The 72,089-nt window shown below is 45.7% G+C and overlaps 1 protein-coding gene across 2 annotated transcripts; it reads left to right on the top strand.

Annotated features, from left to right (window-relative positions):
- The first annotated feature begins 31,897 nt into the window (after positions 1–31,897).
- On the top strand, positions 31,898–44,699 carry LOC8023445 (protein Tob1). Of its 2 annotated transcripts, none has more exons than XM_029994655.4 (3): positions 31,898–32,129; positions 37,650–37,818; positions 42,305–44,699. In XM_029994655.4, exons 1-3 carry the CDS (start codon positions 32,120–32,122, stop codon positions 43,020–43,022), a joined length of 897 nt encoding a protein of 298 aa, XP_029850515.2. In that variant the 5' UTR covers positions 31,898–32,119; the 3' UTR covers positions 43,023–44,699. The 2 variants fall into 2 exon arrangements, with proteins under 2 accessions (XP_029850515.2, XP_002401237.3); XM_002401193.5 differs by having other exon boundaries at positions 31,909–32,129; positions 37,653–37,818.
- The last annotated feature ends 27,390 nt before the right edge of the window (positions 44,700–72,089 follow it).

The following is a 72,089-nucleotide window of genomic DNA, read 5'->3' as shown; positions in this document are numbered from 1 at the left end:
TGTACTCAAGGCTCTATTTCACCATAAGTGTAAGCGAAGCCAAAAACACGAACGCAGTGGTTCGTCACACCAGCTGCCATTGTGGTGGCCTTTCTTTTGAGCTTATGTGTTTCGGAGACTTGTCCCGATCTTAAATACCCTACTCAAGATACTGTATTTCAAATACTTTTCGTAGTATTTTTATATCTTGCAAATGTATTTAATATATAGCACTCTATGTTAATTGCATTTTTCATTATCTTGTACTCAGTACGTCGAATACATTTACCAACCTTAGAAGAACTGTATTGCCGGAACAATTTAAGTAACTACGGAACGTCAGACTCCAGGGCAAAGCTGAACCGATTTCCACGATTTCCTACTTGGAGCCAAGCGACCGAACACAAAACAGAAAATCTGGCATGACCAAAACGCAGTCTCCAAATGCTAACAAAAGACCAAAGGGATAGCCCTAAATATGTACACCTCTATAGACCGTTTTCGTTTACACTCGTCCCCAATTACGTAATGGACAAATCCGGTATTCGGGATAAAAAAAAGCAAGGCATTACAACCTGGAACAAGTAAAATAATATAGAAAAAGCAAGAACAAGAATGATAGGCAGTCGCGATTAAAACGTGGGCTTCTTCCAGTGGTGTGGGGAGAGCAAAACGATGTTTTCCCGCATACCGGAAGTTCTGCGATTCAAGATGGCCGCAGCAGCGTAGAAAATGTCTATATACCCTTTTGTCCGTTTTTTTTTTTTTCAAGTAGTCTTTGAATGACACATCACACTTGAAGCTAGCAAAGTGCTGGTTACGTTGTACGAATTTTGCACCTTTTGTCTGAATGTAGGGTGGTTACGTCAGGAGAAGGTCAGAGAAGTTTTGTAGATTGTTTCCGCTGTCCCGCAGCTTTATCCACAACTCACTACGAGATTCGGGACTGTGCTGGTGAGGCTAGTGCCGCGCATGCGCAGTAGTGGCGTCTTCATTTCGAAGAGCGTAGCGGAGGTGGGAAATCGCTCGACGAAAACTCCCTATGGTGACGCCAACGCTCGGTACGATCCGAATGAACCATTTTGAAAATCGCGGGTTCAGGTGGTTCTGGTATGAAAATGCGCAAACACGTTTTCAAGCGGAAGCAGACATTCCCTCGTCCAAGGGAGCTAGACCTAGAGTGCCTTAGCTAGACCCTGATGGCTTTATTGAGCTTCAGTGACCTAGATTAGGCTTCTCCGTAGACCCTTGCGTGTGTATTGTGGCTTAACTTTTGCTTTCAATCTCGTTTAAAAGCGTTTCTTTGATCTCCTTCAGAATGCGCGCAATGTTTCATTTTCAGAATCCTGAAACCCACTTTTCCGCCAGGTGGAGGCAGTTATATCTAAAGTTGTGGGTTATGATTCTGGAATCTTGACCTCGGTGCGTCAAGAATGGTTTGAGCTGGTGCGGAAGGCGAGGCAAGGGAATGGGAATTAAAAGTTGTTTCGTGGGCTCTCTCTTGTGTTACTTGTGTTTCTCTCTTGCCCTTTTTAATTTTTCTCTTTTACAGATTGAAAATACAGGCGCTCCTCCCCACCCTTCGCCGGGTAGACAAAATACTCGCTCTTCGTTGTTGATCAGCGACAGAGGCTGCTGCCCTAGAGCCAATGTTTCTCCTGAGTGTGCATGTTTGTCGTTCACTCGCGTACTGATCATCCAGGCTGGCTGCATGATAAACTTCCAGTTCGGCTGTTAGGGATACGCCGTGCCGGACTATGTGTCAAGTCCCCCGAATCGCGCCAAAGCATGTTATGAACTTATTGCCGAATGCGTCATGAGCCGAGTCTGCCGCCAAACTAAAGCATACCAGTTGCCATGTCTACGATACGCGAGTCCCCTTTGTTCCTAAAGTCTTTCGGTACCAGTTATGTTGCACACACCGAATTGTTTCAAAGTAAGCTTCGATCGCAGCAGCTATAGGTCGCTTCTTGAAAATCACAAATATCACAGCAGAATGTGAATATCGGGAAAGTCATCACAAGTAGAGCATGTGCCCTCTTGTGACTTTTTATAATGCATTCCCGGCTTGCAACCTACTTGCAAAGTATCTGCGAATGTAACTTTTTTTTAAATATTTGAACTCAAGGTAACACTAAATACAAATTCAGATGGGTATTTAGTATCTTAAACACTTTTGTTGACTATTTTTTACAACACTTATCTTTTACAGCCTAAACTGTGTAAAAATCGATGAAAAAACAGAGGGAAAATAAAGCATCGACATGCTCTTTGTCTATTAAAAACTGTTTACTCTCGCATTTTTGTTTATTTTTTAAGATGTAGAGTGCACGCCGGCATGGTGCATAGACGTCACGTGCAGGCCACATCTTGACGCTTTGCAGCAGCTGTGCATGGGAGCCGCCATAACTGACTTTCAGTTTTTGTTTCCTATTATTTCGTTTACTTCACTTCATCATTACCAGAGCAGGCCAGGCTATTGACTTGTTTTTATTATATTGAGTTCTTCTACCCAGCATCGCCCATTGCGGAGGTTCGTCAACGCCCGTTTCAGTGGCTCGGTATCTCTGACTAACGTCACTGGATCCTCCGTTCCAGAGACTTTAGGTAAGACAAGGGAAGGTCAGCAATTGACCCCGTTAGTGATGACGTCACTACCTGGCGTCTGGGTCCAAACAAACCGTTTCTAGGGACGTTGGTATGAACTAATCAGTGGAGACTCCACATGAGGCTAGATTTTTGCTTACAAGTAAGTAAATACATTTTTGTAAGCAACCTAACTTCTTGATATCTAATTACGAAGATGTTCTTGTCCTCTCAGTGTCGTATTGCAACGATGAAAGCCATTTCTGAAGTATTACACTCCGTTTTGCTTTGGTAGCAGACGACACGATAGATTTGCTGGCGCGGGCGTCTTCATTGAATTGCGTCTGTAAACAAGCGACAAAACAAGTGCGTTGCCGTGGCTGTAGAGGCCTCCGAAATGTGCATTTTTTCTATGAAGAACCCAGCTTAGTTCAGAGGGGTGAAAATGCCGTAAAATCAAACTACGTCACGCAGATCATTTACGACGACGACCTGAAGTGCATACCGGCGTAGTGCAGGCCAGTATGAGACACAATTTGTACGCCGTCAAGGTAATTCGCTTATTCTTCTTCTTATTATTATTATTATTCTTATTCTTCTTCTTGTTATTATTATTATTGATGTTGTCAGGTTATTAAAGAATTCCATGTCTATCGCGATTTTTCAGTAACCATTGCAGCGATGGTTACAACCAGGTGCGACACACCCTCGCATAGCGCGAGGCCACAAACAAAATTTGGGATCTCGACTGATCGCCTCAGGTGCTTTTCTCACGGGTCCATTGCGATCTTTTAGCAGACGATCATCTCGATCGACGCCCGGACTTTCGATGAACCATATTTTGTATCGCACTCCAATATGAATTAAGTTACTGAAAATCATATATTTCAAACAAATGCAATATCAGAATATCGTCCTTATTCACACGATTCAAACGACGTCGCCGGCTTGGCCGGCCGGCGTGTGGCAGACGGCATACTTCTTGCATTCGTCGTCTGCTGCAGGCATCTTGAGGACCGGAAGTTGCAGTCGTAAATATTTCAGAAACAAGTGATTTCCGGCACACTTCTGTCGAGACATATAGGACATTCAAGCTTTCTATATCTGTGATATTTAGAAGTTTGAATCATACTCCTGATTTTTGAACGGTCGGGTTTTCGTAGCGAAACCTAGCCACATGCATTTGTCCATAACAACGACCCTAGCAACGGTTTGTTTGAACCCATGACGTCACACTTACGGAGTCAATGAAGGCTGGAATCTGGCGCGTGTGCAAAGCATCTATTGGCGACGAGATGTTTCGGGGGCGCCACCTCCCGGGCGTCCTCCTGTGTCGTAGCTGGTAAAATGCGAGCAGACGATGCGCTAAGTCAAAGCACTGAGTGGCTATATTAGTTCGCATCTATGCCAATTAAAAACGCTTTGTTTATTAAATAAACGTGTATAACGTTTTTTTGAGTGATCTTTCTAATGAATAACAGTGCTTCGAAATTGCTATTTATATTTAAAAAAAATGTAACATGCTCAAAAATAAGCCTGGAGCTTCACATTACAGCTTGCGCGGCGTGTGTCAGGGCCATTCACAATCTCTTTGATCTTTTTTCCGATCTGCGGAGATTGTTGTAGAAAAAAAAAAAAAAAAGGTTTTGCATTCGAACAGAGTAAATGACGTGCTGTCTTCTTAGCTGTGCACCCGCTCACAGTTGTGTTGCAAAGCGCCGCACACTTGTTTTAGCTACCTTGAGCTTGCCGATACCGACGCTTCTATCCAAAGTGTGACTCAGCAGCTGCTAACGAGCAAATACTCGTCAGCAACTGACGCTTAGCTCCTACCGCATCGAATACGTGGCCAAGAAGTTCGTCACATCACGACTTCTGCTAAAAAAAAAAGATGAAATTCTTATAAATTCTTAAATTGTCTGACATCGCGCGGATAACTCAGGGGATTGATTACTTTGTTCTATCCAATTTTTACTAAGATTTGCTTACAGATTTAAAATCGCTCGCTGAGAAGCGCAATACAATAAACGCTAAAGGGCTCAAGTGCCGCTAGCCTGCTGTTGCATTTAAAGCCCCTTGATGAAGACGTTTTGTACAAGTACCGCCAACTATTGTTGTGGAAACGCCCAAGACACGTGCCACGAGCGAGTGCTCCGCCGCCATTCGCTTCCAAGGGCCGCTCATTTTAGTGCTGAGCCACCATTTGCTCTAAAGGCACTTCGAGACAGGGGCGTCGTGCACTGGCGCAATTGACGCTACTTGCAAGACAAAGGCAAACACAGAGGCTTTAGTTGCATTTTGAAGCAGACAGCGACGAATCTAAATTTGAATTCCGGTAATGCATTATGGGAAAAATGCGAATGCGTTTTCTCTTCGCGCTCGACCATAAGAGCAAATATTGCTTAATGTTGTGACAAAATAAAAAGTTTGGAACGTTTTACAATCGGATGCACAAAAGTTTGTTAGAGCGTTTTTCTTTCGAAATCATGGCGTGGAACACCTGGCTAAAATAGCCCAATACATAGGTACAATACGTGTTGACGTTGCAGACTGCTGTTATAGGGCACGTATTTACGCATATAACCAATGCTATGAAGCATACTGAGTGAATCAGCTTGACAAAACACCAAAAGAATGCTAAATATTTGCTAAATCAAACAATCAAAACAGACAGCAAAAACGAAGCATGGAGTCAAGGAACGAAGAACACGTACTGGATTTTTTCGTTTCGTTTCCGGCATCAGAATGCTTATACAACTTGAAGAAAACCTACGCATTTTTTAATATGTACTTTTTGCTTGAATTGATAGCTTGTATTGACATATCATACTGTAGAACATAGACCTGGTCCTCAATTTTCGCTAACTTAAACATCGCTCAGTAATAAAAAATAACATTAACTAAATAAATTACACTTTTATGATGTGAATAAAGCTGCACAGTACCCGTTACGAGTAAAGGAACAACACTGATCTCTAATATTCCCTGGCAAAAAAAAAATATCACGTTTCCCATAGAATGCACAAGAACTCTGGAAAAGTCGACTGGTTGCTGTCTGCTTCAATTTGCAACCGGAAGTCCCGTAGGCACTAGCGCCAGCTGAGCCTCTAGCGTTTATTGTAATAACTCTATGGCTATAGCATTCCCACGTCACACATGCGTCGCCTCTCATTGGTTCTATTTTGTTGTGGTGCAGCAGACAGTAATATTACACAGGCCATTCCCCGGCCAAACGGCAAAACTGATCTCGGCAGTGTCAGGCAAAGGACTCGTGCCGCTAGTCCCCGTCTGTGCGAGCTCGTGAAAACAGCAACAACCGCAAATGCTCTGCTTGGGGCATTTGGTGATGGTGTCGCCATCTTGTTGAACCTATTGAAAGTAAGTCTAGCGAAAACTGTCCTGTTGAATTTATTTACACAAATACATAAATACTAAGGCATTTAAGCTTGCCGTCAGTGTCTTAAAATTAATTTATAGGAGACATCTGTACGTATTACCATTCATTTTGTCACTTTTACTATCTAAGTAGCTTTAATTTCAAAATTGCCTCAAAATGCGCTCAAAACAATAAAAATGGTATATTCCTGAATTTTATTAAAAATCTCCAGCGTTCTAAGCAAAAAAATTTCGAGGGTTGTACGAACTTTTTGCATATTTACGATGAACCACAATAATATTAAATATTCCGGTGCATTCCCGAAACTCAGGTTTGTGTAGCGAAATTTGCCCACTGAGTGACGAGCGGGTGCATCCCACTTAAGCTCATTTTTTGTTCAGGGCTATGAAACTAATTACATTGAACTGGAATTTTAATCCCCCTCTCTCCCCAGAAACAACAACAACAACCGCAAAAAAAAAAAACAAAAAAAAACATCAAATTTATTTTAATTCTAGGGATCGATTCGGGAGGCACAGAATATTTGGAGCTGAGCAGGGTGTTTATTCATACGCTTTTCCGAGTTCACACCCCTAATTTAGTGGGGAACATGAATCGGTGTATTGGTATATATCAATATCATTTCCCCACTAAATTTCGGGGGAAACGCTTCACGCGGCATTGAGCGGGGGCGTCTATCCGGTAGATTTAGCGTGTTGCACATTTATGCTTCTCTTTAACCTTACGGTTTTGGGCACTTTTATTTTTACGAAACTCTCAAAACCCGTGCTGTGTAAGAAAACAAGATCTCCCAATCTTATCAGAATACTCGTTGAAGATCACAATGGGAAAATATGAAGGTTTTTTTTTCTTTGTTTCTATAAATGTGCTTCACGGAGATTTCCCCATTCACGAGGCAAACGAACAGGTAGTTTTTAAGTTCTATCCCCGTATTTCAACCTACCCTGGTCTTCTCATTTCCCTAATCCTTCACCCTTCTTGTAGGAATGACACCAGTACCACTTAGACAAACAAGGCCCACGTTCGCCTGGTTGACGTCATCACGACGTCATGTCAAGAAGGCCATCTCGCCTAAACACCGGGGCACGTTTTTTCATGTCATAGGGAATTCGCTTGGTGGATTTAGAACGTTTTTAGAGGGCCTTTCTTGTTTCGTTGATGATATTCTTTTGGCGTGCAAACGCGTGCTCGCATCTAACAGTACCCTCATCTACCACTATCTAGCTTGGAGCACTTTTGGACCGCTCCAAAACCACCAAGAGAATTCCACGCAATACTTTGTTTCAGCTTATAGACCAGACTCAGCCGAGGCCACGAGCTAATAGCGAGTTTTGTAATAGGGGGCCCGAGAGCTTTGGATGCCCCAAACAGCTTGGGGCGTCCCAGTGCGCATGCGCAGAACTTCTGCGCATGCGCGCTGAGCTATTCTAAAACTAGCTAATGGGACCACTTAAGCAGCGTCAAAAGCGCAAGTCCCTGGTCCTTGTCTGTTTAGGATTGGTTCAGTGATGATAGAACACGTACAGAAACACGAGCAAGACCATGACGGTGCGTTTTTCATGCTCTCTGATTGGTCCCCATGAGCTCGTAACCTCGGATGCGTCTGGACGCAAGACAAGACGAAGTATAATGAGCCGACGCGACGTATTGCGTGTGCCCGTGCACGTTTTCCATAAAATCCGGTCAGTTTCTTTCTAATCTTGAAAATGTCATCCGCTTTCCCAAGTTTTATTGGAATGCGAACTAAGGTTGACGTGCCAAAACCGCGCTTTGCGACGCGGTAGTTGCAGCGACAAAAAATGAACGTAAGTTGTAGGACACTGTTGGTGGACTTTCGGCGTTTTTGTTGTCAGTTTAACTCGAAAATATATTGGCCGGGCACGAAGTGCAACTTAGTGACCTACATTAGTGTCCCCCACCAAACTACAATTGGCGACAGGTTAAGGTTGCAAAAGAAGCTCCCATTTCTAGCGCAATGTTTCTATTCTTGATAGATCTTTGTCACGTAAGCTTTTGCGAAAGGCAACGAGCGACTGCCAAAGACGGAGCTTTTGCTGCGTTTTTAGTCTGTCAGAGGTATACTTCTGACAGACTTCCGGTTTCAAGAAAAGGAAAACAGGCAAACATCGGTGATAGCTTGTACGCGCTAAGAGCGTCGCGCTAGGAGTGTCACGCTGCACTGCGCGATACTGTTAACGCAAACATAACATCGGCGAGTTTTTTTTTTTTTTTTTTTTAAGTATTGTCAGTGACTAAATTTTACCATTTAGGTTAGTGCACGAAGTTAGCACCATAGCACTGCTAATACACCATACACCGTCTGTGAGGCATGTTTCTTCACCTTTGCATGGCGGCCATGTCACATTGATTGCACAAAAAGTTTCTTTAGATGTATTCGAAGCATAGATATGCATGAAACAAACATGCCTAGAATATACGTGAGCCGTGTCAACAAATATTCCAGCCATCATTTCTGCAGCAAATACCTTGTCTTTTGTACATGTGGGCACTCTAACTGCGGCTTTAGGTTCGAATAGAGTACAGGAAAACCCGACGTTCTCTTGTTCGTACTAACAGTGTCGCGCAGTGTACGCGTTCAAGTTTCCACAAGGTGGAGTCTTCTGAGAAGTACGGATGCATGAAATCCAACGAGAAAGCGTTTCTCGCAGCATTCAAAGGCGAGCTATGCGGCATGTCTAATATTTTAAGTTCTCGTTTATCAGGCAAATTGCAAAGCGGAAAGCAATCCACTCGCTGCCTCTTTGGTGATAAAACGCCCAAGCTTTATAGCGCTTTTATTGTTCTGTTAGTGTTAACAGTAATCCTAATCTTAGATAACTTTTGTTTTGTTTTTTTAAATATTGCCGATTCGTATTACACTAGGAAACGTCGTTCAAGAGGCTTGGCATACATTGGTGAGGCTATCACAATCTTGGTGTCTACTACGTCTGCGCTGGCATTATGGCTCAGTTCCGTCGAAGTTTCTAAACTTCCCAGGTCTCGTATCTAGCCAACGCATCACGATGTGGAACTTAGACAAGATTGTCGTAGTTTTCGTCGAGCACTGCGATCTAGTCAAGTAGCGAGACAGAGGCGTCTGTTCATTAATGTTTGCTGCATTTGAAGGCTGTCACACTTATGTAGATTGCTGTGAAAATATCTACGACTTCGAAGCAGGCAGTGTTCGGAAAATTTCCGTCCCTCTACAAGTACACCAAAAGTCTCAGAAAGGAGTTAGAGACTCGCCCGCAATCTTCCGGCTTTGAATTATATATTGAAACATACTTCAGTTACGATGCTCAAAGCCTTTTGTTAGAAGATGAGTAAAAAACTTACGGATTGGCTTAAAAATAAAACAACATACTTCAGAAAACAAGAAATTAAGAGGTAACTTTATTTTGTGGGCAGAAAAATTCTGGAGGAATTTTTGGATTTATACGAATCTTGCCAGTTTCAACGAACTCAAACAGCTAGAGGCTAAATAAACTATCAGCGCATTTGCGTTTTTTTTTTTTTTTTTACATTTTAAAGTCAGGTTACAGGTTAAGATATCAGAAGGGCTCCAACAGACGCCAGTTGCGTTCCGAAGGGGCTGCGCCTGCGACAAAGCGTATAGCGAAGGCAGAATACTCGCGCTCGAGGAGGAACATCAACTGAGTTCTTAATATCTCATCGTCTATCTATAAACTATTGGATTCATGCAATGATTCCGTGGTTCCTTTAAGAAGCCAACCTGATTGTTACTGTAATATTTTGCTCTGTCCTATTATTCAGTATAAGTCTTTATTGAAAGTAGTACTTATCAAACAATAAGTCTCGCCCATAAACAATTACAACACTCCGTGTTTATTGTGTGAAATATGAAAATTTTTTAACAAGACGTCACTCTATACATTTCGTGCCTTCTTGGATTTCTCCTTAATTATTGAACGATCTTTTAATTTTTATTCGTGATAAACTTGTCTTTTGCCAAACTGTCGTTTATATATGACTTTTGAGACAATAGAACGCATTTTCTTTCAATAAGGACAGGTTGACAGAGGAGTACACACACGCGTGATTCGTTTACTTCTTCGCTGTTTTCTGTACCCGTTGATCCACTCTACGAGACGTCACGGGAGGAGAGCTGAGGCATTGTCTCGTTGGCACCGGAAAGAAATCTCTGAACAGGAGGTATATCGACTTTTGAAAGTACGGCCTCTGCGCGCCACCATCTTGCTGCTGGTGTGGGTAGATCATCCGATAGTCAAGCATTGCTGAGGCGTATCCACGATCTTAGCAATGCTCGACTATCAGGCGATCTGCTCACTCCAGCAGCAAGATTGCGGCGCCCAATGACCGTCCTTGCAAAAGTGGAAGGTGAGGGAGGCAAAGCAAGAGAGCAGGCAAGCTTGCACAACCAAATACTTTACAAAGAAAGTAGATTCTACTCTGCTCATTTGCATTAGACAGCGCGACTACAGCGCCAAATCTTCGGACAGCCCGTGTCCCAGGGAACGTATGGTCATAGGCATCGCGCAGTCCACTCTGTGGCGTTTTCGCGCTGCGCCGATGGCAAGGGCTGCCGCCGACGAACCGCGATACCGGATTCGCCAAAGCAAGAGAGACGGCTGTCTGCACTGCCTCGAAGGCTGTCTACGACGATAGTTGGCGGAATCCACCCTTCCCAATTCAAAGAGGAAAACCACGTGACTGCGTGCGTCCAGCCGTTCCAACCACGCAAAAGCTGTCGACGCCGAGGCCTTCCCCAGTAAAGTGTTTGGTGCAACCGTCGCTACCCACTTTCTCGCTTTATTCAGTGTTAAATGGTAGACGCTGCGGGAGCAGGAAGTAGTATACAGGACCTTCGCACAATTCAATGCGAGCTCCGCTTTTTGGAATTTTTTAAACTGTTCTTACCGCGAAAAACTGTATAGCTCAGTTTTCAGAGCAGAGCATTACAATGGTGCGGCATTTTATCCCTAGTATTGCGGAAAGCGACTGTCTTTTTCGGAGGCAACGTCTCTGAGCGGTAGCGATTGCGCTGTTGTGCCTCTCTCATGTCCCTCGGCAGACAGGTAGCAAGCGCGAACGTCGTCCCTCTTGTTTTTATTTACTTAGAGGTCTTTGTCAAAGAGCATTTATGAGGCCAAATACCCGCTCTAAACGCGACTGCGACGAGAAATAAAAATAATTATTCGGCACAGGTGATCCGATTTGTTGGTTTTACCGGAGGGTGAACACGAAGGAGCCGCAAGCCCGAGAAGTATACAAGAAAACAAGACGATCATAAAGGGCGCTCCCACAGGAACATGAGACAGGGGGATTCGATGTCTTCCCTTAAAGAGAAACTTGATAGGTTTTTGAAAAAAGAAAAAAACGAGTTAGACGTGAAATTTAGGGTATTTCTATCCCGTGAATATGAATATCACGTTCGTTTTCCCCGGAGATGCACCTAAACGCGAAGAAAACGCGAAAAACTTCCGACCAGCCGTTGCGTCATACCCAGATCTGTTGGACGCCACGCGCGTGTCGCTCGTGTGGGTAGCGAGTGCAATGGGAAACTGATTCCAGTCGTAACGTCTTTTTTTTACTTTTCTTGAAAAGAGCAAGAGTGCGCCGGCATAGCTTTGATAGGTGCCTAAGATGGGCGAGAGCGAAGATTCCGAAAACTCTGGATACGACGTCACGCTCCGGAAAGGATGAGGCTCTGCGGTACTTTAAAAATGATTTTCCGCAACATCCGTGTCCAAAGTAAAAAAAAGAAAAAAAAAATCTCGATATTCGTGATATTGGAGGCCAGAATGAAAACGATTTAAGTGTTTTTCCTCAGATACAAAACAGCTTCAGTTTCCCTTTGAGTCGAGAAAATATTTGAGAGGCAGCGTATTATTTTTTTTTCTCAGTGCAAAGAAAAAAACAAGAAAAACAAAGAAAAAAAGATATCAGATTAACATTTGAAGTGTTTATTTTTCTGGTGGAAAGTATTTGATTCGATTCCTGCATTGCAGTTTTTAATGGTGCGGTCTTCTAGCCGCAGAGCACGCAGAACATGATAAAAATACAAACCGCGCAAAAAACAAGGACGATAAAGAGAGGACACGTACGACAGACAAGTCCTCTCTTTATCGTCCTTGCTTTTTGTGCGCTTTCTATATTGTCACGAACTGCCACCAACTAGCCCAACGTTCAACCCTACAGCACGCAGAACGCCATGCTGAGCGTCAGCCCGAAGTCACACTCTTCATACATTGAACGCAAACGCACGCTCGGCAGACTCGATGCAGGGCTGCCAACCCGAGGAAAATTTCCCAGATTAAGGTAATATTCAGGTCAATGGGGGATTAAGGGAAATTTGCCAGTTTGAAAGAAATGTTGGGCGCCGTAAATATTTAAAGTTTTATAGGTCAATTATGATTCTTTATTTTTTTAGATAACATCGAAGTTTTGCGGATTTGGCTAGATTTGGGTTATTCTCCTGAGCCGTTTGGCGGTTTGTTGTGCGACTATCGCGAAACAGGATCGCTTGTACAACTTTTTCGGCAAAATCAGTTTTCATCGCCCCCGTGAAAACTATGAAGGAAGGGACCAGCCAAGCTAAAGCTTCTGAGAACGCCGCTGTGCCTTCTCGAATGAGGAAATCTTGAGTGCAAGAAGAAATACTGCGATGTCTGGAGGTACAGACATACCATGGCTAATAATACTTCATTATGTGGCGTGCACGAAATGGTACTTACTGCGTGTCGCGTTCCCTGTGTTACAGTTAGAGAACTCTCGCTCGTGTGACATCTGTTGCTTTGGACCAGACTTGGACGTAGTTCAACTACTCTACTCAGACTACCGTAGTTTAACTACTTTTTCGAGTAACTGGTAACTTTCGATTACAACTTGATTTGGGTAATTAGTAGTTTAATTTAACTACTATTTTCAGGTAACTTCTACTCAAATTACTAACTACTTTCGAAATCTAGTGCTAATGTTGCTTATCACGAACGTTTGAGCGCAGAAATGAATAAGACACCGGCAGATGAAGTGGCATTCCCGAACAAGGGGTCCTCTTGTTCGGGAAGGCGTCCTTGGGCCAAGGTGGCGACGAGCAGCCAAAGCATAACACCGGCGCGCACGAACGAAGGAAGAGATGCTTTACAAGCCTTGGTCGGGTATTCCTAATCCGGTAAAGCACGCAGGCGCCGCGTTTCGAGCTGCAACCGTGAAAGACCGAGACACTCCGAGGGCTGTTGTTGTTTTTGTGTTGTTTGTCTTTAGTGAGTTCTGACTCAAGCGGCAGGTTCAACGGGAGGCGCCACTGGAATGACCTCGCAGCTGGGCTTCTGTTCCCATGGTCGCCTTGTCGTCAGCGCATACGCCTTTGCAAAGCCGGACTCCCCCGCGCACAAACCCTGGCACGGATAATCCGTTCATGGGAACACGTTCCCGCTTCCAGCTTCAACTGTACGAGCGACGATGCTTGTTCACGTAATCGTTCGCGTCCTTCCGACCTTCCATGCCTGGGAGACCGCCTTTTTGTTAAAAACGATTTACTTGTCATGCGTGTCAGGCGCGTCAGAATATTGTAGTCGCCTGCGAAGATCGCGAGTTACCCTTGGGAGATCCTTTTGTTGGACCCGGCGTCAGCGGAAAAGTATTCTTCGATTCATCTTCTGTTAAACCAAAACAATTTTTGTTTTCAGTAGCGTAGTACTATAGCACTACAATGAGACGCGCAGTCGTCCGGATGATCTCATTGTCGTGGCGCGAGACTTGAACCCTTGACGGTTGGGTGCACTTGCTCAGCGTACTCTCAGAACGTTGTCAGAACAAAGAGGGGCCAGTCATAACAAACTTAACTTGCCCAAGAAAAAAGAAAAAAAGGAGGAAAGTTCGTTATAAAAGACCCTCTACCCGAGGCAAACCTCACATGTTTCGCCATGGACACCTAAGATGCCGTCACTCGCTTACCTGACCCTGCACAGCCTGTTTCTCAAATTCAATGGTGCCGTTCCATTCAGCGCGTCGGTGGAACGTCTGTTTAGCTGGGCTGGGGACGTCTTCAGAAGGAAAAGGGGAAACTTTCCTATCAAAAACTATGAAAGTCAATTGCTTCTGCGAGCGCATAAACAATTTTGGTGAAAACGCAAGCCATAAAAACACTGCTTTTATTTTTGGCTCGCAGGGTTTTTCATTGATCAAAACTGCTGTTCATTTTGCTACCACAAATATATAAAAAAGTAACTTCGAAAGTAACTTCAAAGTAACTCGCTACTTTTTACAGTAGTTAGTAGTTTACTCAATTACTATTACAAATGCGTAATTTCTACTCTACTCCAATTATTTTTGGCGTCGATACTCAGTAACTTAACTTAACTACCTTTTTTGAGTAATTTGTACATGTCTGCTTTAGACTTACTATTATAAAAAGCGCTAATGAAGTTACTTAAGCAGTACCAGGTCCTAATGACGGGCATAACAACTAAAGCGAAGATAGGGTTTCATTCGTCCAGTTTGAGTCTCCCGATGACACCTCCCCTCTCCAGATTCGCTTTGGCTACGGTTTTGGCCCGATAAACTCATTTTTGCGAAACGTACGTGAGGCGCAAAACGCTATATAATATCTCTCTCCGTAAAAGTGAATGTAATGCCGAAACTTATTCCATAATTATTTGGGCAAGCGAGGGAAGTTTTGGTAGAAATAGGGAAATATCAGGCATCCGCTAGGGAAATTCTGATTTTCCGTGTTGGCAGTCTTGACACGATGACATAACTAGGGAGTTTTAGGGAATCGTTTTTGGACATCCGATACGAACTGCGCATGTGAGAGTCTTCTGGGATAGCGCATGCGCAGTTTGTACCGTATCTGATGTGCAAAAGCGATTCCCTAAAACTCTCTGTTATCGGCAGACACGTCTCAGGTGTGTTGGAAGCCTGTCTGCGTCAAGCATATCTATGTGTTTCGAATATGTTTAATCACTTTTTTTCTAAGACCAATGGGGCAGGGCCGTCCAAAAAGAGAGAAATAAACACGCCGCAGGTGGTGTCTGCTCCATTCATCTATAATCTCTATCGTAGCAGGCTGGATCGCGGATCGGGAGACCGTCGGTGGCACCACCCGGGGCCATTGCTGGACGCCAGGCAATACGCGCTAGTCTACGGGAGAAACACGCGGAAAAGTATTGATATCGAAACATGTAGTACGTGGTACTCAAATGCGAGTGTTTTATGATGTGCTGCGATCGTTATATCGGGTGTTGGGAAATCGAATTGGTATTCGTCAAATTTTCAAACGCCGATTAAAAAAGAAATGAAATGCGCCGGGCTGCTATTGATTGCTCCAGCGTCGCTTCGTTCCGTTCATAAATAAATTGCACTTTCGACAGATGAACGACACGTTCCGGTGGTTTAATTCGTCACATAAGCCCTCGCCGCAGTTCAAAGCAAAAACTAGCACCAGAAGTACTCTGTACAAGCGCCTGACAAGGGTTGCCTAGGGTCAATGTGGACTTGTTCGGGGGGGGGGGGGGGGGGGGGGGGTGTTCGCGTCGTTTCAAGCGCTTGTTCAAACTACTTCTGGTGCGAGCTCTTGATTTAAACTGCGGTGAGGACTTCTGTGACGAACTAAAACTCGGAGCGCGTCGTTCATCTATTGAACGTGCAGTTTATTTAGCAACTGAAGCAAGCGACGTTGGCACAGTCCCCGATAATTCGTACAAAACCGCTAGCGCTGCGGCGTTGCCGACTCTGTACAAGCGCTCGCAACAAAACTTAACTTTGCCTTGCTAGAGATAAGAAACCGCTTTCCTCACGCCGATTTTCTTATGTTTTGTGACTTTAATTTCCTTAATATTTGCTCGTCGAGCCTCTCGTCGAAGGGCCTTATTGAATCGCGGAAATGTCTCGAATTATTATTGACGTTTATTTTGACCCAAATGATCGTTCCAGCGACTCGACTAGGTAATATTCAGAATCTTGTCTTTTCTTCGTCACCCGATCTCGTCTACTGTGGTATACGCAGTATCGTTTTCAGTGACCAGAAGTTGTTACAAGTCACCCTAACTCTGCTCACAAATCTAGAAACACCTGTCTCAAGAATGTTACATGATTTTAATAGGACTGACTACGTTGCAATTAATGAAGACCTCATTACGTAGTATAAGCTATTTTTCATAGCACATACTTCAGTGATAGTTGAACAAAACTGGATATTGTGTAGGGATAAGCTTATTATCTTATTCAGCAACTTGTACCATTGGTTTGTGTACACAGTGATGACTGTCATCCTTGGTATAATAATGGTATCAAGTATTTAGAAAACCAAAAATAAAAGTACTTTTAAAAAAGCTCGACAAAATCAGTCTGTAGTATCTTGGAACTCCTATTATGACTGTCCAAAATTATACTCGACAGATTAAACTAGCAATAAATAATTTTTTAATAAAGATTTGCCTACTATCAGGCAAACAAATCCAAAAAAGGCTACTGAAAATGGTTTCTCCGAGTGAACACTCCGGATCTATTAGTTTGAAAAACGGCAAAGTTTCCCCTGTCCCTGAAGCATCCTACCCTCCAGTGATTGACGACATTTCGTTTCTGTTTTCATCTGCGAAAATTATTTTAACTTATCCAGTACCTACAGTTTCTTACAATACAAAGGCACATATAACAATCTCCGCCACCCGTGTAGCCAGACTTATCGATCGCCTCAAAGTATCATCTTCCCCGGGACCTGATAACATCTCATCCAAAATCCTGAAAAACACAAAAGAAATATCAAGTGAGTTTCTATCGGTATTATTTGCCGAGTCGTTGGCGGAGCGACGTCTTCCTTCTGACTGGAAAGTGGTAAATAATATTCCGGTCTTCAAGGACGCTGTTCGTATAATTAATCTAGAGACCCCTATTGTTATCTTGTATACTGTCCAAACTCCAAGAGTATATTATCCTTTCTCAAGTCATGACTCGTTTAGATGAAAACCACTTATTTTTTGATGACCAAGATGGTTTTCGGAGGGATTTTTCTTGCGAGACCAAGTTACTTGAATTCACGCCTGAGCTGCATGTCAATTTCGAAGCTCATTATCACACAGACGCGATATTTCTAGATTTTCCGAAGGTCTTTGACCGGGTCTTGCACCTTTATTTACTAGCAAAAATGTCTGCACCTAAAACAGGCGATCACGTCATTTAATGAATCCGAAATTTTTTTTCTTCCCGTGTACAGTTTTCAGTTGTAAACAACCTTGAATCTCGTCTATGTAACGTTACATCTTGGGTTTCTCAAAGTTCTATTCTTGGTCCATTTTCTTTTAAATACTTATTAATGATCTTCCACTCAACCTCATCTAAAGTGCGTCTTTTTGCAGCTTGATTGTGTATTATATCCTCCAATTATTTCACCTAACGACCATACGCTCTCACGAAATGGTTTACCCTCTAATGAATTGATGTTCTGACTGACTAGTGGCTATTAAATTACTCAAAATGCAAAACGCGTCCAATCAACTTGAAAGCGCTCGATTTCATCATGCACATAATTTCTGGATACCCAACCCATTGAAGCTGTCACGTCGTACAAGTAGCTCGGTGTGCTCTTTGCATCTTGCTTATCCTGGACCGCTCCCATCGAATCCATTTCACTCATTGCTTCCAAAAACCTTAGGATACACCAGGCGTTGCCCACACTCTGCCCCTCTGAATCTGCGCCAATTAGCATATCAAACATTTGTCCGACCAAAACTCGAATGTGCCGCAGTCATCTGGAGTCACCACCAAGTTTACCTCATCAACCAACTCGAAGCCCTTCAAAACCGCGCTGCTCGCTACATCCTGTCCAGCTACAAGCGCACTGCAAAAGTCACGGCTATGGAGTAATAATTGGGCCTAATTTTCTAAGCTATGCGCCGGAAATGTTCACGTTTCTGCCTCTTTCATAAAATTTACCACCATCGTCCCGACGTTAGAACGATGTTCTTGGATCTGCACTTTGATCTTGTCGTAGATTAACAAACTCAAACTCAAACTCTTAATAACTGTTCGTTTCCACTTTCAATTTCTGAATGGAATGTACTACCTGAGGACATAGCTTCAACTGTGAGCACGGAAGCTTTCTGCTCTTGTTTAATTTTACATTTAGAAGATTACTAATTCTTCGAATATTTGTGCATATACACCAACTCATGTTTACAAACAAACCGGAGCGCCCCTAGCGGACGCCACCGGCGCCGCGCATGCGCGGTGGATGGTGGGCTAGAAGCCCGCCGTCGCCCATAAACAAACCATTGAATTGCGTTGTTGTCGGCGTCGGTGGGAGTCCCCGTGCTCTTTTTCGCGTTGGAATTGTTGATTCTACGTCCTCCTAACAATGTCCGACTACTTGAGCAGCTTCAGCAAAACTAACGAGGCAAAACTTTGCGTGAATAATGTGACGTGCGGCGATTCATTTCACGTGGACGCCGCGGAATGCGCGCTAAAGCCTGACTCCCACGATGAGATTCTGCTCGCTATTTTCAGTCGCGACGTCGCTCGGACTGCAAAAGCATGGACCGTAGCTGCGATGGTTGTCGTCGATACTGAAAACAGCAAGTAGAATCGGGCATTACAAGTCGGTGATGGCCACTGGTAACAATGATCAACATCTTCCTGTATCTGTTAGCGTAGTCACCCCAACCAACCTTCAAAAGTGTTTTGAGGCCTGCACTCAGTTCTTATCGCAATTACCGGGTCAACGTTTGGTTTACGGGCCGCTGTCGTTTAACGAGCTGACGACAAAAAGCAGCCAAGTTTGAAAGAGCTAGCAGACGACACAAACAGATACGCAATGGAGTGCGGGCAAGAAGCACCGCGTCCCGCGTCAACAAACCATTCGAATGTCACGTTGTCGGCGTCTGTGTGAGTCTGTATACTCTTTTTCGTGTTGGAATTGTCGATTTTACGTCCTCATCGCAATGTCTTACCACTTTGATCGCCTGAGCGAAATTATCAAGGCTCGTTATGCGGCTAAACTTTCCGTAAATAATTTGACGTGCGGCGATTCATTCGCATGAACGCCGCAGAATGGACGCCAAAACCATGATGAGATTCTTCTAGCTATTTTCGGTCGGGACGTCGCTCGTGCTGCAAAAGGGTAGAAGGTAACGGCGATGATCGACGTCGATACTGAAAATCGGAAGCGGGAACAGACCAAGCGTAACAAGTCGGTGATGGCCACCGGTACTAATGATCAACATCTTGTGTCTACTGTTTACACCGAGCCTACTTAAGTCTTTTGAGGCCTGCAATTACTTCTTATTGCAATCACCGGGTCAAAGTTTGGTCGACGGGCCGCTTTTGTTTGAACGAGCAGACGACAAAAAGCAGACAAGTTTGAAAGAGCAGACGAAAGTTCGAACGATCAGGCGGCCGTGTGAATTTGAAGACGCACTGAACCCGTGAGTGGTCCGGACAACTTGGCGGTTTTCCCTCGTTCATGTTGGAGCAAAGCAAATACATCTGGCGACCACGAAGTGTTGCCCTGCCCCTCACACGCAATCGTAGTTCGACAGCGTCTGGCTTGCCCCTTTCACAACTTCTATCCACGTCCTTGGACGAACGGAGGGGCCAGAAACACATGAAAACTGATCTTCAAACCTTCCCAGACTCTCTTGGTACAGCCCCCGTCGCAGCATTTTGACGAGAAGGCAGGTTTTTGTCTTGTTTCTTCCAAAGGAACACAGGAATGCATGTCTGGCACGGCGCATGTCTGGCACGGCGAACCCAGACCGGAAGTGCGTCCGGCGCGCCACCACCGCGGCGTGACGTAGGAGAGTTGAGTTGGTGTATACTGTTAATTTTCGGAGGTAAAGAACTGCCTGCATAAATCTGTTTCTACTTTTTATTGTTGTGTGTGAGTGCGTGTTTTTCTCAATTTCACGCGCTTATGCTTTTCTTTTTTATGTTTTGTTGAGCGTTTCTTTTTAAAATTATTATGTTAATATACGCCCCCCCCCCCTCTCCCCCTTATGTAATTCCCTCAATGAGGACCTTTAAGGGTAAAATAACTTGATGAATGATTGAATAACTGGATTTGTTAAACCGGTATGCGTAATTTTCGGGCTTTGTACTGCAGCTTGTTGTGATTGGCTATTCGCGTGCTCTGTGGTGATGGACTTGGACATGAACTTCAAGTACAGATTACCTTTTCTCAAACCGCTAATCGAGCCTGCGTTTTTTACTCGACTCATACCGCAGCTTGTGGTGAATGGATCTCCGCGCGCTCTGTGGCGACGACGACGCGCGCATGTACTTTAGGGGTAGGTTACATTTCCAGCTCGCCAATTCGCGTCAGCTGTACGACTTGTACTGCAGCTCGTAACAACTGGCTGCCCGGTGGAGATGAAGAGGGCACGCACTTTCAGTGTAGATTGCATTTTCGAATCCAAGCGTTAGTTCAGTCTGCGCCAATCTCTGAACCCGGACCGCAGCTTATGCGTGGTGATTGGTCCCTATATATATCGTTCACCGTAATAATCAAGGCAGGCAAACTGTCCAGTTGCAGACATTTGTGGGTCAAAATATTATCCAATCTTTGTAGTTTGCTTGACCGGTACCGCAGCTTGTAGGCTTGGCCTTCTCCGTGCTCTGCGGTTATGATGAAGGGTACGCGTTTAAAGGGCAGGTCACATTTTCGCTCATCCTTTTAGTTCAGTCCGCATTGTTGATTCGTGCTCAACTGGTGCTGCAAGTTGTGGTGGCTGGATCTTTGCGTCATTTTAGTGATGTGGCAGCAGTGGCGTAGCCAGGATTTTATTTCGGGAGAGGATCAGGGGCATTATCCCCCCCCCCCCCCCCCAATGACGAAGCAGGGTGAACCCGGCGCTACGGACGCTCACGCAAATATTAGGGAGGCGCTGTTAAGATAAAACGGGTGAAGCTGCATTATTTTTTAAAACGGAGCAGGCTTCATTTGGGCTCCCTGTTCTACTGTCGTCGTAGTTGGGGCCCACCCACTTTAAAAGTGTCCTCACAGCACACAACTCCCTCCTCTTTGAGGTAGCACTGCATTACCAACGCATGCCGGCCAGACAAGACAAAAGGATAGCTATACTGTCACAAAAAATTAAACAGCAAAAAAAAAAAAAAATCTCGACGCTGAAAAATCGGAGCAAACACCCACCCACAAACAGTAGGCCATATTCCACGCCGCCATTAAAATGGCCGAGACAGCGGAAGTTGAAATTCAGATGCCGCGAGTAACGCGTCGACAACGTCACCGCTGTAACATTCCCGCTAGAAGCCCGGAAGAACATTTCAAGCGCTCCGTGTTCCTTGCTTTCATGAATTGCCTGATCACACAGTTAGATGGGATATTCAAAAAGCACCGGCGTACGTTGCAATTACTTTCGCCGCTTCTGCCTGCAAAGATCTCGGAAAGCGGGGCAGCTCCCGGCGCTGGAGAGTTTTTGGAGCTCTATTCAGGCCGGGTTTCAGTTCCTGAACTCCAATGCGAGCTGATCATATGGGCTTCCAAATGCAAGACGGAGAAACGCGAAACGCCCGTCACGTCCGCGCCACAAGTGGTCGCCCTCTGTCCGGAGGCCCTATTGGCGACGAGATGTTTTTAGTTGCGCCACCTCGCGGGCGCCCTTCTTTGACACAGCTGGTAGGATGCGAGAAGACGACGCGCTATGTCAAAGCATGGAGTGGCTATGTTAGTTCACAGCTGTGCAGATTAAAACAGTTTGTTTTTAAACAACAAGCCTGGAGCATTACATTACAGCTTGCGCGGCGTGCGTCGGGGCTATTCAAAGACTCTCTGACTTGTTTTTTTGTTTTTTTTTCGGAACTGTGGAGGCCGCTCTAAAAAAAGGTTTTGTATTCACCAGAGTAATTGGCGTTAGCTGTGCACGTGCGCATAGTTGCGTTGGAAAGCACCGCACACTTGTTTTAGCTGCATTGGCTCGCCGACACCGAAGCTTCTATTCAGGTGTTACTCGACAGTTGCTGCCGTGCAAATGCTGGTCAGCAACTGACGCTTAGCTCCTCCCGAAATTTTCATAAATTCTTAAATTGTCGGCCGTGGCCCAGCAAATTCGGGCGATTGATTAATTGTTGCATCCTATTTTTACCAAGAATTGTTTACAAATTTAAAATCGCTCGCTGAGGAGCGCATCACGCATTATGCGCATTTAGGTTCGCAAAAACTAAACGTACAAACGGTAATAATTTATAGCAGGTGTACTCCTATTTTTCTGGGACGCTGAAGTGTCACCGACTTACTGGACTACTTGAATCGCGAGAGGGTCTCGCACGTATCGCGTCGGCCGGGTGAATAAGCAGGGATTTAATTGAAACGACTCCGGAAGCCAGCCTCCACTTCTTCCTGTCAGTTATTTTGAGAAAATGTTCGTTTACTGGTTTACACAATTAAAAGAAAATGAATCAACTCGGAACTAACAAGAGACTAGCACTCACAGAACAGATTGGAACCAAGAGGATAACGGAGTTACTTTCACTGAAGTGTTCACTACACACGCAAAAGGTTCTCGCATTTCGCTTTCCTCTTTTTCAATTTGATGAGATCTCCCTTTCTTAGTTTTATTTCGGCCGAATCGCAATAAAAAATACACCCTATTCGCCGTGGTAGACGCTGTAGTGCGATAAAGCGCTGGATATTCTATTTCCCTCGTTCAGCTTTTTGTGCGGGATAGAGAACAACACACCACCATCTTACCGCTTCGACACCTCAGCTCCATAAGTGTTTGTTGGCACAACTACGCGTGCCCCATGCGGTTTCAAGCTTTGGTAAAATGTCCTTACAAATATCACTTGGCCAAATAAACACAAGGCGTGAAACAGGCTTTGCCACGCGTTACCCCAGCAGCGCACGAAGCGAGCTGAGGAGCCGAGGGATCCAAGAACTGCGCGGCCTGTCCCACTCTGTCCTACCCGTGACGTAACAAACGATGATGATGATAGCTAGAGAATCACCCCCTGTAGTTCCCGCACTCCGCCAATTCCCAAACGTCCATCGTCTCTTCGGAATCCTACACTCTAAGAAATGCCTGCATGTGTACTTACCCGCAAAACACTCAAGGAGCCAATCTCTGCGATCTACGAAATCAGCTGAGCGAATGATGAGGCGGAACATCTGTTTAGACCTCAAAAGTAAGTCTGCGCTGTGGCATTACGCAATGCAAAACGTCATGCTTGCATTGCGTAATGCCACAGCGCAGACTTCATTTTAAGGTCAAAACGGATGTTCCGCCTCATCATTCGCTGACCTGATTTCGTAGATGACAGAGATTGGCTCTTTGAGTGTTTTGCGGGAAAGTAAACGCGCAGACATTTCTTAGAGTGTAGTGACTGCGCGTAACGACGGCGGGAGTTGAGCGCTTGTTCTCTTCACTACGACCATTGAAGACAGACCTGAGCGTTCACTTCGAATAAGCGACTGCTCGATCTAGCACTTTTGAATGTTCACCGCGACATTGAAGTTCAAGTGGAGGACGTCCTGGATATTCATTATCGTGAACGCAGGCGGCTGCATCTTAACGTGTAGGCGCTTGGCATATATGAGATGATCTAGATTCTAGAGAGCCTGTAAATTGCTTTCTGAAATAAGTTGTCACACTTACTTTTTTAATCGTGATAATTTCTAGTCGAAAGCACGTAATTATGATCAGTACTCAAGGTGTGCTTGAGCGCAGCGCCATCCGTTGCTTACAGTACAGTTGTTTTTACAAATCATTTAATTATTATACATTATTGACTTTGTTTTATATTATAAACATGCGTTCGTTTTATTATGTTCGCTTTGGTTTGATTGAACTGTGTATTTTAGTGAGGATGGTTTGTTATACTGGCCTTGAAATTGCCATCCTTCACCCCACATATATTTCAAAATATCCGTTCTCTGTATATCTGAGATCAAGTTCTGCCTCCCAAACATGAATACAACAACAAACATAAACATGAATGAAGAAATATTTCCTATTTTATTTATTTGAGCATTTTTTATCCCACAAACACTTTTCCGGAAAGCGTATAAGCTGGACATAATCCTCACTTCCCCTTTGCTCCAGGCCCCGTGCAAAACCAATTGCGTGAGCAGGGGAGCAAGTGGGCCCGCGGGGGGGAGGTAGGTTTGGCATTTCGGGGGGGGGGTTTCGACCCCCCCAAACCCCTCCCCCTCCCCCCCCCCCCCCCTTGCCTACGCCATTGTGTGGCAGGTTTGCACTTCAAGCTGTGAGCAGCTTGGGGCCCTAGAGATTTGTTAAAAACAAAGTTAGGGCAGTAGTTTACGGAGCGCACTGCTAGACTATCGTGACGACAAGGCCTCCTTTGCGTCGAACTTCAATCGGTGCGCTCCAGAAACTTTGGGCTCCAACTTTGTGTTTGAGGAGTCTAAAGCCCCTGGTCGCACCCATGTTCCGTCTCAGGCCCGGTTCGCCGGGACTCGAACCAGCCGGCAATCTTCGCCCGAGTAAGGGTCAAGACAACACATCTGGAATACCAAGGCCATAGATATGGTGCCTTAAACGCGTCTCCCTCCGACTGGTGTGTTTACCAAGTACAAAAGAGTGACCCTTCGATTTCCGACTGTTGACGTCATAGAAGTGTCGTGCCGTCGCCGGTCTCGATCCTGGCGGTGTCCCAGCAGCGGTGATAGATGTGGCCGACGCCTGTTCTGCTGCAGGTCGTTTCTCCAGCTCGACAGACCACGAAAGCTTCGGCAGCCAGGAGTTGTGACGCCAGGATGACAGCGCCATCTTGCGTTCGCTCGTGCATTTCGCTAGCACTCTTACGACCAACCGTCAGGGTCGCGATGTCACGCAGCAGGACGCTCCGGCTTCTGAGTGACGTCATTTATCGCCACTTCTGAACCACTTCCGATGCATGGGCGGGATAGGACGCTAAACGCACCGGTCAGAGACGCCGTTCGAGCACCCTGGCTGTAGCCCTGGAGTTTCCGCGTTACCATAACACAGGTCAGCGCAGAGCGCAGATGGGACACGAGAGCTGTGTCAGCATCAGGGTGGGACTCCTGTTCTCGCTGACGCGAGTCCCCATCCCCAACTTTGACGCATCAGTCGGGTCCAATTTATGAACCGCGCTGGCCTCCCGTATGGTGACGCAGAAACTCTACTACTGCGGCCTACCGGACCGGTGGCACCCACAGCGTCTTCGATCGACAGGGTGCTCAAGCCGCTCAATTACAAGTTCTAATGCAAGCTGGGAGACATCAAGGCCCGGTTTCGCGAAGACCGCCGCGCCTGCCAACACCGGTGCCAACCCCTGGAGCTCCGTCACGGTGGTGCTGGACTCCCTGCACCGGAAATTCGGCCGGACCGTCTGCATGTTGGGCAAGCAGGGAACCCTCGACAGGCTCTCGAGACTGGAGCGCTTGAAGTCAGCACCCCATGGCGACCCCGCGAAGATCGCCGTCGCGAAGACCGCTGCTAGATCTGACGCTTTTCACCCTCTTCATCAACCCATCATCATCGTCATCATCCACAGGATTCATTTGTACAACATCATTTCACCATCATTATAAAAGCGGCGCCTCAGGCCTTCAAGGTATGGGCGATTTGCCTTTCTGCCGTCCTGCGGCTCTCCTGATCTGAAATTAATATATCATATCATATATATCACGTTGGTCAAGAACGCTATGCCACACGCTGTTCGTTTGCCTCGCCTTGTTGGAGCACGATGGAAGCGGCACTTGGTGGCTGTGATTCAAGCCTCATTGTTATGTTTGTGCTTCTAGTCTCCTATTTGTATATGCCGCAATAATTGTACTCACAATCACTGAAAACATCAAAAACTCAAGGCGTGTTTAATTCCCAGAATCGCGAAGACAGAAGTGCGAAGCTTATAAGCCACGCCCGATGTTTTAACGTGAAACTTTCTTTGGCTACTTGCTCCGGATTCCGTGAATCCGCATTTCGCGAAGCCGCCGCCTGTGAAATCCCATAATGCAACGTGCGCAGTGTTGCACTATGGGACGTCACAAACCTATACACACCAATTCAGTTTCTCGGCTAAATTTAACCGGGCAGTTGAATTGGTGTATAGGTCTGCGACTTCCCATGATGCAACGCGCGCAGTGTGGCGTTATCGGACGTCAAAGACCTACTCACCAATTCAGTTTCTCCGCTAAATTTAGAGGAGAAACTAAATTGCAGTATGGGTCACGTGACATCAGGTCATGAATGACGTCAATTTCCCCGCTAAATTTAGCGGGGAAATGAACGTCCGTGTCCTACACACCAATTCAGTTACCCCGCTAAATTTCGCGGGGAAGTTGACGTCTCGTGGCCTGATGTCACGTGTTGCTAGAACGTTTCACGTGTGCAACACAATTGCCCAGCGATTTGTCATGCAATTTTTTAAGTTGTCAGTGAAGTATTTGAAACCCTCTATTCGTATTATTCGCCTGGGCTGGGTTTGCAGCGGGGCAAACCAACAACGAAGACCCGATCATATTCTTGGGTCTAGTCATGATCCCATCTTTTTAATTTGCTCGACTCGCAAACGCAACTTGACTTGATTGGCTCTCCTTTAGCTCCACAGAGAAGAAAGTTAGCGGGCATTTGTGCTCTGTGTTAAAGAGCACATCACTTTTCTTTTAATCCTGGATTAATTTGCGCTATTAGCCCTTCCCACATAGCGACCAGCAGTGATTGGCTCTCTACATATGCCGTCTGGAAGAAGGCGTCACAAACATTTATGAGCCGTGTTCCAGCGCATATCACATATTCTTGAAAAATCTTGGTTCTATCTGCGTAGTTTGCTCGACCACGGCCGGACTGGAAGCGCGCGCTCTCTTCCTCTTCTTACGGCCTTTGCAATCGCCCGGGAGTCAATAACATTTTTTCTCCATATGTAGTTCATTTGCTTGCCGCCAGGGGCGCAACCACCTCACCCCACTTCACCCCACTTGGAGAGTCCTTTCGTGCTGCTTTGCGCTGGTGTTCGAGCTTCGTAGGTTGTTGTTTTGGCAACGGTTTATTGAACTCATTAGTGAGCTCGGGTGCGACGCCTTTGTTATGCTGTTCACTACGAGTAACAGAGGTGATCCTCTCTTCGTCTTATTGCAAGGTCAGGATAAAAGCGGACTTCATTATCTAAATCCTAGGTTCCTCGCACTTCTAAACAACATTGTTGTTGTTTTTTTTTAATTTTTTTTTTAAAGGCTGTTTAGCACCTTTCGCGTACAAATGTGCACGAAGTTCTGCAACTACTCATTGCACCCTATCTTGAAGACGCGCCAATCCTAAGTTGCCCAGAGGGCATTGACAACAGTCACTCAAAGCGCTTGGCTGGTTTAATTTGCAACAAGTTCCTCCGAATACTTCTGATTAACTATGCAAAGACGGTCACGGACAGAAACGAAAAATCAGCTGGATATGTACACAAGCCCTCGAGGAAGCACTTTAGGCTGCAATATGCACTGTGCGAAAACTGTACAGACTACTACACCCTCGTCTAGAGCAGCTGACTGACTTCATGTGCGGCCTATGAAATGATGCTGCAGACCACGGCGATAGATAAATTGGGCCTGCTTACAATTCACGAGAGTGTATGAATTATTTATCATTTAAAGTCCCTCCACGTAGAAGGGGTCCATCTCCTCCTGTCTTTGAGTTGCAAGTCCTGGAGGTAATGAAGAGTATAATTTTTCCGCCATTGCATGCGCAGTCTCTACCTAGTACTACTTTTTACTCCCGAATATCTCGGGGATGTGCGTGAAATATTCACCGGTTTGGGCTCATCAAAAGCGCATTAGATAGTGGCCGAGGGTCTAAACGTAAGGATCAGGTGTCAAAGGCTATCAAAATCTCGGCCGCAAGTTGCGGTGAGATACACTGTAAGACGCGCTCTGTGCAAACGGCAAACGGTAGCCTAGGGGTGAGGTGACAGCGCCCCCCGCGAATTGCGGCGGGAGGAGGCGATTGCCCCAATTGCAAAGGCCGTTAAGAAGAGAAAGAGAGCGCGCTCTTTCAGTCCGGCTGTGGCTCGACCAACTCGACTCGCTTGAAAACCCGTGGCGACTGAGCCTCTACGCATTCTGTAGTAAACAAGACAGGCCAACACTCATCCTCCGCGTTCTAGCTAGAGCATGTCACTTTTAACTGACGAATCCTGGTTTAATCTCTGTAATCTGTCTGATTCCATCGGCCCGTGGTGATTGGTTCTCCTCTAAAGAAGACGCGAAGGTATTTGTGCTTCGCGTTTCAGCGCCGATCACCTTTTTTAGACAAACCCTGATTCCCCCTGGGCTTGTGATGAGCGATTCTCCGCGTGCATTGCATTGCGGAGAATAAGACGCGACAGAATTTGTGATCTGCGTTTTAGTGCAGGTCTCATTTTCTAGATAAATCGCGTTGAAATTGCGTCGCTTGCTCGACTCGCAACTGAGATTCTAATGCCTGGCTCTGCGTATGCTTTGCAGAAATATGGCGCCCGTGAATTTTAGCTCTGTAGTCCAGTGCAGGCAGTGTTGTAGGCGTTACCGAAGAAAAGTAACGAAATACCTACCTTATTCGTTGCTTGCAAAATAAAGAAACGAGTCCCTGCGTCACCTTCCTGCGCTGCGTCAAAATGAAAGAAAAGTGTTATCGATACCGTTACCGCTAAAAAGTAACGGACGTTACTTTTGCGTTACTTTTTTATTCAATAATTGACGGTAACAGCGTTTGTGGGCATTGGCTGAAGCGCGTGAACGTTGGATCTTTTTTTCTAAATTGGGACTTCTTGCGTTTTGAATAGACAGGCACAATTTTGAAGGCACGCGGAATAAGTGCAATAATTAATGACTCGGGGCCTCGATATTATTAAAAGCGAGACAGTGCGGTGAAGCGTGGGTGACGCAGACAAATGGCACATATTAGTTTCAACTCAAGTCCAGACGCAGCCAATGGTAGGAGCTAATAGGGCCAACCAAACAGCGTTAAAAGAGCATGTGACTGGGCCTTTTTTGTCCCTGATTGGTCCAGCGACGATAAAACACGTACAAAAACATGACGGACGCCATGATGGTGCCCTCTTGACGCTGTCTCATTGATACCATCAGCTCGTAGCGTCGGCGTCGTCTGGAGTTTAGGTAAAACGAAGTATAGAAATAAGGGAAAAAAATGTAAGTTTACTTTTTTGGGGTCTTGGGAAGGTGTAACGAGTAACGTACCTATGTTACCGCCACTCGAAACAAGTAACGTAAGTACAATACCCGTTACTGTTTTGAAAATGTAACGAATACGTGACTACATTACAGAAAAAAATAACGCTTTTCGGGTAACGCGCAACCGCCAACACTGAGTGCAGGTCACATTTTAAACCCTGGCTGATTTGGCGTCATTCGTTCGAATTGCGTCCGAGCTTCCAGTGATTGGCTTTGAGTATACTTTCCAGAAAGATAGCGTCTGGAAATTTAGCTCTGCGTTCTGTTGTTCAGGCGACATTTTAATCCTGGTTGAATTTGCGTCATTTTGCTCTACTCGCATTTGAGCCTCCAGATCTTGGCTTTGCGTATGCTATGCGGGAATATGATGCCTGGAAATTGTATCTCTGCGTTCCGTTACAGATGACGCGTTCCGTGCAAATCCTGACCCAATTTGCGTCATTTGCTCTACTCGCATCGGAGCATCTATAGCGGTTAGCATTGCGCACGATTTGCGCGAAAATGGCGTTCGGTTGTTTTCGCCATGGGGCGCGGAAAAATGAGTGCTCTGCGTTCGAGTGCGGATACGATTTTCTCCACAATCATTGATTCAATATGTATCGTGAGGTCAACTCGCATCTGAGATTCCGGTGATTGGTTTCGCGTACACTTTGAGGGAAGATAGGGCGAGGGGAGTTCGCTCTCTGCGTTCCAGTGCGGATTAAATTTTCTTCAGTTTGTGACACGCTATAAACCAGAGCGCGAACTGTTTGGCTTTCATAAAATTTCGTAACATGCGCAGTCAAAGCCGGGAGCCGGAGCATATACTAGGTTCTCGACATGTTCATAAATGAGTTCGAAATTAAAAGCAACTTTAGTTACGGAACTTCTTGTCTTTTAGAGCCTTTGATATCAAACTAAAAAGCTCAAACACACCTCGCCCCGCCCTTCCGAATGCTTGAATTATTGTGCAAAAAAAAAAAAAAACTTAATAAGTAAAGGAAGTCGGGATGGCTGGTACTGGTAGGAAACGTTTTACCAAGTTGTCTCTCCCCATCGCGTGGGTGGACGCGACCAACGCATGTGCGTTCGTCTGTTCGTTCGCGTGGCGTGAGGTCGATAGTAGGAAAAGAAAAAGAGTGGAAAGCGGCCAACGGGTATGACGTCACCGGTGACGTCCATCGTGACGCGGGTGCGTTGGGTCACGTGACCGCCGCATCGACCGGTGGAGAGAGGGAACCGCTGCTGGCCCGAGCGCAGCGTGTGGAGGGGAAGTGCAGAAAATAGCGGATCCCTCCATTCTTTCTAACTTTATTTCCTTCTCTGCGTCTTTCTTCTTTTGTTCTTTTCTTACTTATGTGGACGACCGTTGTTGTGTTCCTCGGTTCTTTCTTACTGGCAATGTCTTCGCTGCGATAGGTAGCGTTGGCCGCACCCGCAACTCCCCATTTCGATGTTGCCATAGCCTCCAATGTCGTCCTTGAATCGACGAAGCTGCCCTGTGATCCGGGGCACGTAGACACACGTTTCAAACTCGTGATCGATGTCCGCCAAGCTGGATTTGAAGAGTATCGGTCTTGCGTAAACGACAGAACTAGTCCTGTCCGGTCGAGTACCACAAACAGTTATCAGTTCTGCGTGTGAAAAATATATATTAACTTTTGGGCTATGTATTTTCAAAACACTTGGTTTAATTTGCAAATAACCAACAATCAATTCAAGTTACTAGCCTCTTCCGTTAGGGCATAAAAGCATTGCGCTAAAGCCACAGTGAATTACGTTATTCGAATCTCTGACTTGACCTGCCCGAGAGACTTGGTGGTCAAGTCTCTCAATTAGATAAAACCAGGGATTAGGCCTGTCTTGACTAAGAGACCGTAAGAGGCTTGACTAGGAGACTTATTCAAGTCTCCAGTCAGACCAAACCAGAAATCCTGGCTTGTCTTGACTAAGAGAAGCTAAGTGCTTCGACTAACAAACTTTGCCAAGTCTCTTAATCACATCAAGTCAGAGATTTTTGCGTGTCTTATCTCAGAGAAGCTTGACTAGAAGACATAGTGAAGCCTCTTCGTCAGGCCAAGACAGAGGTTCTGGCTTGTCTTGACAACACTAAGAGACTTGACTAAGGAATTGAGTAAAGTATTTTATGAAGTCAAGCTAGATAGTTTGGCTTGGCTTCATCAAGAGACTTTATCAAGGAATGTCACCATTTCGTCGCTAAGAAACTTAGTGAAGTTTCTAAGCGACAAAGCGTAGGCTGGATCTCCCGCTTTTTTTTTTATGATGTCGATTTGATGTATTTTGTCTCGTTACAGGTGTTTTGAAGTTTTGAGTTTAAAAGCGATTCGGATAAAAGTGCAAGGAATGCTTTGACGATGAGGGCCGCAACAAGAACGAGCTGTCAGTTGTCTCATGGCGGACGCTGTCGCGGCACTTGGCATTTAAGGCACTGGGGCGGACGGATGTCAGTCATTATTTCGGCATCGCCCACCCATCGAATATTAGCAGCGGAGCCGAGCGGCGCGCCAGCTCGCACGCTCGATCCACAATGAACAACCGCCGACGGCCACGGCGAAGCGCAGCAGTCCATGCAGATGAGGCCAGCTGACGAAGAGCCCCAGCTTCGCAACAGCTGTCCCAACACCGCCGCAGCAGCAGTTGCCAACGCGAGTGCCCCCAGAACTCTTCAATTCCAAAACAAGCGAGCGGAGGAGCCGCTGCTGGTAAACAAGCGCACTATTTTCTCCGCTGCTCGCGCGAGCGCGCGCGCGCGGAGGAAGACGGTCGTGGTGCGGCCCTATATAAAAAAGGTACCGCCACGCTGCGGCTGCGCTGGGCTCGCTGGCTCGCACGCTAGCTGCACGCTAGCTGGCGCCCGAAGCTGCCAACAACAAACATCAAACACTACCAGCACCCCTGTCATCACTCTTTTTTTATTTGTAAACCCGTCGTTTTGTGTTTTTATACTTTTCTACGGCGCTGCCGCATTCCGTGGCGCCTCCCAGTGGTGAAAGAGGAGAGCGCAGGACCGGTGGTCTGCTATTTCGATGCATCCCGGTGAGTCCTGTTTGTTGTTTCTACCACGAACACTCTGTTCATCGCTCGGCTCTTGGCTTGCGTCGGTTGCCGGGAACATCGTGTCCGCTAACGGCTGCCACGTAGCGTGCGGCCGCGGCGCGAGCCCGCTGTCGCCCACCCATCTGGGTCGCTATAAATATCACGCGTCGAGCCGAGCAGCGGTGTCCGATGTCGTGCCCAGGGTTCGTTTGCAACGACAGCCCGCTAACACCTGCTGCCCTGGCTTCGGCTGTCACGGACGCGAAGGTCGCAATCCGCACGACGTCCTATCGGAATCAGATCTCCGATCCCGAAACACCCCGCGTCCCTGTGTTTGTTTGCGTTCTTCGAAGGAACACAGAGTTGGTCTTTCGCGACATAAAAAGCCGTGGCCTGCGATGTCGTTCCGCCCGACGACTAAAATGTCAGGGATTGCCATCATAGTTAAGAGCAGCTGTCTAATAATTTTAGATCTGTTTTTTTTTTTGACCTAGCAGATTCGATTCGCGAGCGGTATTAGAATAGCAGACGAATTTCCAAAGCAGACGCCGTACGAGTGTAGCAGACGAATTCCCGAAGCAGACGACCAAGCGGAGCGCTCGAAAGGAGCATAGTTGATGCAGAAGCTCTCATACCCGACGAAACAAAACAGTGTTGCAGCCATCCAACCACAGAGAACGAATTGGATGGGGAGTGTAGCGAGCGAGTGAGCGTATATTGCTTTCAGGACGGAGGGGGAGGGAGGAGAGTAAGGCCGTTGCAAACAGCAAAAAAAGAAAAAAGAGTGAGGAGGCGGAGTTTTGGTCCGCCCGCTGTGGACCCGGGAAAACTGGGACAAATCGATGGAGAACGGCTCTAGAACAAGGTCGCTTGGAGGTCACCCAGACTCGGGGCTAGGACTCCAGAGTTGCTTTGGCGTCGGGCCCAGCCCTTTGCGAAGAGCGCGCAGGACTTCGTGGCAAGGGGGGACAGCTGTTCTTTGGCACACTGTCCCTGCCGGAGTGCATTCTTTTGGAACACTAAGATGCGAGGTTTGTACTGTAAGGAGGTGGCGCGCTGAATGCGATTTGTTTTCAACCTTGGGTCGCGTGTTTTTGTCAGCCATGTTTGTAAACTTGTGGCTCCCCACACGTCGTCGTCGTCATCATCATCATCGTCATTAGTGTGATCGATGGTTGTCACTTTGTCGCGCTTGTTTAATATTTACTTTTTCCTCTTTTTTCGAAACAGTAGCAAGGCGTTTAATTATTACGTTGTGACTACATCCGCATGAAAGCTGACTTAGTGGGATTTGAATCGCGTGGCAACTAGACAGGATAATAGTTATTTTCTTTAGGAACATTATAAGTTAACTGAATTGAGATTGTTTTCTACACTTGATTTAAGAATCATCAAACTTATAATTTAGACAACATTTTGTCCTTTTGTATTTTCGAGACACTAATAAATAGTATGATATTGATCAGCAGACAGGCTTCTTTTTAGTCACAGTTTGGTATAAGAATCTGAAACGTTACTTTATTTTATGCAAAATTGCAGAAGCAATGTAACACGAGGAGCAAATATGCATTCTGTTGTGACTTTTATTACACAGTGGAGAGCAAAATCTCATGACAGTCTATTTCACTTTAATAAGAGACAAGCAACATAAACATCTAAAGCACAAAACAGCTTCTTTAGAAAGATGCTAATACGGGCTCAGACCTTGAGCATGCCTTTATTTGTGTATTATATATTTAATAATTTACCTGCTTTCTACATACAATTTAATATGTCACTGCCAGGGTCATAAGATAAACATTGCTTCAGTTGACGGCTGAAAGTCAATGCCTCTATATCAACGAATAGTGAATGGGTCTAATTCATGAATGACTAAGCTACATTCAGCATTATATGCATCATGCGACATGGATATCTACAAGTAACAAGATGGCACAAAATGCATAGTTCAATAACACAAAAAGAAATGTATTAGTTGTGATAATATAGGTCAGGGTTGTTTACAGTGTAGTTATCTTATTTTTCGCGTTGGTATGTTGGAAATGTTTTGTTTACTAGTCTTTACGGCACTTAACCTCACGTCGCGGAGACGGCTAATGCGACGAAACTAAATCGAGTGTGTGGGAGAGAGTGTTTGGTATGAGGGGGAGGCATCCAACGTCCTGTCATACATGGGACTTCCTGTGTCCTGGCGTCACGAAAGCTTCTAATCCCTTTCGCAATCAGTTAGTGAGACATGATACTATGCTAGTATCTTGTACAGACTATTGTTCTTTTTTAACGTGGCAATCTACATAAGTACATTTTCGTGTTCATAAATGCCGCAAAAAAAAAAAAAGAAAAAGAAAAAGCAAGGACGTTGGATAATAAATGAAAACCAGGGTAGATGTGCTAATTTCTTAGTTGTGTCATTTTCCCTCTAAAAAATTTTCCTCGAGTCCGTTGTTTAAAAAAAAAAAACCAGATGACATCTCATGTAATACAGATTATATTTTTATGATGTAAAAACAACAATCAGCAGTCGATAAGAATTTGAAATGCTGTCCACTTCGTCTATGCACTGTCTTTCATACATCTTCAATCATCACATGGAAACAGACGGCCTACATATCCTCGCCCATTTGTATTATTATTAAATGGGTACGGAAACGAAATGACGTGACCACGAGCTCTCTGTCTCTCGCTTCAAAGTCGGCCAGCGAGAAGTGCAATGCGCATCGCGCTTGTGACGTCAAGAGTTCCTGCACGGCCAAGGGCATTGTAGTTGCGAGCGTTGCCGCTTGGTGGCGTCAACGCGTGACAATATCGCCTAGCAGCAATATCCCAGGACTGTATGCCATATGGCTTCTACATAGCTTGCCCGTAAAGTCAGTCTCGGCCATACCTGTATTTTATGTGCCACAAGCGTTTGGTTCACCGTGTTATTTCCACACAGCAGAAGTAGCAGCTCGAGGGAACCAGTGAGTAGAAATAACCGTCAGTACCCAGCAATGGCGACACCTGCAAGCTATGTTTATACACTCTAAAAAAGTCTGTGCGTCTACTTTCACGCACACCACTCGGAGAGCCAATCACCTTAACTTACGGAGGCAGCTCAGCGAATGACGATGCCGAAACTTATGTTTAGACCAAAAAACGCAGTCTGAGTTGTGACATTAAGCAATGCAAGCGTGACGTTTTGCATTGCTTAATGTCGCAATTCAGACTGAGTTTTTTGGTGCAAACATATGTTTCCGCATCGTCATTCGCTGAGCTGCCTCCGTAAGTTAAGGTGATTGGCTCTCCGAGTGTTGTGCGGGAAAGTAGACTTACAGCCATTTTTTAGAGTAAAGGCGTTCGCTGGGTGCCGTATTTGGACGCGTATTCACAGCGCATCCGGGGGAGGGGGGGGGGGGGGGGGAGGCAGTATGGTTTGCCTGGCAGGGGTCCCCGCATCCTCAGATCAGGCTCCTACCTAATGTCTGCAAAGGACGGCGATCTTTATGGTGTCAAATGCACGTTGCGGAATCACTGTGGAAGCTTTAAGATATACAACGTAACAAACGCGTGAGCGTTCTCCAACAAGTCACATTAAGGTTTAAGTAACTCCACGAGCGAACGATGCTTCTGCGAACTGGCGCTGCTTTTTAGGAACTCGTGACGTGGCGGAATTCCAACGGAGCTTCACAAACCCCTATTTTGAAATCTGCTCATTCGTCTCATTGATTGTCACCTAAATCTTGGAGCTTAGTGAAGGAAATCTTTTTGAATATATTAAGTTAACCTCAAAATGTTGAAAAGTGTGCTTTATATTTAAAAAAAATTGTTTTGATTGTGATTGATAGATATGTTCATAATGTAATGCGCTGTTTGCGTAAAGATGTCACGAGCACATAGTGATAAAAGAAGTATGCTGAAAATCATAAGGTTGAAGGTAAGTATGTTGGTTGCAGTTACACAATACTGAAAGTAAAATCACGCTTTTAGATTCGAAAAATTATGTATCGACATCATAAAATGGGGCAAACATATGTCGGATTTTTTTTTCTGTGATTTTAATTTTGGTGAAGGTTAAGTAGAGATCGTATAATGCTTTCAATTGTGATGTCGGTGAATAAAAATGTTACGTAATATTTATATGGTGATATTCTTAAGAAAGTGTATTATATCAATATGCAATACGAAATTGTTTTGTCAAAATGATATCGACACATTAAAAATCACCGTGACATTTTGAGCAGGGTGAAGGTATATGTATTGCTTTTTTTACAGACTCAGGCTTCTCTGCAGTTTCGTTGTCAGTTGGATTGAAATGCTAAGGGGGGGGGGGGGGGGGGCGGGGGAAACATTGTAGACAATTGAAATATTATACCAATGCTCAGAATTGGGGTTATAACCGTAATACCCATGGCTTAAGCGAACGTTTAGTAAAATGAACATGAAAATCAACATTTTGTAAACCCAAGGTTGAGGACGCATTGTCCTCAATCGTTGTAATTCATTCATGTTTTTTTCAAAAGCCATATAAGATCATGCTTATGATTGCACATTTTTTTCTTGCGAGTCTGGTTTCGGTAGAATGAAGCAAAAATGACATTCACAAGTAGAAAAAAAATTGTGGTAAATATTTTTGAGTTGCTATTACATCTCTACCGCTACCCTATTGAAAAATCTTATCTGTATGAGAAATATCTTGGTTCAATACCCGGATATGGCCAAATAAGATCATATAAGAACCAAACAAGTGTATATAAGAAGTTATAAGAAATTTCTTATAACTTCTCATATATTCCTATATTGTTCTTATATGTTCTTATAAGATGTTTATATGCTCTTATTCGATGTTATCTGAACATATGCATTTATTTGACCAACAAATTTCTTATAGATATAAGAATTTTCGCTAGGGTAATTTGTTACTCGAGTGTAAAGCGTTTGTAAAGTCAATATTTACGCCAAAAATTGCAATAACAAATTGAATATCGTGCCCACACATCTTAAAATTAAACACATTATGAAGGGGTTGAGAGGTAATATTCAAAATTGTACGCTGTTTCAAATCAAATGAGTAGGTTTGTTCCACTTCGCCCTTGTCAAATTTCTTCGTTATTTTGAATTGTTGAAGCGATTTTCCGTGTTTGCCTCATTTAGCAGTTGTAAGACCGTGAAGCTTTAAGTTCATAATTTTGTTTGTTCTTATTATCTGATCGGTATAGGGGGCATGCGCTGGAGGCCATATTGTTGGGTGCTGTTGGCAATGCTTGCTGAAAACCAGCTCCTATTTATCTTCTGCCAAAAACAAATAGCTTGATTGGTAGGAACGCACGATCATGCGTATCCAACGTGCATTCTACTCAATTAGAATCATTGTTCTTGGCAGACGATACATGAGAGCTAGCTCTGAGTACGCGCTGCATACAAGGCCCGACAATATGTTGTCTCGTAAATACCCCTTCCCCCACCTCCTCCCCCACATGGTAAACAAAAAACTGTGGTTGCCGACTTACCAAGATCCTTTTGTGTTCCCTTTCTCTGGGGCAGCAGCGGTGGGTGCGTGCAGCTCGGAGTCTCCCAGCAGAATGCAAGTGGAAATTCAGGTGGCGCTCAACTTCCTCGTGTCCTTTCTATACAACAAACTGCCCAGAAGGCGGGTCAACCAGTTCGCCGAGGAACTGGACCGGGCGCTGCGCCGCAAGTTCAGGGGACACTGGTACGCATCCGCACCACTTATTGTGACACCTTAAAACCACTAACAAGTTAAGAAATGTGAGGCATGTTGTGTCCCAGGCCGCTTATTGTCGTTCGGCGGCCAATGTCAATGCAGCGATAGTCGGTAAGCACGCTCGGCGGCCAATGAGTACGCAGCAATAGTTAGTAAGAACGCCGAGGCAGGAATCAGGAAACAAGAAGCGTGAGCATGAAATTGGCTGCATGTCGGGTCATTCTGGCAAGCGCGTCTAAATGCGGTAGCCTTATAGGGTATGTGGTGCACTTAGCTCGGGTGGTGCCTTGGGCAGGATGACCCTTCTTTTTTCAGTGCCTGGTGAGGGTGGTGCCCTTTGTTCAGGCGGTTCCTAGGGCAGGGTTTTGTATGAAAAAAGATTACTTCACACCATTGTCTCTCCATGACGCTGTACGCGCTCCAGTTAAGCATTACCAGGATACAGAGCCTTTGCGTAGAATATTTTGGGTCGCTAAGAGAGGGAAAGCGTGCTTTCCTTCCCTTTCCATTCCTCGTTCCGCGCGCTCTTTTTACACTACCTGTTTCTGCTCCTCTCTTTCTTGCCTTTCTACCACTCTCCGCTCCGCGCGCTTTCTCGCACCACCTGCTTCTGCTCCTCCCGTTCTTCGTGCTGGGCCCGTAGTTCAGACTGTAGCGCACACGCCTTCCATCATGGCAACTGTTGCTGTCATTGGTTGTTTCTAGAGTTACGCCATGAGACGGTGGGATGCGACGCGGTTTTTGCTCACATGTGTTTCACGCTCAAGTCGCATCAGGGCTGTAGAACAACTGAAATACTTCCTTAAAGGCTAGAGCCAACCTTACTAAAACACTCAGTTGGGGAACTCACCCTTGAAACCCGGACTACTCACGTCTACCGAGGTCAAACTAAATACGATAACAGCGCCCCATTTAGCGACGAGTCAAAACCTGAATATTGATTGATATAGCTACTGCGAGATGGCGCCACCGGCCTTACGTGGCTCTACCTGAACCAATACGCGCAGCTGTGCAGTTTTCAAAGTGGCCGCTGCGGGAGAAATGGCGGTGTTGCGATCGCCATTAGTTCGGTTCTGGAGTACGGATCGGAGCCACTTTTTCAAAGCAGGCTCTATGGCAGTTTCACAACTGAGTTGTTCTAGTAACGTTGGCTAAAGCTCTCAGCCATTCTTAAATATTTATTTGGCGGGTCGACCAATTGGACAAGGTGGCAATCGCTTTAGAAACATGAAAAAGGCGCGGGGTTATTCTTGAAAGTTTGACAAGCATAGGATAATTATGTGTTTGAAACACAAATGTGGTACTTGAAAGAACAACGTATGCAATACATAATCAAGTTGAAGATTACTGGTAACTGGCGGAATAGAGAAACATCTTTTTCGTTTAGCCTTAAATGCCAACGTGATTACACACACTGCACAAAAACGGCTTGTGCCACGTAAAAAGTGATGCAACAATCACGTATGCAAAAGTAATTATTAATTAAAAATAAGAAATGGTCGTGAAGCTTAGGATAGAAAGTTATGCTTGGATTCCTCTAATTATTCTGCACATTAACTAGTGTGAGAAAGCCATGCATGCATACTTGATGTGAGTTCCGTAACCACTGAATAAACCTGTGGAGTAAAATGATATATGATTGGGTAAAAACGGAACGCTCGTGGGAAGGAGAAATGTGCTGGCGTTCGTAGAACTTTTTGCGCGCGCCAGGAAGTGTCTTCTACGTTTTGAATATGAGAGTGGCCTATTGTTTTTATATACGACAATACGACATTAAGTGAAAGTTGTTTTTTTCTTCTATGAAGAGAAAAGTTTGTATTGTATCAGAAGGACGTTAATAACTATGTGTCATATGAGATCTTCATAAGATATGAGAGCATTAAAACAAGGACTGGTCATAATTAGAAAAAATCTGATGCAGTGTTGGGCTTGCATGCATTTATGTATAAGATCCTTCGCACAATGCAAGGTCTTTATAGATGTGTATCTTAGGAACAGGGCGGTTTTCTCCGAATTATGCATAAGAATACATATGGCTTAACGAGGACGGTGAAATAACCTGTAAGGGGTGAAATGAGTGACACATAGTGTTATGTCTAGGTTTATGATTATTGAGAAAGAATCATGTTTAGGGAGCGTTAGAGATGACCCATAATGCAGAAAGCGTGTTTACTGTTAAAGTTAATGCATTATGAATAATTAATATCATTAGAATGCTAGAAGAAACATTGTTCCTAAACCAAAATGACGTATGCAAATAACAATGTGAAGAAGGAGTTGATATTTAAATTTGATGCACCAATCATAAAAATACAATACCAACCGGCTGGTCATGCCGTGAGGAGATTGAATGATCGAGTATCTTCTTCAGTTCGGTAAACGATTAATGAAATAAGAACGCCTGCCTTCTAATGAAAAGGGAGCGATCCGCCCTTATTGAGAAAATATGGAGTCGAAAGATATAAAGTGCGACGAGTATTTAATTAAGAAATCGTGTGAGTTTGAGTATTGCAATATAATGCACGAAAATTAAGAAACTGGAGCAAGAAATAGAGACATTTCAGCTCGTGACATCAGTGAGAGTGAAGATAACTAGTGAAGCGTGACAAAGGTGTATAAGCTTCACATAAACAGAGTGCTCGGACGTTTTATTTTCCCGTAATGTACAAGCAGTATATACATTCAGGGAAGTAATCAATCATGCCTGCGGTTGCCATGTTAATCAGCATAATTGTTCAAGTTTCATTCAGAATATTTAATTGAGCGAGACAGTAATCGTGGTTCTTGGGTGCTTGCCTGCCTTTCGTCGTCTCTTTTCATTTAGTCGTATAGGTTGATTGAAGCCGCTTTTTACGCAAATGGTTTTTCAGCCGTGATGTTTTTGAGCTTGAGTACATTTACATAAACAATATGTTCCGCCAGGCTGTTAAGAGCGGAAACAATTCAGGAAATCAGAGAACAATCCATCGCGAAAATTGCTCGAGTTGTCGTTCTACGACGAGCGCGCTTTAATCAAAATAGCCCGATAATTAGAATCGCAGACAGGCAACGCCGCCTAAGACCCGTTTCCGGTATTTTTTTTTTCTTACGCTTTTGCGGGATACTGTCAGACAAACCGCAGCACTGATGTAAAATAATAGAAAGTATTGGATGCCTTGAACGGTCGTACCCGTTTACGGACCCTGGCATCACCTGAGGGTCTTCCATTGACCTTCTCTACGCGGACGACGCCATCTTGAATCGCAGAGCTTCCGGTGGGCGGGACAACGTTGTTTTGCCCTCCTCACGGCACCGGAAGATGTTTATGTTTTTTTTTTGTTTTCTTTCTTAATAGCGACTGTAACTCAATGTTGTTTTACACCTTCCCTCCTTTTTTTTTCCTAGTTCCAGGTTGTAATATCCTAAAATGTCTTTCTTTCCTTCTCCCGTACCGAATGTGTGAGCTACGTGGCTGGGGGTGAGGGTAAACGAAAATGGACGGTACGGCGAGCAAGTTCATTTTTCGCACGTGGGTGAGCCAGTGAGAGAGCTCAATAAGAGAGGAGGCGCGGTGAGGAGAGGAAGGGATCAGGTCTGCGACGAACGCAGCGAAGCTCCGTCCCCGCAGCTGTTCTTTGTTCTTCCGTGGTAGAGTTTAGAAGGGCCGGGGCCGCGACTTTCTCATTAATTGGAGCGCGCCTGGCAGCTGTTCATCGACAAAAAACAACGTATCCTTCGATGTATATCCTCCATACTTTCTCGAAGGCCGTAGAGAACCGGTAGGTTTCCGAAACACGTCGAAAAGGAACAAGAGCCATTGATAGGACTAGTAGACGATGCTAGTGTTCGGCGCCCAAACGCCTGACGTTGACGCCTCTGCTTTCTCTGCGCGAGGACCAGACGACGATCTTGAATAATTTGATTGGAGGAATGGATAGGGTAGAGACCAAGGCAGATAACCTTTTGCGTTTATCACTATTCTTCTAACCAGAGCTCGCCACTGTGACGTCACTGTACCCACTGCACTGGAAGCAGGCAAACTTGCTCGCCGTATAGACCTTTCCGAAAAAAGAGATTGTGGCCGGTGTCATTTGGAGTGTTCGTGAGTATGGTGCGTGCTTTGCTCGTTTTCCGAAGCGACAAACTTGGACGTACTGGGCTTTGAAGATCACACGCTGGACTGCGATTTTGTAAACATTGAAGTTTTTGTTTTTGTTTTCTTGGGTTTCGTTCGCTTCACTTCATCATTGACAGAGCAGGACGGGTTATTGCCAATCTAGGTGCTGCTGTGTCTTTCTCCCCAGCACAGAATTTTGTGGAGGCTCGTCACCGCTTCAGTGGCTTGACATCTCGGTAAGACAAGAGAAGGTTGGCAATGGCGGCTCAATCTGGCGCGTGTTTAAGCGTCTATAGGTGTGAGCTGTGTTTAGCCAACCTGAAGGTCAGAGACAAACGACCGCGGTACCTGACTCGCCTGCGTTCATCTTGTTTCCAGGTACCCTGACAAGCCCTACCGCGGCTCGGCGTTCCGCTGCGTCAAGACGTCGCCCCCGCTAGACCCCGTCTTCCAGGTCGCCGCCAGGGAAAGCGGTCTCGACATCCGTGACGTCCGCGAGAACCTCCCCCCAGACCTGAGCATCTGGATCGACCCGGGCGAAGTCTCCTACCGCCTGGGCGAAAAAGGGGTCGCCCAAATACTCCTCGGGGGTCCGACCCCGAGTGCCGAGCCCCGAACCCTCACTAACAGCCCCGGCATCGATGAAACCCTCGCAGCCCAACTCGCCGGCTTGGGGCTGGGGCCCGCACTACTGCCGCCCGTAGCGCCGCCCCAGCCCCCCGTGGCGGCCCCGGCGTCCGCCGCGGCAGCGGCGTCGCGAGCGCTTACCTTTACCACGGCCAGCTTCGCGCAGACGAAATTCGGCTCGACTAAGCTCAAGACGAGCTCGAAGCGGGCACAGCGGCTCTCGCCGACCGAATTAGGCCTAAGGCGCGACCACGGGCGACCGGCGGCGGCGGCCGTTGCGGCGCATGATCTCTTCGTGCCAGGGCTCGACGTGTTCGGGGAAAATGGCAGCGGTCACCACGGTTGCCCGACGTCTCGTTTTCCGGCGGCCGCGTTCTTGCCGACAGGATCGCTGCCGGGCCACTCGGCACCGAACTCGGCGTCGGAACTCGGCGCCGCGTTGCAACAGCACTTGCTGCTGGCCAACTGAAAAAAAAAAAAAAAGCCGACAAGGCCGATTCCATCTCAACGATTACAGATGTCTATATTATATACATATATAAATATAAGTCTGGTTCGTTAAAAAAAAAAAATAGTAGGCAGGTTGCAAACGTTGGCAACAACATACACAAAACAAGCGCTCGCAGCGCCCCCTTTTTCTAAAAACCCCGTCGTTTTTTCCGTACATTTTTTCTACCGAGGTGTGTATCGTGTGTGTTTGATAATACAAACCGCCGCGCGCGCGTGCGCGCGCGCAGGGCGAGTTCGATTGATATTGTCCGCCGACTGAGTATGAGGTGGTTCAACTCTATCCAAAGAAGAAAAAAAAAAGAACACTTTGTCGTCGTCGTTTGTCGTCGTCATTAACGTCTCATTGGTTGGTCGCAATTTTTTTTTTTTGAGCAGACGCGCGTCAGTACAAAGAGGACACAGGCGTTGTTGTTGTTGTTTCTTCGCCGCGGTGGCCAGTACGGTTAGTGAGTCAGATCACAGCCCGCTGCCGTTACCGTAGTCGACGAGAAAAAAAAAATTGTGAACGAAAGTGACAGAGAAGGGAACTATTTTGTGCGGCGCAATAAGGATCGCGCTCCTCCCGACCGCTTCACTCCATTATTCCTCCCCCACCCCAATTTAGCCGGAGGCCCGGCCGCGTGGAGTGGCCAGTATTGACCCGATGGCGTCGTTTCGAAGCTAACACTTTGAATCACGTCCGCGCGCTGCGATAAGCGCTTCTCCACGTGTGTTGATTGCTGTTTAGCGGGCCCTTGGTACTCTATTTTCTTACTCGTACGGTGAGCGGGACGCGCATGCTTGGACGCGACTCAGTGGGAGGAAGTTAAACGGCCTAGAGCTTGACTCGGTGCGCGATAGATGGCGCAACGGGAAAGGGGTCTGCTAGCAGGGCTCCAGTCGGTCTTGTATAGGGCTCTAACGACTTCGACAATCCGCCATTTCGGCACCTGACCGCAATATGTCCTACGCGACCCCTATGCATTGGCAGCGCTATTAGGCTGTAACGTATTTTTCGTCTCGCAACACTGAGATGCCTCATAGGGTAAATACTTAGCATGTCGTTGATGAAAAAGCCCAATGGATATAACTGCGCAATATTCGACAAAAATTAATAGTGTAGGTACTTCGAAAAATTATACGATATCAAATTTTTGTCCGGGAACAGTTACGTCTGCATCGAGTGCCACAACACTTATCTGTATCGCTTCTGTAGCTCCCTTTCCGACACTAAATGGACAAATTGATAGTCACGGAGGGAAACAGTTATGTACCCCTCATTTGTTTAATGGACGCTATCCTCTCTTTGTACGTGGGTGCGTCCCCTCCAAACAAGAAGAGATTTGGGCTGCGACACCAAAATGGCGGACTGAACGAGTTGTCGGAACTCTACGCAGATGTTCGATGTTGGGTACCCTAGCGACCTGCGAAGCGTCAGTGATATCCACGTCCTACAATTCCAAAGAAAAAAAAAAGAAGATACAAAAGCAGGCTCCTTTTATCTTTTGTACTCTGGCTAGAAGGCGGGACGGCGTGCAAAAAAAGAAAATGTATTACACGTCTCGCCGTCTCAGCCAAGCAGCCGCACAGTGTGCACTGTCTATCCACATCTTGTTACATTTTAATAAGTTTCTAATAAACGTTGGAACAAAGCTGATTCCCAGTCTCTCTCGTCTCTTGTTTATTTATTGATTTACTTAAATACATCGAAAGGACCCAAACAAGCGTCACATAGAGCCGGGGGGGGGGGGGGGGGGGGCGGGGGCATCTTAAGTAACAGTTTGCAAAAAACAAACAAAACATTTACGCACTCGGGGTTACGCTAAACAGAACTAAAATAGAAGGTAGAAGATAAGAAAGTCTTAAATGCATACAGATACAAATATTAAAAACAACAAAACAAGTCAGGCTAAACAATATATTACCAGGAATGACAAGAGCAGAAGTAAAAAATCCTGTTTCAAACTGAAAGTTTGATGAACGAACTTCCGCCAAAGAAAATAAAGAACAGCGTCGAGACAGCAGAAAAGCGGGCGGCGATTTGGCGGCGTAACAGCAAGCGAGAGCGAGACTAACTCGACGAGGTCCCGCGCAGCTCCTTATCTAGCGTGCGTCACCATCTCGAATATTCGGCCCAGAAGGCTCGAGCGTCGCGCTTTCGGGGTGAGAATGAACAGGCACTTTCGAGAACAAGGAAGCAAGACGATATGATAAAAGTTACATCCCGAGTAACAATAAACGCGAGTTTTCAAGAAGCTCGTGTTTGAGCGTTGCTTGCTCGGCCCTGCGCGCGTCAACATTTCTTCAGCTGCCTAACAAGGAAAAAGAAAAACGCGTGCTGCATATTGTGCGTCATTGTAAAGAGTTTCGTAGCAGCGACATGCGAGGTGTCATGGTTTCTCGTCTCAACGATTTCGCTTGCCAACTCACATCATTTGTAATGTGTAGCAGCGTGGAAATATTTGAATACGTTTTTGCTAAAGGAATGTCAACTTTGTAAGGGTGATTATAATGAGGAAGAACGCGAGTAGACGGGAGAATATTAAATAGACGAAACTCGGATGAACTGTGGAAGGCTTCGTGAAAATAGGATAGCCGGGCAATATACTTTGCTTTTGGTCGGTTACGAAACCAAAGCAATGGGAAAGGGCCCGGACACTTTACGAAGGGCATTTCATCGACTTATACCGTATACTTGGAGAACTTCGCAACGAGCTGTAAACTTAAAGAAGGTCCTAAATATGTGCTTTATATTGATTGATTTTTTTTTTCTCTAAAGTCGTCGCACAAATTTTGATAAACAAAAAGTTACCTAAATAAAATAAATGTAAGGATGCAGGCCAGCATGCTAATAACTGACATTTTTAACCTTGCAGAGCGCGGAAGCAGAAGGACAGGACAGCAGGAATCAACAATGTGGAGATTTGAGATTCGTGTTGTCCTGTCCTGTATCCACACTCTCCAGGGTACAGATGTCAGTTACTTAAAGTTATTATTTTACTCAAATGAACCATATGCGTCGAGGTTTATTTCTAAAAGGGTGGGTGGCTGGCGCCTTCGAATGCATCCTTAAAGGACGAATAGCAAACAACTGATCTGCCAATAAATTATATTAAATATACGAACTGTTTTTCTTGAAAAAAAAAAACACCTAAAATCACGTCTTTCCTACAGAAAAGTTATCGAGTTCTTGAAATTTTGTTTTTAACAAATATTTAAAAAGTCAGTCAGCTGACTTAAAAACCATCTATATTTGGAAAGTTGAAAAAAAAAAAAGATAACGAAAAATAACGCTTTGGTGATTTCAAGAAACGCTGTTACAAGACATCGTTGGGTCTAGTGTTGTTTTCCAAAATGAAAAGTGTCTGTAGAATGTTTGGAGTATGAAATTTCAATGCGCCTCCTTCGAAGGACGTGCTATATAAAAGCAATTCGACCAGTGCAGTACAACCGCTAGCCTGGGGTCTTTAACGTGCACCAGGCAGTAGTGATACACGACTACACGCCGGTACGACGCTCATCCGGATCGAAACGGGCAGGAGTAGGAAATGAATCCAGCATCACACGCTCTTGCAGTGCAAGGTTTTCTCTACATGCGCTCCGATTTGTGGTGCGCTAGTCTTCTCGGCCGAAAGGGAATCCTGGCAGTCCAGCCTTCTTCCTCCATTCTCTTTATGAGATTAGAAACCCCAAAAACGCAAGAGACGGCCGATGTTTCACTAATCGCGACTTATACATGCACGGTAAATCAACAGTCGTGTAGTACTGCTTCTCCAACATCCGGAATATGGACACAAACATTTTGATTTCTAGTCACCGAGACATTGCAGCCAATCACGACGTTCCCCGTCGCGAAACAGAGGGATCTACATTTGTTTTTCACTCCTAATCTGACAGGACGGCGGACGCTTTGCGTTCTTGCCGAACCAATAGATCGCCAGCATTCCGGTTCAATCCTGTTAAATTTGTTTTACGAGCATTAGGCGTATACGAGTAACCAAAGGACCAGTTGAGGCCCATAACCAGTTGGCTGTTCGGAGAGCAAGTTCGTCTGCTTCTTTTGCAGGAATTGTGGTGGCGTCAGAACGCCGAGTTCTGATTTGCTTTTAGATTGAATGGATAGTGGGTAGACCTCAAAGCAAGCTGCCTCGAGGTCTACCCACTATCCTTCTATCAGAGGCAATCAGAGCTCGTTGTTCTGACGTCACCGAAACGCCTGCAAAAAGAAGCAGACAAACTTGCGCTCGGCAAACTTCGTTTCGCTCCAAGACCGACCAAAGTCACCTGTAGGAACCGACGGTGTCAATCAAACCGCGCCAAAAGCGCGTCGTCATGGTGCACATCGTCTTTTCGGCGTTTGCTACCACCTGCTAAACTAATCACGCGCAAAAAAAAAAAAAAAGAAAACGCAGAGAATCACGTCGCATTTTGCTGTTCGCGATTGGTTTAGCCGTTGATATAACAAACACACAAGGACGACGGACATCATGGCGATGCACCGTTTAATTCGGCTCGATTGGTTTCGTCACGACGTAGTGCCGGTTGCGGTCAGAATCAGAGTGAAAAGGAGTACAGTTTGGATTTTCGTTAAAAGTAAGGCATATCGGGCGTGGGGTGAGAAATACATTTCATCTAGAAACACGAGGGAAGTACTAGTAAAGACCAGTGTTAGAAATCCTAGCCCCCATTGATAGGAAACCAAAAATGGGAAGTGATAATCTCAAACGCAGGATCTTTGCGAAGAGAGGGACTGCGCATAAAGCCTGATTTTTTGCTTCTTACAACACTCTTGGCATCGGTACTGTTCTTGGAACTTCGTGACTATGCATTTCTGACCTTCTTGCACTACACTTTGTGCGCAAATGCTTTTTTTCTTTTTTTAAACAGTCTTGCAAAAAAGCACAGCCTCCGAACTGTAGCATGGCGTCAGCGTAAACAAACATGGCGGCGCCCGTGGAACGGAGCAGACATAGGTGTATAGACTCTGAGAGCCTAAGAAGCATCGGGTGTGACTTAATGTTAGCAACGTTTCTTGCTCCAGCATTCGATTTTCAGCGTCCTTGTAGATTATGAACCAACACACTGTTCACAAACGAGTCAGCGTTTGCACAACACCAGGTGCGGGCAATGCGGCTGCGCCGAAACCAGACTCCCGTGAAGTGAGGCGTGAGCGCATGCGCGGTGACGACATCAGCGTCACTGCGTTGCTTATTCTGAGAGAGTTGAGTTGCTGTATAGACCAACTCATGCTTATAAACAAACCGGATCACCCCTAGCGACGCCACCGGCGCCGCGCATGCGCGATGGGGGTGTGGGCAAGAAGCTCGCCGTCGCCCATAAACAAACCATTGGAATGCGATTTTTTCGGTGTCGGTGTCAGTCGCCGTGCTCTTTTTCGCGTCGGAATTGTTGATTCTAGGTCTTCCTTGCACTGCCTGACTACTTTAGCAGCCTCAGCCTTGAATAGTGTGACATGCGGCGATTCATTTCGCGTGAACGTCGCAGAATGGACGCTAAAGCCTGATTCGCACGATAAGATTCTGCTTGCTATTTTCAGTCTCGACGTCGCTCGGGCTGCAAAAGTGTGAACCGTAGCTGAGATGGTCGACGTCGGTACTGAAAATCGCAAACAGAATTGTACTAAGTAAATCGGGCACAACAAGTTGGTGATGGCCACTAAAAACAATGATCAACATCTCCTTGTATTTACATTTTACACCGAGCCTACTTACCACAGCTAACCTTCAAACTTAAAACTGTTTTAAGGCCTGCACTTACTTCTTTTCGCAATAACTGGATCAAAGTTTGGTCTACGGGCCGCTGTCGTTAGAACGAGCAGACGACGACAGGCAGAAAAGCTTGAAAGAGCAGACGACAGTTTGAACGATCAGGCGGCCGTTTGAACCTCAAGATGCACTGAACTTAGTCCGCAGGGGGGTCGTGCAACTTGGCACTTTTCCCGTGTTCATGTCGGACCAAAAGAAATAAATATGACGACCACACGTATCCGTGAATTCAACCCAAAGTTCTTCCCGAACAAACAATCGTGGTCCGACGGTGTCTGGATTTCCCCTTTCACAGCACAGATCCACGTCCTCGGACGAACCGAGCACATAAATACTCACCTTTTAACCTTTCTCGACTCTTTTGGTACAGTCCAAGTCACGGCGTTTTGGCGAGAAGGCAGGTTTCTGTTTGGTTTATTCCAAAACAACGCAGGAATGCACGTCCCGCACGGTGACTTCCGCCCACAGCCCCAGACCGGAAGTGCGCCCAACGTGCCACCACCGCGCCGTGACGCAACGGAGCTGTGTTCGTGTATAGATTGACGCCGTTATCTCATTTGCCACGGAGCGATAAGGTGATAAGGGCTCGCCACGCTCCATGTTTCTTAAGCTGCTAGTGACGACAAAAAAAGTAAGTATATACAGGGTGTTTTCGATTAAAAAGAACCGTGTTTTTCGGTCCGGATAAACAAACTACGCATCGCAGGAAGCACAAACTTGGTGAGAATGTAAAGCTAGCAGGTGGAATAGAATGCAAAAGTTTGAGAACACGACGTTCCCTGGATCAAAAGGTGATCGAGAAAAACGGTATTTCTATACCAGCCGACGTCCACCTAAGCCTAATATTGGCAAAGCAGGAATGACATTGTGGAAGCTAGTGGGATTGATATAAGTTAAAATCATTTGTCATCAAGAAAGAGAATATTGTTTTCTTCCTTGCTGACAAATTTTTTTTTTTTAAATCTGAAATAGATGCAATGGGCGCCAACGTTGTCATTCTTGTTTTGACGATATTAGGCTTAGGTGGACGTCGGCTCACAGAGAAATTTTGTTTTTTTACTCTTAGGTTTTGATCCAGGTAACGTCACGCTCTCAAACTTTCGCGTTCTATCGCAACCGCTAGCGTCACATTCTCGCTGAATTTAGTCTTTCTACAATTCATAGTTCATTTATCCGGGCCAAAAAACACGGTTCTCTTTTTTTTTTTCGCAAACTCCCAGTACATCAGGATTTATGTAATAATATGAGGTAATAATAATAGTAGCCGTCATTATAACTTTCACAAAACCAAAAGCATGGTGTTGAGAGTGTAGATAGTTTCAGGAAGCGAAAGGTTGTATTTTAGTGCTAATCTGAAGTGACTCTAATCGATTATCTTTAGACAGGAAGTTCCAAATTTTCGTACCACTGAATTTGACTAGCCATTCATTGCATGACTTTGTGATCACGGTCCGTCCAACAGCAATGGTGCACAGTCTTAACGAGCGCGTGGCACCCACCGCCAGGTCAGCTTAGTGTTGAGGAAAATGTATTAGTTGAGTCAACTCTAATCGTTTTCATTGAAGTGAGAATATTTCTTTATATCAAATTCATCTTCATGTTACATAGCCGTAAAATATTACTAGAATCCACCCTTCCCATCTTTTCGATCATGGAGAGCTAAAGGTTTCACGTAGAAGTAATTTTTTACGATTTTAAGAACTTCACTGTAGCCTTGACTGCATAAGGCGGTAAAACAGCTTTAAAGGTTAGATGTTTAAAGGTGTAAGAATGGTCGCCATCGGCATTATTGCTGTCTGTGGCACTGTAGTAGTTTAGCTGTGAGCCGTAAAGTTATGAAATGTACGTGGGAAAACAAAACATATTTTTACTCATTATAACACTAGTTAAGTAAGGTAAAGAATTTAAGAAAGTTTAGTTTAATTAGTCGACTTTTAATATATTATTTTTCACCTTAACCCGACATAAACTTATTTGATATTTAAACTTAAATTTGCGGTACATAACAGCAACTCTTCTAGAAAATACTGTATCGTCTATTGAAAAAAAGGTCTTCGTTCACTGTATCCTGATCTTCGTAAAGAAGATCGATAAAGATATTTATTATTATAAACAAAATGAAACTAAGCTTAATAAAAGCAAGAGGATAACAAGTAAGTTAAAGTAAGTTTTTCTAATACAATATTTTATTGTATATTTACATCTCAAAAGCCTTTTCTTTTTACATTTGGTTTTTTTCACCGGATGTTTTTGCTGCGAGTTTCTGGGAGCAACTTTTACAAAATCTCCGAAGAATGCCGAGCTCGCTTTTTCAACCCTTCATAGTGCTCGAAGCATTACTGCTGACGCTTAAAAGAATAAAAAAAAAAAAAAAACATGAAGATCGATACTGTAAACTGAATGACGCGGCAACGTCTTCGATCATTAGGAGAGCAGTGGTCCGTGAAAATTGAATAAGACGACTCCATGTTATAGCTTAACGATACTAAAAAAAGACATTAAACACTCGCTAAAGGACGAAAAGCAAAGATAATAGCGAAACATCCAATCTAAGGCTTCTGTCGTTCAAAGATACAACCACTGGGCGCTCACTACACGGAGTCCCCGAAAAATACCGCGTGGTCAAATAAACGTAACTAATATACATAATGCTTGTCCGCAAAAAAAAAAAAGTAAATAAAAGCGAAGCGAGATAATCCAGATAACCGAACGCACCGTGGCACACGCCGGAGTATAAATATAAACAGGTGGTAAAGAGGAGAGAAAAAAAAATCTACAAAAAACAGACGTCCCAAACTGAAACGAAACAGTTGCGTAAAAAGGGAGCCCAGTATCAAAACCGACGGCGAGGCATAACACAAGAGAGGAGCTTCAAAAACTCGGAGACGCGCCCCTGAAAAACACCCGAAAGAAGAAAGAAAACCACACAAAAATGCCAGAAAACAAGACCAAAGAAAAACACGTCCGACAACACTGGAATCTTTCCTTGGGCTCTTTCCCCCTTTCCGCTTCACCCCCTCTCCTGCGCAGTGACGGAGTGCGCGGAAGTCGGCGCATGCGCGCGAGGGGTCCAACCTTGACCCCGCAACTGAAGCTCGCGGCCGATCGATAGCGCGGCAGCAGCATCGCTGACCCCTGGCATTTGAGCGACCCAGTGGCCTCCGAGCGTTGGGCTTCGCCTCGTACAGACTCACCTTGCGGGGAAGACTGCTTCTCAGTCGCGTCTGTTTATTTTTCGGTGGACTGCCGTCGCTCAAAAAGATGCGACGGTCCCTTGGCGGTGGGGTTTCCGGCACAGCCGGCCGGCCATCTTGGCCTCTTTTCAGTCCGCGTGCAGTCGTGATCGGGGACCTTGTTTACGTCTGCTGGCGTTCGCTGCCAATACGTTTCGCTCACTGTCTGATTTTGGTGTCAAACGTTGGAATCCATCATAACCGGTCGATGTATCTTTATTCTTTATTCATCATTGTCCTGTAGCGCCATTAGGCATTATCGCAAGGGGCAAATAAACTTGAAAAAAAAACAAAAAAACATCTCTGAATTCGCGGCACACACAGTCGCACTGGGCAAGGATTTCCGCTCCTTAATTGTTTTAACAAAACAAGAAATTTTGCCAAATTCCATCCTGATGCGGTATTCTCTAATCTTAAGAATGTGATCTTTTCTTTTTGAGATATATTTTGGAGGTAATAAGTAAAATCTGCAATTAATGCCAGTTATATTGTTATAGATGTTGAATAAAAACTTCAAGCGCAAATTTCTTCGTCTTAATGCCAATGTAGACCATCCCAGTTCCTCGATCATGTCGGTTATACTCTCAAAGCGGCCACACCGCACCAAAGCGAAACGAGCGGCACAACTCTTAATTCTTTCTAAAGCAACAATGTGGTTTTGCGGAGAAAAATCCCAAACGGTGCAGGCGTACTCTAGCACTGGGCGTACATAAGGCAGATACGCGAACTCTTTGATAGCTTTAGTTGATTTCCTTAAATTTCGTTGTAAAAATCCAAGCGCCCTGCCGGCCCCATAACAGCGTCGTTAATGTGTGCGTTCCAAGTGCAGTCAGCTGACAGAGTGACGCCAATGCATCCGGCAACTGGTTGTGGTCACTCAAAAAGTTCTGCTCCGCCCTCAGAATGAAACTCGTGTAGAATTAGGCCCAAGTAAATCACATATCACAGAAAGCAAAACAAAATGTCTGGATTGTGGGAATATCCTAAATAACAAAGGGAAAGGTTTATGTCATAGTCTGCCTTGATGCTAAAGTAATAAGACAAACAAGCTGGCATACGTTGGTTCGTTGGTTGTTATTTCAGTTAGTGCGAATGTACCTATGCGGCACTGCAGGCCTCAGGTATGGGCCAATGGCCTTTCTGTGGTGTCGCAGCCCTTTAGGCTGTATAAAGATTATTATTATTACCTGGAGTAGCTAGCTACTTTTATCTAGATCTCACGTGTAAGAATGCTGGTATTAAACTACGCGTTAAAACAAACCTCTTAGCATTCGAAAAGCGCCAATATCTTTTTATTTATATTTTTAGGACGCCTAATTGACGCCAGAATGTTAAATATATTGAATCAAAATAATAATGTCAAAATTCACAATCCACTATTCATAGAAAAACACTTAAAACTTGTAGACGAGGAGAATACGCTTAAAAATGACACGTCAACACTGTTTTAGAATTTGCAAACATGTTGGTATAGTAACAAAAATGCCCGATTACCTTTTATTTTCTTTCGGGGTTCAGAATTCCCCTTAATAATATCTAGCGTATAGAGGAACCATATTTATGATGCTACCGATAAACACCTTCTATAAAACGTCAACATATTTACCTAAAAAAGAAAGAAAATAATATATTATATATATATATATATATATATATATATATATATATATATATATATATATATATATATATATATATATATATATATATATATATATACATATTACGCAAGTTATAAAAGGAAAACTAGATTGGACAATCGTATGTTTACCAACATAAAGTACCTCTCTCTTCCCACAGTGCGTTTGCGAAAAGGTACACTGTTTCCACTGAACCTTTGACGGCAACCGACGAGCCGTTTTCTCCACTCTGGGAATTTAATTTTCCGGTCGCCTGCTTCAGTATCGTCTGCTTTACTGCCGACCCCATCTAGGCTTAGTTCTTTCTTTTGTTCTTCTTCGTCTGTCTATTCGGGTACGTTATTAAAAGAACACCCGTAGTGAAAGTACGCCACCGAGATCGAAATAATCGACTGGCGAACGGGGGTGCCATATCAAAAACAAGCTACAACGAAACTACAAAGAAAGAAAGAAAGAAAAATAAAAAGAGCCAAAATCCCAAAGGGCTCTCTGACATTTACGATGTGCGCTCGGCAATCCTTTCCGACTGGGGCGTTGGTTGGAACGAGCGCACGTCAATAGTCGTCTGCTAGCGAGGCCGTTGCATCGTCTGCAACTCCTCTGTTGCCAGACTCGTACGGACCGACGTGACATTCAAGAAAGAATAATTATAAACACATTCAGTTTAATTTTCTCGTTCCTCGTTGCACGACCACGTGTATTATACATTATGTTTGGAAAGCCTGTTAAACTTGGGAGTCGGTTTTAGGAATGGCACCAACGTGATTCAACTATCTCAACGTTTTGTCCACCAAACTAAAAAGCGACCATGAAGCTCGTAAACAAGCCGTGCCAAGTAGCTATGAGGTAATAACGGTTCCGATTCTGTTTCGGTCATCGTTGCAAACGACCAAGGCCGGAGGGGTTTTGGCTTGAGGTCGGCTATGGCTCGAGCCGGATTTTGCGTAAATATCCTTCTGAACCTCGGCTTGAGATTTGTCTTGACTGGGCTCGGCTCAGGTCGATACTGAGAGCGTCGATCGAAGCGCCTTTGTTGTCCTGAGGGAGGGTGAGCACAGGAGGAACTATAGACGAACGTTGCCCGAGTCTACGACAGAGGGCGTCCCAGTACAGGCAATCGCTCAGTCGAGCCGGTGTTTATTTCGGGAAGGAGCAGACCGGATCGGAGTTAAAAATAACATCAACTCGTTTGAAAGAGTGTCGCAAGATGGAGCGAGTTGACGAAAGATCGTTTCTGAATTAACTGTTATTTTCATTGCGTTCTGAAAACTTTTTTTGCGTAAACCGCAGGCACACCAAATATAAAAACAACTTATTTGTAAGAGATGACTTACACTTATGCGGCTTACTTCGTAACATAAAACCGAACACAAAATATTACCTACAAATTGTAAACCTAATTACTCTCATACTGAATTTCCACTCCCTTAGATACATTGCTCAGGTTGCAGACGCCATTATTATAATAATTTCGAGCAAGAGCAAATAATACCTTTTTTATGCCCAATGACTTTAAAAGTAAACTCCCGTGTTTTCCACTGTTAGTAATAATTAGGTTCACGTAGCAGAGCGCGTTGAATGGACTACAATTTACTGTCGATGGTGAGTGTCTGTCCCTCGACTATTTCCGTGTTTTTATTCTTTCTGTATGAACTGTAATAATGATTACATTCAGTTTTTTTTTCTAATCTCAGCTGTTAGTTCAGAAACGTGATGGGTTGCCGCGGCTGTCTCAAAGCGACGTCACCAAGTCGCCTTCGTTTGTACTTTAGTTTAGCAAGGAACACAGAGCGTGGTGGAAGTGGCTGCCCCACTTACATACAAGCTATTTCAAGTTCGTCTGTTACATCTTTCCTTTTATTTTACATATTTTTGTTCCCTAAAGAATTGTTCAATGAAGCCGAACCCCCCTGACTCCCTCGGGTTATCATAACAGCACCGGAGTTCCCGCCCTAGAAAGTAGTACCGGAAGCTTCCCTGATCGGTCAGCATGACGTCCCATTGAAGCGCATATTTTCCGCACATTTTCCTATCGGAGGAGTAGCGCCTGCCCATACGGAGGCCAAAATAGAACAGGGGCCGGTGTCACGTGATAGAGACTGGGGCGGAAGTGCACTGGCCCGCCACCTTACGGCGGCAAAAATGGCGGAATTCGGTCGCCATGCCAACGCTCGAAACTGACGTTAGTCGGAAGCTCGCGGTAGTTTAGTACGCAGCGTAATGAAATGGATACGAAGTATTTCAATCGAATGCATCTCTGCCGACGGGGCAGAGATGTGACAACTCCGTCGACTAATCGTCGATCGGCGAGCTAGCTTTTTCTGTTTCAACAACACTCCGTTTCGACCTTAGGATAGACCGAGACAGATGTTACAAACCGCCGGAGCCAACCCGTAGCTCAGAGTGGGTCATGTGACTTCGCGCTCAGTGCGTCCTGTCACCCGACCGGAAGGTCACCTGACGCGCTCCCAGTTGTGGCGTGGCTTCCGTGGCTCGTTGCTTATGCCGCGGTTCGTCGTAACGTGACAGGGAGTATATAAGTTTACTGTTCCCAGTGTAGTGTAGCTAGGACGTAAACTATCGGTCGCTCCAAAATTGACGGTCCAAATAAGGCAGCAGAAAAGGAACCACAGTTAACATTGAGTTGGCGTTCTGAAGATCAGGGCCGCGGTGCAAGCATTCTTCGGAAGGTTTATCGCAATGCGTGCGCCATGCATACGAGATTTCGATTACACGTCAAATACTCTCAAATAGTCTGGACAAAATTCTCGGTCATCTTTCCTTTACTGGTACACTCTTCACTTTCGGAGAAATCTCACTGCCGCTCGCAGCGCCTCCTCGACGAGCAGCGGCAGCCGTCGGCATCGCAACCTAACTCAGCGCGTCATCGCCTCGCCCACTATCCCCATCCCACGCACACCGGCGGTGGCTCTTCCGCTGCCGAAGGACCCAGCATCCGACAAGTGATCGGCTCGCGGTGCAGAGCTTCCCTCCTTGGCGTGAGATTTTTTTCCCCTTCTTTTTTCCATCGCCTGTTGCTTGAAGTCGGTGGCGGCGGCGCGCAGTGCAGCAGAAGCGGCGGGGTAGGGGAACCGCCATCGTCGGCTCGTTCAAGACCGGCTCTGCAGGGCGAAGAAGACGCCGTCGCGGTAGTCGACGCAGAAATGGGCACCCACGTCCGCGAGACATCACCAACATCTTGCGGTAAGTTGGTCGAGTTTTCTGCTATCTCGCTACGGGCAGTCTACCGCCTCCCCCCAAAAGCGGAGGTCGTTTTCCAATACAGATTTTCATTAATTCTTTTTTTTTTTAATGCAAGTTGTCGACGTTTGCCACTTAGCAGAGTCCGCGTGAAAATCTGCCAAACAGGGTTTTAAAAAAAATAGAAAAATATCTACAAGCGATGTATTTTTTTATTCTCTCATCATCCTGAGAGAAAGCAAAACAAATCTAGGCTCCCTCCTTTTTCCAAGTTGGAATTGATAGCAACAGCCATCAATTAGAGGGGTTACGAGAAAATTATTTTTTTGCGCAACGCTTCTTTACTGGGCGAGCCATCGTACAAGCAAAAGCGTTTCCATAAGTTTACGTGATCGTGCTTGTGCCTTTCTCAAGTCCGCATAAGCAGCCTCCGAGAAAGGACTGTCAAACGCGATTTCTTCAATTCATTGGAACGAAAGCGAAACGCGTTACCAACAAAGTAACGCCCGACGTCTCGCGCGCTCTTGTTTGCCCTGGTCATAGACCTTTCGGGACGTTACTCAAAACGCAATTTTTCAATTAATAATAATAATAATAATAATAATAATAATAAAAATAATCATAATAAAATAAGAGGAGGTAAAAACACTTTCCACTCTCCGCGTAGTTAACGTCCGTCTTCGCGGATTTGAGCAGATTATGGCCTTCGATCGCGGATTACGATTACGGGATTTGGGGAAGGAGGGACGATTCCGGCGCGGGCATCATCTGGGGCGCACACGTATCGTACCGTGACGATTGGGAAACAGGGGGAAAAGGGGAGGAGGTTTATATTAAAATGCACGCTGAGGAAGGACGCAGACGGAGATGCGTTTCAACGTTTGGGGAAATTTTAGGGATGGATGCGATAATGGGGGATTTGGGGATTGCAACGCCGCGCTTCCGTGGGTCCGAGATCCCTACTTGTCTCACTTTCGTTTCACAATGAACCATCACAGCCTATCCGGAGTTGCGAATGCGTAACGCGTGACCAAGCGTTTCGCCCTTCGCGGCACCTCCTGCAGGTCACGCGACACTAACCCGGCATCTGATTGGCCCCGATGACTGATAGCATCAGCTGAGGTTCATTCTGAGGTGAAACGGAGTTTAGCATAGCGGCGTAGTTGAGAAGGAAGGGAGAGATTGTTGCATTTCCCGGGTTCGCTTCCGTCCGCGAAGTGCTTCACGTACGACCTGAGCCCCAGGTCATAAAAACCATAAGGTGAGCGCGAAGGTTTTTGTTTTTTTTGTTTTATATTTTTTTAAAGAAACTTTTTGGAAAAACGGCAGGTTAAAAAAAAAAAAAAATTGGTCCGGTGCGTTGAGCGTGCGCGTTTAAAAATGCAGCGGTCGTCGGCCGGCCGGTTCCTCGACATACTCAGTTTAAGCTTACTATGGTCCGAAGTGGACGCTACGAGACACTGAGGCCAATGCAATGCGTTGGGAGTGTCACGTGGTCTCTCGGGATGGGCGCATTGACGCGCGTGGCGCGTCGTCACGTGGTACGTCCACGGTGCTGAATTGAGTCGGATGGCTGAGTAGCGTTCAATGGGGTCCACCGTATACGTTTAATGTAGTATGGAGTTCCAGCGTCCTTTCTTTTCTCGAAGAAAAGAGTGAATATTACAAAAAAAATATATATATGTATAAAGGAAATAATGTCATACGAGCAAGGTGAGCACCAAACATGACAAATTAGGAAAGAGAGTTTCAGAAGTGGGGAAGGAAAGCTAGTTGGTCATCTACGTGGGGTGTAAGAGAAATGAAAAATGAATGGAAATCGCTAGGAGGTTGTGTTGCATACGTCAACAGTTCTAGCATCGGAAATGTTTAGCGTTCTAGCATCGCACGCATGCAACGGGTTGACAAACCTGGCGAACCCTCGAGCTCCTCTCCCTCAGTGCGCACAGGTGGTGGAGCTCCTCCTCGCCTAAACCTTTAGTCACGTGACCTTTTCCGTTAACCAGTCAGCATCACCTTTAGTCACGTGATTTCTCCCGGTAACCAGTCAGCATCGAGCTTCGCGGCCACGCTTATCAGGCTTAGCGAAATGCGGAACCACTTACCAAAAAACGTTTCACGGTGAAAATAAGCTAGTGTATATTATACTTTATTTCAGCTTAAGTCGAGACGCAGCCGGCGCTACGAGCTAGCGAGACCAATCAAGCGGCGTCAAAGCGCTATTCACTAGGCCTTTTGCGTTTGTGATTGGTTCTGATTGGTGACTAGTATTATGATGGTGCGTTTTTAACACGTTCTCCTTAGTCCCACGAGCTCATAGCGTCGGCTGCTCTTGGACGTATGTTGAAACAAAGTATAGACCGGACGTCCGATCCAATAATCACCTTCTGCGTGTTGCCATGTTTTTCTTTTCCTTTTTTTTTAATGGGCTGTGAAACGGGCTTTGGGCATGCGCTGTAGCACTCGGAATACTAGACGCAGCGCATGACTCGGCAATTTTCGACCGTGCGATCATCGCCGGACAGTTTTACAAAGTCGGGAGACACAGAACGCGCGGTCTGTTTGAAGCCAGTCACACTGTTCGTAAATCAATCACTCAATCAAGCAATCAGTCAATCAATCAATCAATGAAAAACAATTTTTTTTCAAAATACATGGTGTCCGCACAGACATGATGACACAATTATCTTAGGACACGCACGCTTCAAGAATGTTCGAAGCACGTCGCCTCGACGGCTCCGTGGCAAAGTGCACGGCCTACGGATCCCCCACAAGATGGCGGGTTCGAATCCCGGCCGCCGAGGTGCACGCGAATCGGATGGAGGCTAATTTGCGAGGAGGGCGCCGTGTGACCTAGGTTTCGGTTGCACGTCGAGAGATACCTCCCAGGTGGTCGAAATGATGAATCCTCATTCCCTCCTCCGGCTGGGACGTGCCAGATGCCCTTGGTTGGTTTGGCACGTAACCCCCCCTCCCCACCTCCTCCCCAGAATTTGATTGATTTCGTATCTATGGTTTGAACACTGTTCTGTCACGTTGGTCGTACAAGAACTGTCTACCGACAAGTTTGATGCACACATATGTAGAAAACGAAACGCACACATGCTTAGAACATGCTTCAGGGGTGTTCGCAAATAATTCTGTCACTATGTCGGCAGCAAAACACCGTGTCTTTTTTTTTTGCACGAAATATGAAAGCCTAAAACATCATTACATCAAAATGTTTTTCAATAAATTTAATAAACAGAAAGCTAGACGCTAAAGAGTTACAACTTTGCGTATATGTATTTTTTTCTCACGTACATGTTTTAATGAAATTTAGGTCTAAACAAAATATATGTAAAAATTGAAACACCAGCGAGCAAACAAACAAACAAAAAATAATCGCGATATTTTGGTTCTTGTTGCTCTCCATTCGCGGTCAAAATCGTCTGCCAAACGACCCCACGAAATAGCGTCATGAATGTTGAATCAACTCCGGGAGAATAAGTAGATTGCGAAATGTCTCGTGCCCGCATATATTTCATTCTGTCGCGAGCACATGTTTGAGGGTTGGGAGAGAAGGGGGAGGGGGTATTTGTTGTAACGGAATGCGCTTCACAAAGAAGCAGGACATAACAGAGCGCGATTTCCTTTGAGAAGAGGTTTGCTCAGGATATTAGAAGCTCCTCTATTCATTGTATTTACTTACGGTGCTCTTGTTATTCAGGCGACGTTTTTTCTACTTGCTTTCTATTTGTTTCTCTGGTAGTAGGAATTGAAATCATTGCTTGTTGTAGCCGGGTGGCGAATGAATTAAGTAAAAATTTGCGCATACAAAACGTGAGAGCGATTCATAAAAAAGACATTTTGAGGTGAGCACTCGCAGACTGCGCCTTGCGGATTTCAAATCCGAGAACCATTAATCTCAATCGCAGTTTTCGCGTTTGCAACACCGGGCCGTCATGTGGTGTAATTCTTGATTTGTGTCCGTCGGCCTTTGGTGGAATTTTTTGATAACTTAGACTGATAATAAAATTTCTGTTTCTTTTAGTTCTTAAATATATAGTGTCACGAATGACGAGGTGACGAAACAAAGAATATCTGAGGAAACTGAAATGTTTAATGGAAAAGACCTGTGTGCCCAAAACTAAAAGGAAGCAGAAGATAATGACAGCGTCGCGGGCGTCAACGTCGGCGTCGGCGTAACAGCAGGATCGAGCGCTGGGGCGATACTGACTGCGGCTCGCCACGCGGAGCCCCTTTTGTACACGCGTGGGATTCTGGAACAGTAGGCGTAAAAGTTTCGCTCATAGAACTTTCTAACCTCGAATCAGCAGCACGGTTCTCGAGTTCACCAGAACATCACATTACAGAGTCAACAAAAATGTGTATCCCCGGTCAGAAATTGAACCTTGGATTTTTGCGTGGAAGGCAAGCGCGATAACCGTTAGGCCACGAGCGCGCTTCCTGCTTGGCAAGCTGCGCGCGCGGCAATAAAAAAGTTATAATTTTTTTTTAATTGTAGATTGTTTTTTGTACCGTCCGCTTAGTAGAATTTTGACGTAGCTTGGGTAAGGCAAAACAGCAAGTCACTTTACTCGTCGTTTGCAACTGGCACTAGAATTTAAAGGGTTCGTACCTCTATGGTCAGTTACACGTTCGGAACCCAATAGATGCGCCATCCACGAGGCGTAATGCGCCCCCTCCGCCTTGGAAAAGTAGTGCGACCGCTGCGCGACATGCGACCTCGGCAACATCGTTTTCAGGCGCGAGCGTGGGACGACATCGTCGCGAGGGGATGCACGGCTAGCGACAAGTAAACTAGCTGAATCCCGGTAAAGTAGCGCCAAGCTCTTTGAACGGCCGCCATTTTGGTTCACGGATTGAAACAATTCTCATTGACCTCTCTATTCTTGGTGAGACGATCTAGCTTCGCTGGTGGCGGGTAGCTCTATTGGCGACGTGAGCGATCAAAAGCGTCGCTGTGGTCGGCCTACCACGATTGGCCGATTGCTGACTATGACGTCAGCAAAGGTTTTCTCATCGACGGAATTAAGAGGAATGTACGAACTTCAATTTTGGCGGTGTTGGAAAAGTTAGTTTCAGAGTGCTGTGATTTCAAGCTTCCAACATGCTCATGACAAACACCATCGAACTTGTTGTACGGATGGTCATGACGTCACGAGAGGGAACCACACGAGGGCGCCACCGTAACATCTCGCCGCTAATAGAGACGTTGCTTGTATACCAAGAAGTGTTTGCTATCCACACACCGGCGAAACAAACGTACGTCTTCGTACCGCGACATATATGCAACGTCAACGCTTGAAAACATTCAAGGATAATTTTCCTGTCTTGAACTATGCGAGCAGAGCAATATCAGTGTAAGAGATCTGGGGACATGAACATGATTGATAAGTTGATTGCATGTACAGCGCCAAAGACGCTTACGTTGGTGAGAAACGCTTTCAGGGACCCTAAACTCGTCAAACACAAAGTTGGAGCCGAAAGTTCGCGGAGCGCGCCGATTGGACGTCGGCGACAAAAGTGCGAAGTCATTGTCGTGATAGTCCAATCGGTGCACTCCGTGAACCTCAGCCCCAACTTTGTGTTTGACGAGTTTAGAGCCCCTGTATGATTAATCTTCATAGCGGCCTTGGCGCGACTGGTTCAAAACGACCCTTTTGAATCTTCGAAGATTTGAACGAACCAAAATGGCGATCGCCATGGCAACTGAGAGAGATCAGCCAATCACCTTGCAAGGTTTGGTCGCATGTATGTTGGTATTTGTTTGTGTCCGGATAGCAGGCGGGGAAGGCAGTGACGCTACTTTTCCCAGGATCCGGTGACTTTAGTGGGAAGAGGACCGGAAGACTGTCTCCCTCGTGTTGTCAAGGGTGACGGTTGGGCACTGCTCGAAGTTAAACAGATAACGCCTCATTGGTGACATTGGTAGGACGAAACAATCATTGCCTACCTCAATTACCATGTAACCAATCGCAACGAACAGAACTTGACACGCACGACACTTTTCAGAGAAGAAGAATTAACTGCTTTAAAGGCGTCATTTCGGGGCATCCTTTGTTTATTAAAGCCAGCAGCGAAGCAGACAAAGTCTGCTTCTCTGCTGGCTTTGAAAGCACAGGAGTTGCTCGACTATCTGACACACGTACCGCGGCTACCACAGCATTTCTGGCGTGCCTCACAGACAGCACCGCGAAGAAACGCTCGTGCCGCTGCAATTTCTTGAGCAATTTCTTGAGGCGAGCAACAAATCCACGAAAACAAGCTATCGGCGCCGACGAAACGTGTTAACCGTAGCCTTCACAGTTCCTCCTAAAGCCGAGGTTACACTTCTTATACACCACACAAAAGGCAGTCTGCACAGAAACTCGAACGTGAGTGACCGCAAGATCCGTGCTTCGAATGCTGCATGGCAATGAGTTCAAGAGAAACTTGGCACGCGGCATTCAAACCATGAATATCGCGGTGACGATCGTGTTTGCAGACTGTCTTTTGTATGATGGTATGAACAGTGTGATCCCGGCTTAACGGTTCATTTGACGGCGACGCGAACGTTGGCAAAGAACTGGAAAATCGCTGCGAAAACCCGGCGTCTCCAGCGTCGCCATCGCAAAAACACGCTCGCTGAAATATTGAAAAAAATATAGTTCGTGAAGCAGTGGCCCGTGACGTCAATGACGTCACGACCTGAGGCAAAGCAATTGATTGGCGGAGTTATATGCGTTCTTGTGAAGGTCATTTGCCGCTAAATTCTCAACCTGCTACCAAAAGGTGACATATTGAGCTTCCGGCTCAGCAACACTTCCTTTGATTTCCTTCTCCCAGGACTCTGACTGACTGACCTGCTACCAACGTTACTAGATTAACTCAGTTGTGAAACCAGCCACAGACACTGTTTCCACGAATACTACCCCTCGAAGGAACCCCCAAGGTCCGCCTTCCGCCGTTCATCGCGCCACAATTTTGGGGACGCCTGCTATGGTGACTACAGTGTACCTCGTGGAATATAGACCCCTTCGAGAAAACCGCTATCTTACGGTTGATCTGAAAATACCGCAAAGTGGTGCGCGCAAAAAAACACCAACAAGCTGGCAAGTCTATAGGGAGTTTTAGAATAACGTACGCAATTTTAGCGCACGCTAGCGCTAAATTTAGCGCTTGTATTAGCGCACCCGACGCGACAGAGTTTTAGAATAGCGTTTCTCCGCCGCGACGCAAAAGCCCAAGCATCTCGCGCTTGCGACGCCACCAAGATACAGTAAAAATTTTTATTTCACACACGAAGTGATGTAACTTCAGAAGAAAACGAGTTTTTTGGTCCAGAGTAGCATTTTAATTTGTTTAAACATGAGAACGCGACGCGAGCGGTTGACCGGTCGTGTCCGCTTGCGTCGCCTCGGCAAGAGAGGTCTCGTGTACTGACCTTCGCACATCGTTCCTTCGCCGTGAAATGTTCGCGCGTCGCAAGCATCAAGTTGTCGGTGATCGCTACCAAACCGAGTACATTGTCGTCCCGTATTGAAAATTGCAGTCGCGAGAATGCCGCCGACGTCGCACTCACGACGCCGCCAAAGCAGCCGCCGACATCATCCTGGAAGCCGCCATTTTTTTTTTTAACTCTGCTCGTCTTGGCTTAAGCCAACTTCTCATCACGAATCCTCCTTGGAGAAGCGCAAAGACTCTTTGCGTACGCACGCTATTTCCGAGAAATAGCGCACGCTAAAATTGCCCACGCAAAGCGCGAAACCTGGTTTGCGTTCGGAGCATGCGCAGTGGCGAGGACGCTATTCTTTGCGCACGCAAAGCTTTAGCGTGCGCTATTCTAAAACTCCCTTATAACTGATATAAAACTAAATTTCAAGAAACTATATAAACTTGTTAGACTTGACATTTTCATGGTGCCTTTTCCACACGCCACCCTGCGGTATTTTCAGATTGACCCTTAAGAGGGAGTAATGGCGTCCAGATTGGAGCTTGACCGCACTCTATGGTAAAGGCCCTTGATGTGTTTGCTTTTGTCTTGCAAGCAGTGGCGTCACAAGGGGGGTGCGAAGGGGGGGGGGGGGGGGGGGCGGACCGGCCCGGGTGCAGAGCTCCGGGGGGTGTCGCGACGGGCCACCAGAGGGGGGGGGGGGGGGGGGGTTCGCCGCGGGCCGCCGCCCCGGGTGCCGTTGACCCTTGACCCTACTGACGCCACTGCTTGCAAGTACCGTAAAATGCGCCATTTCACGAGGCCCGTGTCTCCAGCGGCCCTTGGAAGCAAATGGCGGCGCAGCAATAAAATGAGTGGCTACACTGGGCTCAGTGTGCCCGCTTGCTGAGGCGGTTCACGTCTAAATTGAGAAATGGGACTCCAGTCGCCTCGTCCTCGAGCTCTCCCGGACGCTTCTGCTTTCGCATGCGTATCAGCGCGTGTGTGCGTCGGTATTTTCTTCGTCATTATCTGGGAAGATTCGGAAGAATTGTAGGAACTGCGTCGGCCGAAGGCATTGGTTTCCCACACTGAACGCATACCTCTCCACCGTCGGTGACGTGCAGGTAATCTCTAATTACCTAGTATGGTTCAAAGTGTATTCGCACTCAGCAGAGGTCTCATCCGACGTCTTGTCCGGTCGATGCAAGTTCTTAACCCACAGTTTTCACCACCCCCTCGCCTTCGGGTTTACCCAAAAAAGACACCTTTGGCGCGTCCATCACGTGAGCGTATTTTGTTCTATTAGCGGCGAGATCTTTTGATAGCGCCCTCATTTGGTTTCCTCTCGTGACGTCATTACTTTGTAATTAGCATTGTGGAAGCCTGAAATCATTGCGATTTTAAACCGACACTACCAACACCGCCAAAATTGAAGTTCTTCCATTCTTCTTATTTCCGTCGATGAGAAATCCTTTGCTGACGTCATAGTCAGCATTCGGCCAATCGTGGAAGGCCGACCACAGTGACGCTTTCGATCGCGCACACTGGCGGCTATATCTGTGTGCGCGGCTGCTGAGCGCGTGCTGACGGCGAGCTTCCGCAGTCCTTTTGGAGCGTTCATTTAGCACCATCAAGGTTGCCGGTCTTAGCAGGCTATTAATGTGAGCTCGTTCTGGGCATGCGCTCTAAACATCGCACGAAAAACAGTGGTTGCACACTCATACGATTGTAGAATGCGATTTCCTTGTCGGTTAATTCCACAAAAGGTTGGCTGACACAACGCTCGCCCAGGTGGAGTATACTAAAAGCTTCAAAAATGTCCCTAGTGTGATTTGCGAAAACTTCGCCTGTTATGAAGGTTTTTTTTTTTTTTTTTTTTTTTTTTTTTGTAAAGACGGTGTACATTTTCGCGCTTGACAATGCAGGGGTAGGTGACCTCCTACCGTAGAATTACCAACTCGTCCAACTACCCACCTTACTACCTCGGGCACAGCGAACAAAGACTGCTTTGGCGCGCCTTTTCCGCGAGCGTAAAGGACAGCCAGGCGCATCACAGTAGTTTCGCAGCGATTAGACATTCTTGCATATCAGTCGAAGAACAAAACTGCAAGAAAACCGTAATCACAGTGACCACACGGCAAAGGCGCGCAGACCAGCACACGCGAACTGCGGTCACTCACTCAACGCCAACACACACGGCCGGGCTTAGCCGGGATGCAGGACGCTTCAGGAGGAGTCGACAGCAGCGCCCCCGTCGGCCACCGACAAGGACCGCCTCACATCGAAGCATGAGCGAGAGAGGGCGGTGAGCTTACCACTCCATTCTAGGTCGCTGTAGAGCGGCCCATGGAAGCGAATATATATCAGCGGACCACACACTTGAGGCACGCGTCTTGCGCGTTCCACAACAATGGTTGGTGGTACTTGTAAGCGGGAGTTTTATCAAGGGGCTTTACTCAATGAAATACGGAGTTTGAAACACAACCCCTAGATGGCGCTTCAAATAATGGGCGAGAGACTAAGGGGGAGAGAAAAGGGGTATCTTCTCCGGAGGAGCCCCACTAAAGGCTTATTCACACGATGCATCTTTTCAACGCGCCACAGAGTAGCGAAACCAAAATTTCGCGAAGTCGACCTGTTCACACGTGGAGTTTGACGCGCGATACCTGTGACGTATTGACTCACGAGAATTTCGCCAAACCTTGTCATCTGCACGGGGAATACCAAGCGTTTCGCATCAAAATGATACGAAGAACGCACAGAGTGAAGAGAGTTTGTTTTATTAATACCACTCGATGATCTTCGCCAGATTCCGCTTATTGGGTTTACTAGTCCTGCCAAACCCGGGAAAGAACGCGAACGTCAAGGAACAGGCAGATGATCTCGAAGGATTTTGGACATCTTTGCAGCGCTAATAAAGAGTTATCCATAGTCATCATGTTTATACGCGGTGCTTGCACTCGTCGCGACTGTTGATGAATCTGCACAGCTCCACCAACCCGTACTGTAGGTGGCGTTCACACACCTGCAACCGAGAAGGACCACGACTCGTCGTCCGTACGCACCGTTTCTCTCCGCGTGTCGCTCGCCATGTTTGTTTGTTTTCTTTCGGCTTTGGCTCGGATATGGAATCGGCCGAAAATCAGACTTCTCCAAAAGCTCGCTCCTCTTCGAAGTTCAGACGTCGTAGCGAAGTCGAGCGGCCATTAGCAGCGTCCGTGTTTCTCCTTCGGGTGATTGACAGGCCTCGGTGAGGTTTCAGCGAAAAATTGCTCCGGAAGCGAGGAACACGTGCCACTTTTTTTGGAGGCGCGCCACTTTTTCGGTCACGTTCAGACGGGGAATTTGTTTCCCGAAAAATAGTTTCGCGACACAAGATTCGCCGACAAGATGCATCGTGTGAATAGACCTTAAGGTGTACTAGAATGCGGGGGTGTGCCGTCCTGCGACCATGAGTGGGTCGTGTTGTGCAAGCACGCCGGTGAGGGCGCTGCCATCCGACGGCTGACAGAGGCCTGGCGACAGTGGCGTACCAACTTGCTTCTGAGTGGAGGGGCAAACCAGACCCCCCCCCCCCCGCCCCCCCGCGGGGGGGGGGGGGGGGGGGGGGCGGGGGTGGTGCCCTTAGTACCCCTTGGGCGCCGCCGGCCAGTGTTTGCTCTTCCCAGTGGCGGCTGTTTCAGCCAGGGGGGGGGGAGCACATGCTTTGCCCCCCCCCCCACCCTGAGAACTGGGGGGGAGGCAAGCACCCCTGCCCTCCCCCCCCCCCCCCGGTTGGTACGCCCATGCCTGGCGGTTGCAGCAGAGATGCTTAATTTGGCGTGAAAATGGTCGTATTCTTCGTCTGTTTTTGTCTGCTCGGTTGTGAGAATAAATAAGTTGCATCCTATCTCACACCAGTGTGAAAAAGCGCGACCTGCGTGAGCGGCGGGAGCTTATATTCAAAGCGCAGAAACAGTTTAGGAGCAGTCAGTTTCTTACATAGTCTCGCTCCCTTTTGCTGTTAAAGAAGGGTCTATCTCACCTTACATGCCATCATTAAGAAATCAAATTTTGAGTATGATATGATAGGCGATGATTTCCTCTTCACTTTAGTGTCGAAGCTCTTTTAATTATTTTTTCGGAAGCAGTGCATTTGGCAGACCTTTAAATACCTTTTTTTTTTCTGGTGTCATTACTTTTTTTTTGTGTAGCATGGTTTAATGAAGCCGAGCTTTTCTTGACCTCTGCATTCTCAGCCAGTGCTTATAGACCAGGAAATGTCTGAATCGATGTAATATAGTGAGAATGCATCATATGAAAATAAACACGACTGGTAAGATATAGGAGCAACTTCAACTTCTGCCTTTATTGAAGAGCAATCCCACTTGGAGAAATTTGTTGTCTCTGACGTTTCACACAAGTCCCACATTCTTTTTAGACTCCTATAATTTTTTTCCAATAAACCAGATTTTTTTTTTTTACGAAAAACACGCAATAGCGTAACGTAATATAATTTTTTTCTTGGATCGAGACGATCTCATTCCGCGCACAGAAAGGCGTCACTTGACTCCCGAAACCGGTATGGTTTCGGGTGATCTAAAATAATTCGCAGTATTTGAGGTTGTTGTGCGCCCCTTGTTTCCTGCACAGCTTGCAGCCTCACACTATTATACCGCTTCACACACAACACAAAACAAGAAGAAATACTCATACCAACCAGTGGCGTCACGAGGGTCAGCGGCACCCGGGGCGGTAGCCCGCCGCGACACCCCCCTGAGCGCTGCACCCAAGGTAATCCGTCCCCCCCCCCCCTCCCCCCCTCCCCCCCCCCCCCCCCCCCCCCCTTGTGACGCCACTGATAACAACACGCCCCAAGCCATGGCCTCGCTGAATGCTGCCCGACCAGCTTTTCGGTACCGCTGTGACTTGCAACGCCACCGCCGCCCCAGCAGCAGAATTGAGCCACACGGCACTCAGCTCGAATGGAGAATCCGACGCGGTAGGCACACCTCCCAGTTCTAGTATGCCCTAGCCCCACTACTGAGTTGATGAAATAATTCTGCCTGTCTCCGACTGCAGTTCTGTATTTCTTTTTTCCCGGCTATACTTTTTTCTTCGCACTCATATGCAAGTTTTTTTTTTTTTTTTTTTTTTTTTTTTTTACTTTAGAAATAAATGGCATCCAGGTGAGCTGGTGAATTTTTAATAACGTGAAAACCCAAAACCAAGAAACAAAGGGGGGCTCTTTAAAACTTGTGTTTAGCCTGATTGGTCCATATTAATTAAAAAGTTTGAACAACTCGAACAAAACGAGGACAAAAAATACACGATGACAACAAGACAGGCGCTAACTCTCAACAGATTTTTATTTGAAGACATCTTCACATATATACATACACTCTTCTGCCCGACCCGCATCACAACCAATCCCCATTCCTACAAAACAGTTATACAGTGACGTCACTTATTTTTAAGCACACAAACAGATGATGTGCTAACCCAATTTTCATCAGTCTTTTTGATAAAAAAAAAACGCCACAATAATTTTTCTCTCGGATTTATATTCTTCTTTCTTAAACTTCGTCGATTCCAAGACAGGTTTACAGCCATATCACCTACAGTTGTCAGCAAGATGCCCCTCCCCCTCCCCCTCCCCCTTTTTTTCACCCGCCCCCGGATTGTTACGCACACAAATATTATGTTCTCGTGCTCTATCATTAATGCTGTGCCCAATTTTTCCCCATGTAAACTTTCCCGCAGCTAAGTGGTATCTCGTATATGACATTGGTGACACATCCAATACAGCACATTATACATACAGCACACACAGCATGCACTGCGCGTTTCTTAGAAAAAGATTTTTTTTTTCTGTGGGCATCGCGCAAATTTGGGACAGTTTATAAGGGGGCGAGAAAACAGCATTAACATCATATCTACCGGCTACCTTTTTAATATTGTGCGATACTTTGTGCCAGTACAAAATGACGTGTACTCCTCTTTCATTATATTTTTTGTTTGGTTGCACATTTGTTGGTCAGTTCTTTTTATATTTTAAGGAATACTCTCACAGTAGCTAGAAATTACGTTCGTGGGCCATTCTACGTTATGTAACGTTTCCATTTGCTGTGAAAAAATGGTTGTCATCTGGTGTTTGCAATCTTTTCCATCTTAACCGTTTTGAAATGGGCACTTTTGAAACAAGCAAGGCTTCTTTTTGAACGCAGACTGTACTTCAAATTTTAAGACACGTCGTCAAAAACAAAATCATAAGATAAAAAAAAAAAAATGAATGCAGTTGTCCAAAGGCATTTCCCATGTCAACTTGATTCCACCTCACGAATCCTTAAACAAATCAACTACCCTCCCAAAAACTTCTTCAAAATTCAAATTTGTGCCTAACATAAAGAAGATAGACGTCTGCATATCTTAACGCCTTCACTACATGCAAATCAGCAAGGCCTTTCGCAATTCGCTTGTCCAAAGACGCTAAAAATATTACATAAAACATGGGACACAGACGACCGAATACGAGTGCCTGATTTCTGTACAAAAAAAAAAGTTCATTGTGACTGACAGGTGTGGACTGAAGATAAAAAAACAAGAGCTCTAAAAAGTGTTCGCTGCTAACGCCGGCAGAACTTTGGAAGTTGACCTCTCCTCACTTGTCTATCTTATTCCAAACAGTCTGAAGTAATCCGTCATGAAGAAGAGAATAATAGAGATCCTCGACGTCCACGTAAAGAGCTGAAATGGCATTCAGACACCCCTCCTTAAACAACCTAACAACTCCATCCGAACTTCGTACAAAGAAATGGTTCTCTAGTAGAAATGTGTCCAAACGACGCTGTAGGTAACGGCTAACCTCAACATACCTTATGCTCCTCTCAGAAACCATGGCTCGGAATGGAAATTCAGGTTCATGCGTTTTTCCCGTGAAAAACACTGCTTAAAAACCCTCTTTCTGCTTTCTCGGCAGCTTTCCCACAAATTTCACAGGTTCAAATCTTTGCGATTCCTAAGCGCCAATGATTTTGTTGTCTTCGGACGAAACTTCACTCCCCTGAAACTCTCATCAATCGCTGCCAACGCACTCTGTTGGAACAAATTCTCGGTCAAAATCACGAACCGTGATGACAACCGGATGACGACCAGCGAACCAGATGACAAACGATTTTGACGCCAAGTGGAAAGGTTGCCAAACCTGGGGTACCCCCCTAACCTAATTTCTAGCTGCTGTGGTACAATTCTTCAAAAAAGGTAAAAATTACTAACCAACAAATGTGCAACCAGACAAAAAAAAAAAAAAAAGGAAAAAAGAAAAACGAGTACACGCAATTTTGCACTGGTACATAAGTATTCCAAACTATTAAAAAGATAGCCGGTAGGTATGATGTTCACATTGTTTTCTCGGCCCCTTGAAAACTCTCCCAAATTTTTCGATGCTAACAAGGAGAAAAAGAACAATTTGTACTAAGAAATACGCAGGATTATGTACAGAATGTGTCACGAATGGCGTGTACGAGATACCCCTTATCTGCGGTAAAGTTTACATAGATCAAACTAGGCACTCCCTTAATCATAGAGCACGAGAACGTAATCGTTGTGTGCGCACCAAAGCCGGTGGGGGGGGGGGGGGGGGGGGAATCCTTTTGACCACTATAGTCGATGTGGCTGTACACCTAGCTTAGAATCGAGGAATTTAAAAAAAGAGCAAAATATAAAACCGAGAAAGAGATTCTTGAGACGTTTGTTTTATCAAATAGAGTGTTATCTCACCATCTATTA

This window comes from Ixodes scapularis, unplaced genomic scaffold, assembly GCF_016920785.2.
Source record: "Ixodes scapularis isolate PalLabHiFi unplaced genomic scaffold, ASM1692078v2 PGA_scaffold6__148_contigs__length_123643588, whole genome shotgun sequence".
In the NCBI taxonomy this organism is placed as follows: Eukaryota; Metazoa; Arthropoda; class Arachnida; order Ixodida; family Ixodidae; genus Ixodes; species Ixodes scapularis.
Note: the sequence above shows the minus strand (reverse complement) of the source record. Positions and strands in the feature narration are given on the sequence as shown.

What these genes read in the sequence shown, in the direction of transcription:
- LOC8023445 (XM_029994655.4), top strand. An exon ending in CGCAAGTTCAGGGGACACTG is followed by an intron (nt 37,819 to 42,304) that starts GTACGCATCCGC and finishes TCTTGTTTCCAG; the next exon opens with GTACCCTGACAAGCCCTACC.